Genomic DNA, 72,089 nt, shown 5'->3' on the forward strand with positions numbered 1-72,089 from the left:
GAATGTAGTTCTTCGAAATAATTTCCCTCTTCCATTCCTGCCAAGAAAATAAAGAATAAAAACATAGAAATACACAAATAATGTAAATCTTAATAAAAACAAAAGAAATATGCAAACGCGCATACAGCGGTAAAGCAACACCCGAGAACTGCTATACGACATAATTCTGTAAGGTCGTTATTACAAAGCACAGATGTAGTGTTCTTCACAAGAAATGGATTGGGAAAAAAAAACCCCGGATACACTGTATTTCTGAAGAACTCGTCGTCCGTGTCCGAGCGCATGCCGCTATATGACATCATTTAGCTCCCGCTAGCTCCTAATGAAATATTCAATTTGCGCCCTCTTCCGATAACGATCTCCGAAGCAGAGGCGTGCCAATCAGAAGTATTAATCGGAGTATTTGATCAACGGATAGCCGGTAACAGCGCTTAAGAGCCCGAAATTCTTAAGTTTTCATTGTTACAGCGAGACAATCTGATATTCATCTTGCCATCTGATACATAATGAAACGAAAACATATGAAATTATGCCTTCCTGATTTCTTCTCTTATTTTCGATGACCAGATTATGTTTTTCCCCCTAGTATTTCGATTGGTTTGTCAGGCGACGAAGCGCGGGATGATTATCGCAACGACTGCATAATTTCGTTGTTGAGAACCTTCAGACGTAATGACCTCCTTGACAAAAATGTATACGTAAACCACAAGTTGCTCACGATGTCACAGTAATTTCCTCTAACCTTGTATACCATCTTTAACTATAATTTCATATCAATATTTTATTCAACCACCAGACATATTAACGGCTTTATGGTTCCAATTTATCTTTTTTTCCCCCGAATTATGGTAATTTCTACGTGTTCAGGCCGGCGGAGTGTTTTCATAAGTGTGTGTGTGTGTGTGTGGGGGGGGGGGGGGGCACGTCCGGGTTTCATGAGCTAACAAGCAAAAAAAAAAAACCAAACAAACAAACAAACAAACAAACAAGTGCTCCGCTCATCTCTCCCCTTCCACTTCCGGGTTTCTTCAGCTGACAAGCAAAAAAAAAAAAAAAAAAAAAAAAGGTCTTCAGCTCATCTTTCTCCTTCCACTTCCGGGTTTCTTTATTTCTTTTTAGTGCCACTTACGTACTTCCGAGTTAAAAAATGTGTGGGGGGGGGGGCCAAAGTGATGACAACTTATGTATTCCTTTGTATGGTGCACAAAAAGTGGGGGAGGGGGCCGAGCCCCCAGGCTTCCTGCCCCCCGTTCCGCCGGCCATGGTGTTGGACTTTGGAGAAAAGGGAATGATGAGGAGGAGGGGAGTAGGAAAGAACGAAGACGAGAGAATGAGAGGTGAAAGAAGAGGAGGAGAAACTGATAGCAAGTTGCTACAGCAGCACTTGCCCGATTGCCCAGGACAAGTGAAAATCAAAGTCGGGCAAGTGTTTTAGAACAATGAGAAAAAAATGCTTGCCCGAGTTGGGCAAGCAAAAAGTTTTGAAGACAACATCCTCTGTTTTTTCACTTTCCCACTTCAAACCCATGAGGTCAAGCATATTCAGAAGCCCAAAGGTAATGACTATTAATGATACAACGCGCTTTAATTTCATTTCAGCAACTTTCTAACACGTACGTGAAGAAGTCCCCAATGCAATGCAACAAAACTCGACCGAGCCAAGTTTGTTACTCCAGTGTGTTTAATATTGTGTGAATCAACGTGTTCAAATGACTGTGTTTTATCAAGCCCTTGACATACAAGTAATTTTCAAATTTTCCTATACAATTGTACTTTCGTACATTCTTTTCGGGCAAGTGTTTTCAACAATTTGAAAATCTGCTTGCCCGACCAGGCAAGTGGTAAAAAAAAAGAAAGTTACGTAGCATCCTGCTGAGAGGATGGGGAAATGGAAAAGACGGAGGAAAGATGGAAGAAGATGGAGGAGTGGGTAAGAGGAGGAGAAAAATGAGGGGAGGTGAGGGAGCAGAGAAAGAAGATAAGAGAAAGGAGAGGGGAGACTGATAGGGTTAGAACATGGAAAATGAGAAAATGGAAGGGAAGGAAGAGAAAAGGAAGAAGAAAGGAAGAGGTATTGATGAGAGGACGTATGGAGGAGAGAGAGAAGAGGAGACTGTGAGAGAACAATCGGAGATTGAGAGTAGGAGGAAGATGGGAGAGGATGAGAGACTGATAGGATGAGAAAATGGAAGGGAAGGAGAGAAGAAGAAGAGAGAAAGAGGGGTGGGTGAGAGGAGGAAGAGTAGGAGGAGAGAGAAGAGGAAATTGTGAGAGAGAGAATACTAGAAGAGAGTAGGAAGATAGGAGAGGAGGAGAGACTGATAGGGAGTGAGGAAATGGGCGGGTTTAAAGGGAGGAGGAAGAGGAGGAGGGGAGGAGAGAAAGGAGAGAAGAGAGTGAAAGAAAGAAGAGGAGAGAAAGGAGACAATACTAATAGGATGGAAGAAGATGAGATGGAGGAGAGAGAGAACAGAACGACAGGAAGAGGAGGGGGAAAGAAGAGAGGAGAAGGAAGAAGAGGAAGGCAAGAGGAGAGAAAGAAAGAAGAGGAAAGAGATAGGAGATTGTGAGAGAGGAAGAACAAAAGGAGGGACTGATAGGAGGAAGATGAGGGAAAGCGAGGGAGGATAAAATGACAAAACAAGAGAAAAAAAAGAAAAATGAGAGGAGGAAGAGGGGGAGAGGGATGAAGAGTAGCGAGTGAGAGGAGGCAGAAGACCAAGGCAGGAGGAGGAGAGACAGAAGAGGAGAAAAACAAGAGAAGATAGAAGGAGGAGAGGAAGGAGTATAGAAAGGAAAGGAGAGACTGACAGGGTGAGGAAATGGAAGGGGACGAGGAGGAGGATAGAAGAAAGATGAAAGGTTGGGTAGAGGAGTAAGAAAAGGAAGGCAGGAGGCAGTGACGAAAAAATACTGCAAGGAGAAAGATGATGGGCAGAAAGGGAAGATCAGAAAAAGAAGAAGAGGAGAGAAGGGAGAGGAGGAGAGACAGAGTGTGAGGAAATGGAACAGGGTGAGACGGAAGAAAACAAAATGAGAGGAGGAGGGGAAGGAAGAGTGGAGAGAATGAGAAGAAGGAAGAAGAGGAAGATGGGAGGAGAGAAAGAGGAGAGATTGGATGGAGGAATAGGAAGAGGAGGAGGAGGAGGAGGAGGAGGAGGAGGAGGAGGAGGAGGAGGATGAAGTGTGGAAAGTTGGGGAGGAAAAAATAAACTCCTCATTCCCACCAGACAAAAAAGCTCCCCGAAATATGTTTCTGGAGCTCGTTTCACTTGAGATTAACCTGTTGAGGACGAGTCCCGAGTTTACTCGGGCAGGTGTCTATGGGAAATGCGCGTCGTAGCAAAATATCATACTAGCTTTTTCGGGAACATAGAATGTCATAATCTTTGTAACCATGAAAGAATATCATGACCTGGCAAAGTCACATAGAAAATGTGTAATATGGCAGGAAAGTTGGAGGATTGATCAGTAACAAAGTACATATATGCATAAATCAGGCATTTTTAGATGATAATGAATATCATTATGGTCAAAGTCACACACACATACACACACTTCTTTCCCCTGTGATGTACTTAGCTTTTTCATTGGTATTCATTGCATACCCATTCAAATATGAGAAAAGTAATCTAAACTGGTCTTTTTGTATATAATAACAGAGTATTTGCATAATTTTGAACAATTAACTCATACTGACTACAGTGCACAACACCATGGAAATTTCCCGTCCCACATCATTCTGTTTAAATTCCTGGAAAATACTTTCAAAAGTACACAGACTAGTCAATCTGTTAGGATTTAAATAGAAAAATGTTTGCTTCAAAAGTATAGAAGTGTATTAGGTTTAATGTGTTTGTTGGTTGGTTGGTTGGTTTTGGGTTTTGGGTTTTGGGTTTTGTTTGTTGTTGTTGTTGTTTGTTTGTTTGTTTGTTTGTTTGTTTGTTTGTTTGTTTGTTTGTTTGTTTGTTTGGTTTTTTTTTTTTTTTGGGGGGGGGGAGGTAACTTTCTCTCACCACTATTTGCAAAAATAAGATCATCACTTGGTACACAGTAAATGCTACAAGTCTATGTTTAATGTAAAATCTTTATTTTTCATCAAAATAAATATTGTTGTGGTCTCAGGGACCAGGATCATGACATTCAGTAATGCATCTTTCTTTCTGCAAAATAATGATAATGATAATGATAATAATGAGAGTATAGAGTCTAAAGATGTTCCATTAACTGCCTCCCATAATAGATCACATGAATGGTAGAAATCACTCACTGCCATTAAAATTGAGGCATTATACAGTCTGCATTAGCAAACCAAGAAATATAAACTTACATACTCCAGGACAATTCATCTACAGAATGTCAAAGCTCTCTCAGGTTTGTCCTATGTTAACATAACTTTCAGTGTTCTGTTTGCAGGATTTTATTTTTTTCATTAGAGGCAGTTGCACATGCAGTTCCACATATTATTGTATGTCATCTCGACTGTATTTTCAGATCTGTACCTTACAGGGAGGGGATACTTTTGATTGAGACAGGGGATTAAGAGTTCAACTTTTATGCAAGATGATTAGAAACCACTTCTGAAATATTAAAGAGCATACAAAAAATCTAAGAGGAGCTCAGAGTTTATTTGATGAAAATCTGTTTTGAAATGGCTGATTTCCAAAAACAAAGTATGTACATGTAAAACAAAGTGGTCTTAACAAAAGGTGGGTCACACCTTTTATTAGGACCTTTTTGTTTTTGGATTTCTCAGCCATTTCAAAACCAATTGTCATCACATAAACTTTGAATTCCTCTTAGAATTGTATGCTCTTCAATGTAATTCATAAGAGGTTTCTAATTATCTGACAAAGAGTTGGAAACCTGAAGCCCCATCTCAACCAAAACTATGCCATCCCTTTAAACTCCCACATTCCCTTAATCACTTCTCCTCCTCTTTTTTCCTTTCTTCTTCTTCTTCTCCTCCTCTTTCTTCTTCTTCTTCTTCTTCTTCTTCTTCTTCTTCTTCTTCTTCTTCTTCTTCTTCTTCTTCTTCTTCTTCTTCTTCTTCTTCTTCTTCTTCTACATCATTGCAGTTATAATGGTCATTGGTGTCATTGTCCCTTGTACACCAAGTGCAATCGTCGTAAAAAGGAAGGCTCAGTTTTCTCTTCGGGTTGAGTTCCACATGGAACTACAAGCAAAATACTTCAAATTCAATCGCCTTAGACAGAAACTCAAATACGGAAAGCATAGTCCTTTGTGTCAGATGGTCAAGCATGGTGTACAAAAACACAAAGTTCATAAAAGATTCTTTGCTAGGCAAAAGCAAATAGGGAAATCTTGAAAATGGTTGTCTTCATGAATCTTTTTGTTTGCTTGGTTTGTCATGGCGGCATCAACTCATGTACAGTCAACCTCGAATAAGCCAAACTCACCTAAGTCAAATACATGTATTGTGTACTAGTAAGTCAACTATCTAAAGCATTCCCCATGTCATTATTACTCCCGCCAAGGGAGGAGGTTATGTTTTCGTCGGCATTGGTTTGTTTTGTTTGTTTGTGCACAAAATAACTCAAGTTGTGGACAGATATGGATGAAACTTGCTGGAAAAGTAAATAATGTCACAAGGAACAGATTATTAAATTTTGGTAGTGATCTAGCAATTCTAATGGATTTTTGAAGAATTTTTGATATTTTTGCATATTGGGTTAATGAACTTGGGAGTTGAAGCTGCGCATATTTCAGGTTAGCATATGCGCTCTAAAGCGCATACTCTGCTCGGGGGCGAGGCGCCACGCAGCTGGAAGCTGATGGCGTAAACAAAAGGCTTCTACATTGGGAAACTGGACGATTTTCAGCATGTGTATAGATGGAAATCAGCTGCTTGGCAGAGGTCTGCACTCTCAGAGAGCTTTTCTAGTTTGCAATTGTTTTTACCTCTTCTAAGTCGAATTTCCCCGAAGTCAAAGCTGTTTAATCAGTCCTAGGAGGTTTGACTTTAGCAAGGTTAACTGTACTTCACATGCAACAACTTTAATATAAGGAATGAAGCATCACATTCAATCACAGGCTAAACTCTGTTCTCCTTGGAACAACAATGCTACATCTTAAATGCAACGGAACGATTCGCAAAGACGACAGAGGAGAACTCTTCCATCCCCGTTGGGAGAAATCTGATTACGGCTGGTGCTGAAATTCGACACCTGCTACTGTATTCAGATCGCAAAGCGCTATCGTCCACTGAACGACATTCCATGGCAACATGGATGGACCCCAATGGAACGTCATTACCCTAATGGACAGTTTATACCAATGAGAAGACAACAATCCTCCGAACAACCATGTCAAAAGCTATCGAGCATATCGCATGTGGGTGAAAATGAATAAAGAGCGAAAAAAGGACAGTTCAGTGGACGACAGTGGCATTTAGAAAATCGGCCCACTTAAGAAAATCATCAATAAAGTCAACGCTTTCCGAATCGCTTCTTGTGCTTCCCCAGATTCTTTTTTCTGGCAGCCTGTCCACCTGCATGACCTTTGACCTTCTTCGGCCGTGTCGCCATCTGGGTCAACTCATCCAGGCCGCTGTCAAACTCCGAAATGCTGGCAGCTTTAGTGTCTCTGTACCTCCCGCTGTTTGTCCTGCAGAGATTGAGGGGTGATGAAATAAAAACAGTGAGAAATTTAGAAACAGGCTCATGAACATATAATTGGTATACAAGAAATCACACTAATGTATACAAGGAAAACTCAGTACAGTGGATTCCCATTATAACGAAGTCCTTGGGACCGGCAGTTTTCTTTCGTTATATTGAAATTTTGTTGTAACAAAACGAATAAACAATAAAAAACAAAGAGTCAGTAATGTTGCAGCCTAAATTTTCATTTCGTTGTATCCGGAATTTCATTATAACCGTGTTCGTTATAACGGAAGTGCACTGTAGAAAGAGATACGATACAACAAGCAACGTGATGTAGCAACTGTTTTTCCACCGTCCATGCAGTGCTGTTTCTTCATTTAAATAGTTTTTGTTTTGTTTCTGATGTATGAACAAAACTTCTAGCTCCTAATCCTCCTGCACCATGCATTGTTACTTTTTACACAAGTGTGGCACTTTATACCAACAGCTCATCAACAAAGAAAATGTGCGGAGAAGTGAGGCACATAGACAACTACAACTAAATTGAATAAAAAAGTTTCATTACTCTTTTCCTATTGATGTCTCGAAAAGACACAACTGCGTGTTTTCAACTGACCAAAGAATGTAGGTTGGTGGTTGATCACAACAAAAAACAACAACACACAATATATATAAATATTAATCTGCTTTCAAAGAATATTAGTCTGCTCATTGTTAAGACATCACTAAACACCAACTAAAATTGTAGCTGAGTTGGTTCCTTCCGTGCAGCGTCTTGAATTTCGATTGCATGATTTGTTTTCTCCCTTCGTGGGGTTTTACTTTCAACTGGAGAAAGAAGATTTTAATGTCATCAGCAGCTTTTGTGAAATCATTTTCTGAATGAACAGTGCTGTTGTGTAAATGATTTTCTGATGAAAAGGCGCATGCTATCATATTTTTCCACAATCTTGCCTACTCTGGCAAATAACAGCAACATTGATAGGTATTCTATTTCTGTGGAGTTTTTATCATTTTTTTCTCTCCAACTGCTTCCATCCAGTGTGAACTTCAACCTACCTATCTGAAGCAATTCTTGTGGTGGAATACTTTCAGTGTTAAAAACCAGATGATTTTTACTCTCAAAAGTATTGGAGAATACACCATATCATGCATTTGCTAACCACAAAAACCTTCTTAATTGAAATAGGAAATGTAACAATATATTCTCCGCTCTGTTCTTCAACAAAAATGTTTTGTCAAACTCTGCGAAATTCTACTCGTCGCGGGGGTGGGATTACACTGGCTGACGTGCAGCCGATTGTCAAAAACTTCTTCCTTACTTCAAGAAGAAAACCAAAAGCATAAAAAAAAACTGAGGAAAAGAAGATTAGTTTTTTGCATAATGTCATAATATATCCCTTAACGTGAATGGTCTCCCTTGTTCGGGGAAGAGGACGCGCAGATCAAAAGCGATCGGAGGAAAGCGCGGCTTCGGATTACACTTCTCGCGCGGACGCATCTGACAATAGAAGGAGACATCTGCCTCTGTCTTTTGCCCACAGGCTCGCGAGTTATATATCACCCGCCCGCAAGAGAGGAGAGAGAAAAGATATACCAACAGGAACATATAAACTGGATAAAGAAGAGTGTCTGTCTCTCTCCTATATGTTACTTTGACTTCCTCTATCTCTTCGCCTACGTCAGCTAAGGAAATTTGCCCTCCTTACATTTCCTCTACCTCTACGTCTCTCTCACCCTCATTCTCTGGCAGACAGAATATGAAATTGAACCAAAACACAAAATATGCTGCCGCAAGGGATATTCTTTTTTCCTCTTCTTTTTGGTACCCCTCTTTCTCTTTCTCTGTACTCTTTTTTTTCCCTCTCTTTTAAAAGTGCACATTACACTTGTGCGTTGGATTACAGGGTCTTTGTAAAGCGACGTTTAGGTTTACCGGACAGGTGAACAATAGAGGGTGTCTGTGTAGCACTTTGTTTTGGGGAGGTGTTCTGACTTGGGCAACAGTTGACACCAATACGAAGCAGAACAAAAAGTGGCAGCTCGGGTTAAGGGGGCCCCCCGGGGGCCAGCCGGGAACTGTAGGCAGGGAGAGAGGGAGAGAGAGAGAGAGCGGCCTGGTGCTAGAATGAGGTTGCGGATAGTACAGAGATGGACAAACAGACAGGAGAAGCTAGGGAGACGAGAGAGTGGAGAAGTGAAGAAGGATGCGGAAGAAGATGATGGAGGAGAGATGGGGGAGAGAAAGAGAGCGAAAAAGAAATGGTGTCAACCCAAAAGAGTTGGTATACGGACACAGATGCTTAGCAGCGCAGAGAAGCAAACAGGGCGCAGGACATGAGACAACAACAACAAAATAATACATGGAAGTGACTGACTATGCAACAAACAGCATCCAGAGTTATTTTCCAGGTAAGTGACCCATCCTCACAAGAAGCGCACAAAGACGCATCATGCAACGATGGAAAAATGCAAGAGATAGAGCAACAAGAGCTGCTTTCTTTCCCATGTAATTGATGGAGAAGATACACAACTGATGCGAGGGATGTAACCGGAAACAAACATACTCCAGATTCTGTCTTCCCATAAAGTTCTTTTTTCAATCAATTTTTGGTCAATCTTGGGCTCTCAAACCAGTTTGAGATTGCAGTATGTGTAGGCAGAGGAAGAGATATACTTTTACACACATCAAAAAAAAAAAAAAAATCTGACACAAAATCCACTTGGCTACATGCTTCAAGGACTGCCACAATCAAGAAATTGATTCCAATGCTTTTGATTTGTGTGTGTTCACAAAACATGATATTTCTTCTTACTTCGCTCTGATATAGTTAATGTGCTTAGACTGAAGTTCATCAAGTTTCCCCATTCTATCCTGCATTACAGAAAAAAGGAACACATCATGGTTCAGTACATAACTGGTATAGAAACAGCTCATGTGTAATCGACGCATGTGATGTAACATGGACAAAGAGTAGTTCTTCTTCGTAGAAGAGTGGTAATTCCAGGCTGCCAAGCCAAGCTAAGGCCTCATCTGTTGTGTCTTTAATTCCTTTAAGGCCACCTGGACAGCATCTGAAGGGGCAGTCTTGCACAACATGCAGCACAGTCTGGTCAGGAAAACCACAGTCGCAGGCTGGGCTGTCTATTAACTTCTGCCAGTGGAGGCAGTGGGCTGTCCTCGCATGGGTTGTGCCTATCCTACATGAGGGACACCCACTGCTTCCTTGGAAGGTCAAATCCAGGTGGTTTCGATGTGGGATCCTTGATGAGATCTTGGTTGGGAAATTCAGATCCATACCATAGTCTCTGCCATTCTTTGTTTAAGTTGAAATTTTGCTTCCTTGGAGAGACTTCGCTGCAAGAAAGGTTTGTGAGATTTAAGTCGCATTTTGGAAGGCTGTCCAAGTCCTCATGGATGGGAAGGTCAGGCTTGGAGTTGAAGAGTAGGGCAGCCTTGCAAGTCATCTCCTGGAGCCAAAGGGAAGGGGTCTGGAGCTATGTGTGACAGAGTCGGCATCCACTGGGTAGGTGTTGACTTGAGGGTGCCAGAGACTATTCTCATTGCAGAGTTGAAGATCGCATCGACCTGCTTGGTGTGACAGGCTCTCAGCCCAGACTGGTGAACAATACTCCACAACTGAGTAGACAAGTGAAGGGCATGCAGTTTGAAGCGTATGTGCATCAGAACCCCAGCTGTTCCCTGCTAATTTGCGGATGACGTTAGACCTGGTCTTGAACTTGCCATCAACCCTCTTTAAATGTTCTCAAAAGGTCAGACTGCGATCCAGTGTGACACCAAGATGTTTTAGGAATGGTTCGTCTTCACTAGCTTACCAAAGGAGGAGACCTTGAGTTCAGTTCCAGCTTGTTCGTTCTTGAGGTGGAAAGAAGTGACTGGTGGTCTTGGAAGAGTCGGGGCGAAGGCGCCAGTAGGAGAAGAAGTCCTCCATCTTCTTCAGGTCCTCTGTGAGTGTAGAGATGAGTTTGTCCAAGTCTCTGGACTGAATGGCCAAAGCACGATCATCTGTGTATGTAAATTTCCTGGAAGATGTCCTAGGCATGTCACTCACATAGATGTTAAAGAGCATTGGTGCTACAGGACAGATCCTTGGGGTAGACTATTATTCAGGGTTCTGGTTGAGCTTGTCTGACCACCAAGTAGCACTCTGAATCTCCTATTACAGAGCATGGAGGCAAGGATATTCCCACTTGTCTGACACTTGAAGATGCGACAGGCCTTAAGAAGGAGGCCACGTCTCCACACTGTGCCATATGCTGAAGACAGGTCAATCGGAGCAACCCCTGTCTTGAGGCCACATTGGTAGCCAGCCTCAAAATAGGTAGTAAGTGCAAGGGCTTGGTCATTACAGCTCCTACAGGGTCAGAAACCTGCTTGCTCCTTTGGTAAGGCTGGTTCTACCAGGGGACTGAGCCTGATGAGGAGAAGTCATTCAAACAACTTGTAGGAGGTACAGAGGAGGGAAATTAGCAGGTAGCTTGCAGGATTATCAGCAGATTTCCCAAGTTTCAGGATCATGGTGATGACATCTGCCTCTCTCCAGATCTTTGGAATAACAGCGGTGGAGTGGATGACTGTGAAGAGAGAAGCCAGCAAGGCATGAGCACTAGGGCCAAGGTTCTTTAGGAACTCGGGATAGATACCATCAGCTCCTACTGCTTTACCTGCTATGGAGGATGAAAGGGATGCAAACCTCAAATACATAAAGCTTGAACTCCCACGTTCATTGACCAAAAGATAAAAAATCCTTTGAAAATTCATAAATATTCCCTGATTACTACCAACATGTAATTATCTATTCCTTGTGTCATTGCCAACTTTTCCTGTAAGTTTTATCCAAATCCGTTTGCAACTTCTTGAGTTATTTTGCAAATAGACAGGCAGACAGACAGACAAACCAATGGCAACAAAAACATTACCCCCTTAGATGAGGTAAAAAGAAAGATGATAAAATGATGGCAATCTGACTAGAGCTGAAGGAGACAAGATTGCACACTGCAGAAATGTATTAGCTTGTTCTCTTAAACCCTTTCAGTATCATGAGAGAACCAGTTTGTATACAATATATGAATGATACTTTGTAGCAGTGGTCTAAAGGAGGTCAAAGGTTAAAGGTTAATGAAATTAAAGGTCTATATTGCTCTAAGATGTACACATAATGCATAATAAATGTGTGAAATAATGCTGTGCAGTCAGAATTTCAGTTGGGTAATGCCGAAAATGTGAAATATCAGTCAAAAAGGTACACCGACTGTATTGTAATCTGAGAACGTATGCGGTGATGGTTGTAATGTAGTGTTTTATGTTAGATTATAAATCTGGCCGTAGCAGTATCTGTTGACCTTCCACACATGAGTAAATTGCATGCAGCATATTGGGAAGTACTCCTGCTATGGCACTATCGATCATCATGTAACGTTCTACCCACCCACTACTGAACAGAAAGGGTACGTCAGGAGTAAAGTCGGGTACTCCATCTAAATAATTTTACACTTTTGATCTCAAATACTCAAAAACTAGTCATCATCCTGGCAAACTGTGTCAGCCAGACAAGTTTCCTGGTACACCCTTGCTCTATATTGCAGCAAATTCGAAATGGTGGAAGATGAATTTTGAGCTCTTGTGAGAATGATGTTTCACCTTTAAATCTTGTGTACACACTTGCCCCCTTTTTTTGTTACCAATTTCACTGGACAACCAAGCAGGTTTTACTATACACGACATACCAACAAGCCATCAGTTCGCCCAGGGGGATCCATTCACAATAACATGACAGAGTATTTCAGGGCAGCATGTATGCTTCTAATCTAACAAGTATGACAGAGAACAGCTGATAGAACGGGAAAGGTCATTTCAGAGCTCCCAAATCCACCCTTTCTTAATATTCTATAACGACATAAAAAAAAATGGGTAATGATATCAGCCATTTCCGCCATCTTGTTTGTAGAAAGCGGGGCAGATTAGTCGCTCTATGTACCCTCAATGGCCTGCTTGACAGGTTTCTAATTGGAGACATTTTTACCGTCATAATCATTTTTTTTCTTTTCCTTTTTTTTATAGGTCGGCTGACGAGGTGGCACAGTGCTTAAAGTTGCAAAAGTAACAGACGTATAATCGAGGCGTGCCATGCGCCGGGTACACAGGGCTTACAGCTGTTGAACCAAGATAATGTTGTTCTTGCAACTTTTCCAGTGCACGCCACCCCCCATCAACAACCCCTGCCCATACATGAAGAGGCATCTTGCGTGAGTTTTTTCGGAGGAGGAACTGGAGGGCAGGTTCGGCACACTGGGTTTGCTTTCACTTCTGACGGAAGGAGAGGAAGAGGAAAAGAAAAGGATTTCGCAAGCTGCACACAAAATAACGGCCTCAGCTTTTGTCACAAGCCAGGTCTAAAGCCTCCCCGAGTCTTGGGCGCTCTCTACCAGCACGCCCAAGGGGGGTCATCCATTGGTACGTGGCTTACACAAACAAACGGAGAGCGGCCTGAATGGCCCACAAAAACCATCGGGGCGGGATTTACAATGGCGAGACGAGAAATATCTGCGGCTAATCTCCCACAATCTGTTATCATTGGCGGTGACATTGATGGCAGCGTGGTGGAGCGGGAGGGGGGTGGGATGAGTGAGAGATGGAGTGGAAGTGATGGAGTGAAAGAATGATGAAGCAAAAGAGTGATGGACAGAAAGAATGATGGAGAGAAAGATTGATAGAGAGGAAAGAATGATGAACAGAAAGAACAATGGAGAGGAAAGACTGATGGAAAGAATAATGAAGAGAAAAAATGATGGACAAAAAGGATGGAGAGAAAGAATCATGGAGAGGAAAAAATGATGGAGAGACAGAATGGCGAAGAGGAAAGACTGATGGAGAGAAAGAATGATAAAGAAAAAAAGAATGGACAAAAAGAATGGAGAGAAAGAATGATGGAGAGGAAAAAAGGATGGAAAGAAAGAATGATGGAGAGAGAGAATGGCAAAGAGGAAAGACTGATGGAGAGAAAGAATGATAAAGAAAAATAATGGACAAAAAGAATGGAGAGAAAGAATGTGGAAAGAATGATGGAGAGAAAGAATGATGGAGAGGAAAGAATGATGGAGAGAAAGAATGATGGAGAGAAAGAATGATGGAGAGAAAGAATGATGGAAAGAAAGAATGATAGAGAGAGAGAATGATGGAGAGGAAGAATGATGGAGAGAGAATGGATGAAAGAGAGAAGGAGAAACTGAAGTAGGAGAAAGATGGAATCAGAAGGGAGGATAAAACAAAGGATAAGGAGAAGGACTGGGGACAGTGGGAGAAGGCATACAAATTGTCAGCAGATTCACTGGATCAATGTTGAGCAACCGAGATAAAGCCAAGCAAAATTCTGACATCAAAACAAAGATGATGATGGTGGTGATGATGATGATGATTCACAGCATACAGATAATAGAGAAATACAGATGTATGCCCTGGATGAGATACTCAACAATCATCATCAGGTTACAAGATATCACAGCCACGAATGTCAAAATTCATATGCTGGAACTAGAGAAGAGGATCCAAACATGTGGATGATTATGAAGTGAAACGGAAGAAAGCTAGAGAAGAGGGGATCATTTCCAACTCATACGTGTACAGGTAACTGCAAGAAAGAACGGGGGGGGGGGGGGGGGGGGGCAAGCAGCATCTCAAATATCAAAATCAGTACACCAAGCACAACTCACAAGACAGGGCAAAAGAATGCTCTTGAATTTGCAGAAAATGTCAGCTGCAAACTTAATTCAGAGAGATGTGATCACCTTCGAAAATGAATGAGATATAATGAAAAAAAAAAAAAACCAGTAAAACAAAGTGGTTCCAATAAAAGGTGGGACCCATCTTTCATTAGGACCACTTTGGTTTGCTTTGTACTAGAATAAATCAGCCATTTCAAAACTGATTTTCATCAAATAAACTTTGAATTTCTCTAGAATTGTATGCTCTTTTAATATTTCATATGCAATTGCAAGTGGTTTCTAATCACCTCACAAAAAGTTAAAACCTGAATCCCCATCTCAACCAAAACTACACCAGCCCTTTTAAAATGTCCAAGCGCATATTCGAAGAAGAAAACTTAAAAGGAACAAAGAGTTTGAGGTCTTAGAACTTGATAGAAAAAGGGAGAATGGACGGCATCATGAGGAAAACGAGCAGAGACAGGAAGAACTGGCAGGATTGAATATGAGAGGAATAAAGGACACAATAAAAACAACAACAAAACACTCACACCATTCTAGGCACTTTTTTTCTTTTTCTGATGAACGGACGAGATGCTGTGGGGAAAAAAAAGAAAAAAAGATGGAGGTCTTAATCGCCGAGCGGAGGAACGGCATAAGGGCACCGGGACTCCTGAATAGGGTACTAATGGCATAATAACAACTCTCATTTGTCATCTGGATCAGACTTAAACGGCGCTCAAACCTCTCCCACACACGCACTGCACCCAGCAGGGGTACCAATGCCAAGGAGATGGGGGAGAAATTGAGAGAAAGAAGAGAGAGAGAGAGAGAGAGATCGCAGAGAGAACAACTCATAGAGTGTAAGTATGGAAGAGAGGAGAAGAGGGGGAAGTAGACGAAGAGAAAAGCAGAAAAAAAAATGTATCTGATGACTTTATAAATGCTCCACACCACACTTCAAGTGCGGGGACGGAAAAAAAAAAACACACACAGAAACTGAATGGCATAGAATTTTATGGTTGCTTCCAAATTAGAGACAAAATAGCAACGTATGGTCCCCAGAGAATTGCAAATCTGCTAAATTTGTCGCATTTGCCCGACTCATTTTTTTTTCCATTTTTTTTTGTCTTCCTATCCTAGTCCTTGCATTCAAAACATGCAGTTGGGGGCAAATTATTCTGCCATTACGATCTCGCGGAGATTCTCTCCCGCATCGTCGCTGGCAGCCCGGGATAATGATTATAACGCAGTTATCGGCCGTCATCCTATTACGCCACTTTGTTCGCTCGGTTGCTGTGTCTCGTGTCGCATTAGGCAGACGTTTTGCCCACCACAAGTTGAAGGCATGACTTACATCAGTCAGTGCTAATGAATATCATACCTCGGTGCACAATTATATCTATTGCCAACTTCTCCTGCCCTCCCCCCCCCCCCCTCCAAAAAAAAAAAATGTACTCCTTAGGGTAACCCCCCTGGCAAAAGCTACATGGTTCTTGGTATGAATCCACCTTAAGTTCTGTTTGAGGTGCTGAACCAATGTGGGTGGGAGGGGGGTGGTGTCTCCAACTCAAACCTTTCGCTAAATCAGGAACATTTTCCTTTTTCAGAAATTTTATGCTATCAAGGCAAAGGTTTACAGTTTCTCTTTCAGATTGAATGCCAGATAGAGCTAGTAGGATTCTTTTCGTGAAAGTTGAAGGAAAAAAAAAATCACAACTCGAGACTTTCTTTTGCTATTTTTCTGAAAACTTTTCAGGTATTTACCCTTCAAGAAAAGTTGGATAGCCACTTATGTGATGATTTGGTTTTCTTTCCCTCAAACCAAAGAAGAAAATAAGATTGAACTACAATTATCAAGATGCATCTCAAGCTAATATAAAGTTAGAAGCATCTAGTTTTGGGTCTAGTACTAATTCAGACTGCTGTGACTGTTTTAACCAAACTCTATGTGCACTGAAACACAGACTGACATTCTATTTCCTGAAATCCTAAAAGACAAATTCCTGAAATCCTAGAAGACTGATTCCAAAGATTTTAAATGTAATCTCAAAGCCCTGCAATGATAATTCCATGGGCATTCATGACTGATAATTGCCTAAGGCCAATCATGCTGCAAGCGCATGAATGTATATCATCTTGCAATAAGCCAGTTCGGAGTTAGCTCTTGGGCACACTGATACGAATGACCTTTCTTTTTTCTCAGTCGGTTAGGACACTTCACTCATTTTCAGAGCAGCACAATGTATAAGCTTTACATAATAACTTATGGGATTCATCAATCCTGTTCAAACAAAGAATGAACTAGCATAGACCAGATGACCAGAATGATCCGTCAATTAACACTTGGGAAAGCATCCATTTCATTATTATGCATTGAATGTACTGTAAAACATGATATATTCGCGGCATGAATTTTTCGCGAATTGGAGCCAACGGCCTCTTTTGCGGCATGAAATTTTCGCGAACTGCCACTGTCATTCAATGCATATAGTGTAGACACGAACTTTCGCGTGCATTTAAATTTCGCGAATCTTGCCGCTCGCGAAATTCGCAAAATTAAAATGCACGCGAACATTCCTCATTTTACAGTATGAACAATCCCTTTCTATTGATATTGCCTAATACCACTTTTGCTTTCAGGTGGATGTGCTGGCAGGCAGCATTTATTAGGATTACATGAATAATCATTACATTACAGATGCTTATCCCGGTAAATATAAAAACCAACCTGTCTGTTAGCACAAATGACCTTTTTCTACTCATGCTCAAAGTGGAACTGCATATTAGTCAGCTAAGGTACATCTGTCTGGATACTTTTGTGGATTACAAGGTCTCTTAGTATTTTGCTAGTTAATCCAATAGAGAATACTGTACATGGGCTTTGCATATTAAACTATTTATGGAAGGAAAAAAAGAGAGGAAATTTCCATTCTGTGAAGATTACTGTCCTTCAAAAAACACTTTGAGTTTTGAGTGATAATTCATTAAGAGATTTGAAGTGACAGTATCTTAAAATATACAAAGTCTGGGATCTTGTGGCATCTAGAGTATAGGTATTAACAGAGTAGGAAACATCAAAAAAAGTTGCAAGCCTTCGCGAGGTGAAAGAGCTCAGGAAACGAGGGTAAAATAATCAGCTGGTTTATGCATAGCTGATGAAGATGCGCCGCTGATATCAGGCACTGTATGCAGTCGAGCAGAGTACAAGAGCCAGTTTAGCTCCAAGGATTCGCATTCAGCACCACAAAGCGCTCAAGGGGCCGCAACATCCTTTCACGACGGCAGCACTTTGGCGGAGTGGAAAATGGCGGACACACACGGGACTAAACGGGGTGATTACTTTCATCAATACAGCAGCATTCAATTTAATTACAGTAAGAGAGGGGAATAATGGTAGGATGTAGCCAATTAAAAAAGAACACTCTTTTTCATACCATGTTAGCATTTTTTTTTTCTTTTGGTGGTGGTGGTCTTGCTACAAGTTTTCATTGAAGGTACAAAGCAAAAACAACTTACTCCAAATGTCATGGAACACCAGTAAAATACAATGGCCACAAAAACATCATCGAGTTTGCACTCAAAGAGTTTGGTGATTACTAAGTGCTGATAAGCCACTTTGACAGACTACTGTAAAAGCTGCTATTTTTGCAAGGGTTTAATTTTTCGCAAATTTCACGAATCACTGTTTGGCTGCGAATTTAATAATACGTGAAAATATCGCCACCTGATCTTCATCGCATCAAATTTGCTGCACAAAAATATCTTCCTGCTTATTTCGCGGCATTTGGTGCTTTCCGAGCTGGGTTGAAACCGTGGCCATGGCCAGCCAGATACGCGCATGCTAGTATGTCTAATGCCATGGGCATCCCTTCTTATCGACAAACCTCAAGCGTCACAGAGTGCAGTGAGCCTGGTTGCTGGGTGTGCATGCTGTGTGAATAAACATGTGTGTACTACCAGTAGTGTCTCTAAATGTCAAAGTTGCGAAAATGTCTCTGATCTCGTCACTTGCAAAAACGTCTTTACGCAAAAAACAAGGCAAGTGCCAAAATGTGTCTCGCCCATTCGCATAGGAGAAATCAAGGTTTTTCTAACTCCTGGAAGTTCATTGACCCACCTATGACCTTTGACCTTGTGGTGACCTTCAAGTCCCCAAGGGACATTTACCAGCCAAGTTTTGTCACAAACGGACATATGGATCAAAAGTTATGAACCATAATCGAAACGCGCCATAAAAACTTAACATTGGGCCCTAAAAGTTCGTTGACCCCTGTCTGTGACCTTTGACCTTGTGATGAACTTCAACTCCTAAGGGACATCTACCATGCAAGTTTGGTCACAAACGGACATAGGGATCAAAAGTTATGAGCCATAATTGAAATGCGCCGTAAAAACTTAACATCAGGTTAATTGTTGTACATTAAAGCAAAATATGACTTGCAGGGAATGCAAATCCATCCGTTCCCTTTGACATGCATGCACATTTGTAGTTTTCTTTTCTTGCAAATCTCAGAGAAGAGAAATTCCATGACAATGTGAAGGAATGACACCGTATGCCGCTTCTCATTTCTAACCGCGAAAAAATCTTCGGAACAGGACGATACATCCAATTAACTCACTGTCTACAGGTGCCTGGTGTATGGGGAAATCTATGTGAAATTTTATCATGCAAAGAAGCCAGCACTGCCATATGAAAGAAAAAAAGAAGGAAAAGAAGACATACTACATTTTACTAGGTTTCAAGTATAGACATTTCTTTGCACTAGAGTCATTTTGTTGCAAAAAGTATTGCGTTGCTGGGGCGACAAGACCTCGTATCTGAAATTTTGGTGAAAATGACTTTTTTGGATTAATGGTCAGATAGTCAGTTAAGTGATGTCCTGTACAAATCCTAGCTGTCTTACCCCAAAAATAAAGCCACCACAGCATGTTAAAGGAAAGGCTCTCCCATTTGTTACAGTGACTTGGCTGCCATGTGTTTTTTTGCTCTCCTGAACATTTGACATTTTGTAGATATGAGGTCTTGTCGCCCCAGCGACGATTGGATTGTATGGGCCACACATTTAACAGATGAAATGGTCAGCTACATGATAATTTAAGAATTTAATAATGTTTAGATCCAAGGAGATAGGATTTTCTCAAGGGTGGGGGGTGGGGTAGTTGGAGATGAGTATATATATATGATCACTTGATATGATGATTAAATTGTCATGTTAGAACAGAGAAGTAGGACTGCACAAAAACTGTCAAAAAAACCAACAACAGAAGCCCAACCAAATTAACAGGAAGACTAGATCATCATAATATCTTCAAGAAACTGGGTGATATGTATTCTACATCAGGAACTTGAATCATCCTTACGCTCTTTTGCAATATAGAAAGATAATTTAAGAAAATTTCCCCCCTTTTCAGATACAGAAAGCAATCTTGTTTGAAATATCTCCTATTTGTATGCTTTGATTGACTAAGACTACATTAACACATATTCTATCATACGTATTATTGTATTTTTTTCTTTCACTTTCTTTCTCTTATTGTCCTCTTTCACTATCCATCTATCTTTGTAATTTGCTCCCTTTCTAATTCTCACATTCTGTCTGTCTGTTTGTCTGTCCGTCCGTCTGTCTGTCTGTCTGTCAATCTGTCTGGCTGGCTCCTCTTTGCTTCCAGATTGATAATAAAAACTGTCTCATCACGGCTAGCGGTGATGTTACATTTATCAACTTGTGATGAATTATAGATTCTCACCCACGGCACACCAGCAGGGAAAAAAGGTTTGCCTGCAATTAAAAAGGATGAGCTCTAATTGAAATCCCTATCTGCCCGTTCAATGCTTGAGTTGGCAACGCATCCCGGCTCCCTAACTCAAACCTCGATGTGGCTGACGTCCGCGGCTGACAGCAATCAACTCGATCCGCATCCCCCCCGCATTCCGACCGTGACGGTAAATGACGAATGGGCACGTGGCATCGCAATCGACGGTTGCAGAGACAACGCCCCTGTGAGCACTTTAGGAATGAACAGATTTGCACGGAAGTAGGAACAACACAACCCAAACACACAAATGACCGTTTCTTCACAAAGGCAGTTCATTCTTTCATATCAAAGATGAATCAATTTATACTGGATATATCATTTAATCTGTTTTAGGGTGTGTGTGCGTGTGTTTTTCTTTCCTGCACAGCTTGTGCACAAATAGAAATTCCTCCATCAAGTCTTGGTTCTTGCGCTGAATTTATTCACCTGATTCGTGAAGTGATGCAGGGCAATTGCAAAGCCAATACAGTTACTGACACACACACACACACACACGGACAATACAGCTTCCATCACTGTCATGCATTATGATGTTAGAAGAATCAGAATCCTGATATAGGCAGACAAAAATTAAGACAGAGATCCGCATGCAAAGTTGCCAATCTGTGCAAGGCCACAAAACATACCAAGAGTGTTCAAAGCAAGTCGCACATTTCAAAGGCCATAATCATATTCTGATTTTTTTTTTAAAAATATGAACAAAAAAATGCACATACTAAACATGCCCAATCAAATTCCAGCACAAAGTCACTTCTGATTAAAAGCCATATTTTTTCCTTTTTCATGAAATAGAGGCACATTGATTATGACCACATGCCACTTGTAATGGGAAACTCTTCACACTCAGTCTACCTACTGTAAATGTGATGATCTACATTCTAATTCATTTTGCTCTTTCACATTTTTGTAACAATAAAGAACTGCAGCAAAGAAGCTGACTAAAAACTGTTCATCAGCTAGTCGCGAGCCAGCAAAGTTAAATTGAATAACTTGAATTTGCTTTGATGCCTTTGATTCCCATCATTTTCTGATCTGCATTTTTCAATGAGACTTGAGTCACTGCCACTTTTTTGCTTGTTTGTTTGTTTGTTTGTTTGTTTGTTTGTTTTTGTTTAAATTCCAGTGCTGAACTGAACGCTAACATGGTACATTATGTGGATTGGTTAATATCTCCTTCAAAAGAGCAGGTCACTAATTAATCTGGACTTCTGACTCACGCACAATTTCTGTTCAATGGTGGCGAGGGATAGGCCCTGTAGACGACAACAACTACAGGAACAATAAAATGCCGTTCTGAATCAGGGCTTTTGGAGGCGGTGCTCCATGAATGATTAAAAGTGATATCCTAAGTGTTTTAAAATCCCAAACTTTCATCCCTTTGAAAGAAAAAAAAATCACAATAAAGTACAGACAGAGGCTATTAATATCCCAAATATTCCTTAACATAGCTCTCACAAGCTCTCTGCTTCAATATTTAAATCTATAATTTTATATCCATTTTTATTTTTCATTCAACAGAATCCTCACACAAGTGTGCATGCAAATAAATACACACATAAGCGCACAAATATTTCATGTACATACACACACACCACATAATTGACTGAATCATGTCTGCACACTTCATTTTAGTAATGATTTTACCCTTTTCTTTTTTTTTTGCACTCACATTTTTGTCAATCTGCACAATACGAAAAAGGCTAAATCAATAAAGGGACAGCCAAAAAAATCACTCGACCGGCAATATTGAAACTGTCAGGGCGAGTTGTCACTCGACAGAATCCAATCATTTGACCCCATCTCTTGGAGTGGATCAAATTGCCGTCTGAGCCGACTGTAAATATGTGTTTCTGTCGTAATCCTACCACCGCTGGACATGACGCGAGTCAAAAGCACTCAGCGTTCTGTGGAGCTTGGATGGTTGAACCCCCCTTTTACATTTTTTGTTTCTTCTTCTTTTTCTTCCCAGAACCAAACTGAGGGTGTGGATGGCTGTCGTTAGCAGACAGGACGATTTAAAACTCAATGAAAATGATGATGAAAATGGTGATTTTATATACTCTCGGTATCTTTTTTCAGTGTAAGCACTCTTCTTCCACAAGGAATTACCATTATCACCTTTACATTTCACACTTTCATTACATATGTTTTGTCTTACCACTTAAGATTCATGAGAGCATAGTCCAGTTCAGACTTATATTACTGGACACCACAGAAAATAAAAAAGAAAATTATGCAAGCACTGTGGCAGTACAAGTAAATATAATAATTCATCTCTCTTTGTCTTCATCTCAAGCTTGATTTCTTAAAGGGGCATAGTCCCGGTAGTGTAGAGGGCGCTGTTGATGATACTGCCGATCACCATTAGCATTGATACGAAGATTGCTGAAGTTGAGCTGTCATCAAGAGTAAATTGCGTAGGTGTTGCTAAGTAACGTTGCCTTCGTTGTCTTCTCTGCGCATCGTGCAGTCTGTAGTAATGCCAGGGTGCATGCATATGTGCTTGTTATTATGACATCACAAAAGAAGTTTGCTAAAGCTGTCATCCCCCTCAGCCGAATCATGAGCCGAACTGTGATTGGACCACTGACTACAGTGGATCGGACTTCTTTGGACTCGGGGAAGTGGGCCAAAGCCTAAGCACTAAAGAGGAGTCGATAGCGTAGGTCTCTATAGGAAACTTGCGCCGTGCGCCCGCGTACGCATTCGACTAAAACATCGTGACCATGCACCTTTGAGAGTCTCTTACATACCATTAAAAAAAAATGAAGCCTTTATCACTGACACACGTGTACATGTAAGAGTAGTAACCTTACATGATACAACGTATACAACTTAAGATACTGTTTCCCATTGGAAGCAGTGAATGTTTGACATATCACACATGATGCATAGTTATGTGTAGGTCAGTTGTATCAAAAAACATCCTACCATGTAAGAATTTTGCAATAAAGCCTAAAATACAAGGAGATATCACTATTTTTCTCATTAAATCATAACTGTAGGCAGTTTAGTCTAGAAACATTTTTATTATAACTATTGTTCACATTTTGTTCATTTTCAAATACAAAACTTAACAATAATTATGCTGATTTAAATTTTCACAGTAGTTGTTTCTATCCCTAACTCACATTTTAGAACTATTTTAAAGCACTAATGCTGGGTTTTGTTTCTTCTGCAAATGGTAAATTATGGCTTTAAAATTTGGTGCTGTGTTGCTTCACTAACATACATCTGACAATCAATTGAAAAAGAAAACTCACCAACTACATCTTTGTATGTATCATATTGTACAGTGAGTATGCTAACAGGTAACCCATCCACGCACCACATACATGTATGGCTGCCTATCCTTTCGGAAAGATTACAAATCGTGCACTACTAAATGATTGGGGCTCTCTAACATTTCAATTGGCATTGAAGGGAGGGGTAGGTAGGAGGAGATCTATCAATGCTTAAGGGCTATCTTTCTTTTTGTCGCATAAAGCCCCGCTAATAACAGTAATGGTGGCTGTTACCACTCTTGTATGCATGAGCGAGCAGGGCTTTGTGTACAGGTTCTGACGAACAATCAGCTCTATGATTTAAATTAGCACCCTCTAGTTCCATCTCAAAGGGACACAAAAGCGAGCATTTATCAAAATGAGATAGTGTCCCTTACGCTCGCTGCGTTTCACTTTTTTTTCCTCCCCCCTCCCCTGCACCTCCTTTTCGGTGACGCTCGAGCGTGTCGATAGAGCATCAGTCACAATGTCGCCTGGCTTTATTTACATGTATATATGCATTGTTGCATTTAAATCCGGCTGAACGATCGAACGCTCGTGTTTTGTTTATGGGCTGTGTTGTGGCTGCCTGCTCAGACAGGGAGAAGAAAAGGGCAATTTTCCTGATGGGCGTGATACAAATTGTAATTTTTAACCTTTTTATTGGCGATGAATGTGAACTCTTGACATGCTACTATTAAGATAAAAAGCAGAGATAAGGTGGCACGGGGATGAGCGAGAAGTTTTGTCTTCGGTGTATGTGCCAATGTTGTTGTTTTTTTTCGTTTTTTGTTCAGGTTTTTTTTGGAGCCACAGGTGCAGTTAGTAGAGAGCATTCTACCTGATTAATGGATACCAATTCACTTGTCCATCAAGCAATTAGAGAAATGGTATTCTTATGGCGGCAACATGCACAGTCATTTTATGTGCACCATCTTGATTAACTAAAGAATGTTCCATGATCTTTGAGATCCCCCTCCCCCTCTCTACTATGTTTCCATACATTCATCTATTCATCCATCCATCTATCCATTAATTCATTAATCCATCCATCTATCCATCCATTCATATATCCATACATCCATTGCTTAATCCATCTATCCCTCTATCCATCTTTTCTCTATTCCTCCATTCATCCATCCATCTATCTGTCCCTCTATTTATCCATTCCACCTTCTTACATCTATCCATCCATTGATTCATAACTCCATCTATCTATCCATCCATCTGTCCCTCCCTCCCTCCATCCATCCATTGATTCATAACTCCATCTATCTATCCATCCATCTGTCCCTCCACCAAACCATCTATTCATCTATCTATCCATCCATTGATTCATCCATCCATCTGCCCATCCATGCATTTGTCCATCCATCCTTCCATCTATCTATCCATCTATCCAGTCCATCTATCCATTCACTCATCCATCCATCTATTCATCCATCCCTGCACCTGTATACTGATACGTCCATTTCTATGAAGCCTCCTCACCCTATCCGTCTGTTTTCGTCCTTCACTCCATCTTTCCCTCATTCCACTTCCCATTTTAATTTAGAATGAGATACTTTCCATCTGCTTCTTCATCTATCAATAACCCTTAACCCTTTCCATGCCGCCTTGGTCACTTCAGTTTCACTACTGTTCTATCGCTATCAATACATAATCATCTCTCCTTATAACAAGCACACATAATGTAATCATCTCTTTCTATCTTTTCTATCAGTATCTGTCTCTCAACATTTGAAAATATAAAAGTTGTATTCCTCCACTATACACTTTTGTATTTCATCTATATCTATTACTTCTGTCAAAGCTCAATTATCTAAATAATCTCTTCGTCTTGATGCAAGTCTGGAAAAACTCATAAAGAATAAAAGAGTTGAGTCCTTGGGAGAACCAAGCTAGAGCAGCAGAACTAGATCTGAATCCATAATTTCTCTTTACAACATCTACGATAACTGCCAATTCTGTAGCCTGGGGAAGTAAAAAAAAAAATTGGAATGCCGCTACATCGTTTGTTTCTCCAGCTAAAATCAAATCAAGCCACAAAAAAGTGAAATTTGACCCGGCACACATTTTCGCGTTTCCTTTGTGTCACCCCAAGCCATGAAATATTCAGCCTAGAGACTGGCAAGTTTCCTAAAAGATTGTTTCCTTAATCTCAAACCTTTTTGCATTCTGACTACCAAAATACAATTTTTCCTTCACACACACACACACACACACACAAAAAAAAAAAGGCAAATATCACTCTTGATTGTCCCTAATTGGTAATAAGATCTACATTAGCACGTTTTAAGGTGCATGGTCTGAAGTACTCATCTGCAGTTTCGTTCATGCCTGGTCATTCAATCTTACTCCCACGATATCTTGTGATTGATGTTTACACCTTCATCAACCTCGCAAATTAGATTTTGGACAGGTTATCGTGATTGACACCACCACACTGGGGCTAAAGGCAAAAAAACCCCACAATAATAATTATTTAAAAAAAGAAATATATATATAATTATATATATATAGATAGATAGATAGATAGATAGATAGATATAGATATAGATATAAGCATTTTATGAGGAAGCTTTGCTGAAAGCTCCTGATTGAACTGCATGACAATATAAAATTGGACCCAAACAAAACTCATGATATCACAATTTTCATACATGAAATCCTTCATGGATCTTGAGATGCCCTCATCTTATAGAGTAATTCACAAAATTTACAAGCTGTGCTTCTCTTGTGAAATCTCTTTTCCATATAGAGTTACAAAATAAAATTGTATTGCTTACTTGTTTATTTATCTAAAAACAAAGTTGATATCATCATAATTGTATCCATGCTTCGTTCAAACTTATGTGATTCAAAGTTCCTTAGAATATTATGTACTCAAGAAAGCGTTATGTATATTGCTTTATATAACTTCATGTGGAAATAAAATCATTTGAGCGGAATTAAATTGCACTCAAGCAAACAAACAAATCAGGTATGCACTAAACCAATTGCTGGACGGTCTACTGTAACACCATCTTGGAGACAAATTGAGCATGGTACACCTGGGCCCCATTTCATAAAAGATGTTAGGATAGCAACTCTTGCTGGAATGGTAACTTCCACTAGCAACAGCCAATCAGGAAGCTGGATTTTTGTCATTACCATGACAATTGCTATTCCAGCAAGAGTTGCTATCATATCAACTTTTTATGAAATGGGGCCCTGGTCACTCGTCCATTTTGCTTTTTGAAGCATTAAAAGCACTCATTTCAAGTGCATTGTTTCAAAACTTTACAGCTTCCATTTTACACAAAATCAGGAGGACCACATCTTTCAAGATCAGATTTCCAGACTGGAAAAAGTGCCAGGATGTTGAGAGTCATATTTTTTCTCTAACAGAACAAATCTTTTAATTCTGATGTGTTAAGTGGCCCACATTTCTACAAACTTGTCTTTTACATGGGTCTCTATTTTTCAAAAACACAATCCTTTTGAACAATTAGTTCCGTAAGTATTGCATACATTATAAATTTGTTGTAAGACATTGTATGTTCCATTTTCTATGAATCTGTATCAATAACAAAAGTGTGGTTTTTTTTGAAGAAAAAAAAATCATTTGAATGTAATTGAAATGAAATGGTGGTACCTGTTTTCTTCCCTTTAACACTTTACATACCAAGGCATTGACCCGTTGAGGACGGGCTGATTTTGCTACAACACGCATTTCCCATAGACACCTGCCCGAGTATACTCGGGACTCGTCCTCAACGGGTTAAGCTTCATTACCCCTTTCTGTGCCAGGGACTTTGGACACTATTGGGTTTTCTCTGTCAATCAGCACTCCAAGCACACAAAGGGTTATCTAGCCAATCAAGCTTTTTCATCAGCACTCAGTAATTCATCCAAATTTGACCTCTGTAAATTAGCTGTACGAGCTTAAATTTTCGAGGTGGTTTTATTTTCGCGAATTTCGCGAATCGCCTTTCAACCGCGAAAATAACAACACGCGAAATATAACAATGCGCAAATAGCTTAGTTCAGTTCTAAAGACCCTCGCAACCGCGACATTAACAACACGCGAAAATGTCCTCCATGTAGCAATTCGCGAAAATATCTGGATGCGAAAATTTCAGCTCGTACAATAGCTGTTGGGTTTCTGAGTCCACTCGGGAGTAGCAATGTGCCTCAGTCTAACAGGAAGGCCATGGTAACACAATATAGGTTTTTGGGGATTGCAATGATCTGTATTCATTGACTGTTGAAGTTTTACATCAATTCTCCCTGTCGCATATAACCGATATCAAGCGATATCACCTCACAATACCGATGTGTGATCGTTCGCTTTTGGGACGTATACTTCCGGTTTTGTGGTTCTGGAAAATGGTAACAGCATCGTGTTGCTTCGCAGAAGAATCCTTTTTATCAAATGTAGAGTTACAGATTAAAATACAACTCTGTTATTCGTGAGATTATAAGACAGAATTTGATATGATCTATGAACACTAGCTAGTACTTCGGAGTTCAATGTGCATAAAAGCGTACATTTACACAGTGCACGTTCATAACCGGAAGTTTATATCCCATGAATGAAAGGTAAAAACATTAGAGCGCCACACGCGTTCAGATTCGGAGAGCTATATGCGATAGGGAGAATCAGCAAAGAAGGCACTCCAGTATGCATGCTGATCAAGGAACGAAGCACAGCAATGATTAACATTATTACAAGTCCGATCATCTCCCCCCCCCCCCATTATCTAGTTTCACTACATGAACAAATAAGTTAGAATATATCAACCTCACCTTGTATTATATCAACACCTTTTCTCTTCCCCGACAAATAAGAAAAAAGTGACAACATAGAAGATTACCAACTAATCACCAGGCCCTTCGAAGTCTGCAAGAAATAGCAGTACGGCATTGGAATGAACAGCAACGTCAGCACTGTTCCCCACACACAGACACACTCACATACAATATGATACATCATAACTCCCCCTCCCCCAAAAAAAGCAACAAAGTAAAAAAAAACAAAAAACAAACTTGTAAAAATGGAAAAGAAAAAGAATTTGATGATAGCGGAAAGGAATTGACCATCGGCCGGGGACTCTGCCGCTGCTACAATTGAGATTAACAAAGTAAAGTGGCAAGTGTTAGTAATTACATTTGTGGTCATTACGGAGCAAGTTGTCGAAGACAAGAAGTGAACACAGTTGAGCTGGAACCATCCAACCACCAACACAATTCAATCGTGCCACGTAATTGCACGCGTCTCGCCACATTATCGCCGATTTTTCCCATTGACGAGCAATCTTTTTTTTGGTCATATTTTCCCTTCTTCCTTTCCCCTCACATCAAAAGACATGCGTTTGGCTGAAAGGGAGCTTTGAAGAAATGGACGTTCTTTGAAAACTCAGAATTGCTTTTATCCACTTCAATTTTCCCCCCAAATCCTCTTCCTGGCACCCAGGCACTTTGGCGCGTGATAATGTTTCCTTTCTCTCTTGCAACCACAAATCTTTGCGCCGTGAATGACACATAACGCAAATTAAGCCCCCATTTAGAAGTAATTTGACAATGAAGAGCGTAGCACGCGGAGGGAAATTTCGCGGACGCAGCGGAATTTCGTACCCAGGAGACGGGGGCGAAGAAAAGAGATTCTGTTCAATTTTGTTTCATAAAAGGGGGTGCCTGCAAAACACAACAAAAGGCGCACACTTCTACAATGCCAACAGTTTCCCCGATCACATAAGTCCCCACATGTACACCATCAGAACAACATGAAAATGGAGAATTTCTCTCGTTGCATCCATACAGGTTTACAAAAAAAATTTTAAAAAATTGTTTGCCAATCGCCAGCGGAGGCACAGACAGCATTCCCCCATTGTTCTCCGCTGGCGATTCATCTCGCCGCTAGCAACGGCGAGACTTCTGAGCTCGCATCTCCAAGGGCTACTCTCTCCCGACAGGGGTGCATAGCCGATAACAACTGGCTGCTTATTCCTCTCCCTCCGACTCTATACTACATCTCCTACTTCTCATGACATGTTCTCTTTATGTTGATTTTTGTTTGTCTCTTTGCTTCTTTGTATTTTTGTCTGTTCAGGGGAGGGGGTGGGACAAAAAAAAAAAAGGAGAAGAAGATGAATCGGAACATGTATGTATCCAGCAGTTCACTTCGTATCTGGAGTGTCAAAGAATATCATCGGGTGATTTCAAGTCTGGTGCTAGCGCCGGCACTGGTTCATCGACATTAGTTTGCTCGTTGGTGCATTTTACCTCCTTTCCCCCGTCATGTGCGTCATTCATCATCATACCTTTAACCCGTTTAGGACGAGTCTCGAGTATACTCAGGCAGGTTTCTATGGGAAATGTGTGTTGCAGCAAAATCAGTCCGTCCTCAATGGGTTAATGCTTGTGTACATGTCTAACTCATTACACCACCATTAAAGACAGAAAGTTAAGTTATGACAAAGATTTCACATGCACAACCATTATCATCCCTTGAAAAACAAAGAAACAAAAACAAAAACACATGAAAAACAAAAAATGGTAGTACAGTATATCATAATAAATCATACAAAAATCCACATTACTGGAAGTCTTTTGCATTGCCATAGATATATGTATTCATCGACTAGTTGTCATTTTCATATGTGAACACAATACCCTGACGAAATTTGATTTGTAATCTACTAATAGGGTGAATTAATGTGCCTGTATTGGTAGTCACTGAAGCATCTGTACTACAAGTGCGAGGGGCAGTAAACACATAAAGGCCATGTCCCCCCCCCCCCCCTTTCACACCACACAAATATTATTGGTGGTTTTTTTTTGTTTTTTTTTGTTTTTGCTGTTATCAGTTATCATTCTATTTCCTATTACATTTTGTAAATTGAAATATTTTGCAGATTTTTTTTTTCTTCTATGAATTGTCCTACTAATTCCAGGACTTCTACGATGAAAGCGTGTCCACAGGCATAGTTTGCAGAGCATGTCACAGAAATTACATTAATTGCCTGTAGATTTCACTCATAAATCACAATCAACTTCAATCTAGGAGCTAGAACTGTTTGTTAAAGCTATGACTGCAATGTGACATTATGATTACAACAGTAGGGTTGGATTGTATTTTATACTCTGATGAAAATTGAGAACAAAATCTCTCCCTCCCCCCCCCCAAAAAAAAAAGGGGGGGCAGATAATAGAATCACAGGCAAGAGATGGGGTAGAGAATAGATTACCAGGAGAATCACAAAATAATTCTGATAAGAAAAAAGAAAAGAAAAGGCAGTCTGAATTTTGCCTCTTTAATCTGCAAACAATCAATGGATATGGCAAATCACACATTGCTTCAATATCATATCCAGGGTGCTACATATTAAGCACTTGCCTGATTGCCTGGGGCAAGTAAAAATCAAAGTTGGGCAAGTGTTTTTGGAACAATGAGAAAGAATGCTTGCCCGAATTGGACAAGCAAAATGGTTTGAAGCCACCTTTACTTCCCAACACATACAATGTAGGTGGAGAAGTCTCAATGCAATCCAATACCAACACTCTATACTGAACCAAGTCAATTACTTTGCACTTGTGCTGTTTATTCAAATAATTGTGTTTTATCAAGCCCTTCAGTTTTAAGATGATTTTTTCTACATCATTTTCTTATATCTTTGGATTTCCTTTTTGGGCAGGCAAAATTTATGTTTGGGCAAGTGTTCTGCAACAATTTGAACATTTGCTTGCCCGACTGGGCAAAAAAAAAGTTATGTAGCACCCTGCATATCTAATCCAGTCTCACTGCACACCCATACAATACACATCCACTCGAACCAACCTCCTCCCTCCGGAACTTTGCATGTTTAAAATGAAATGACTGTCAGACTGTGACGCCTCCCTGCTGAAGATCGGCTCCAAGCACCCACTTATCCAATCTACTTCCCCCTCCTTGATATGGACAAAACGACACACACACACACACACACACACACACACAAAAAATCATCCTACATTAATCTATTTCAAACAGCCATATAATAATCATCCTCAGTGGGGGGGGGGGGATGGGGGAAATCATGAATATATACATTTAGCATTTTAACTATCAATATCTTATTCAGCTACACTCCTCCCCCACCATACCACCCCCCCCCCCAAAAAAAAAAGGGGGGGGGGAATGTCTCACTAAGGCATCAAGTTTTTGCTGCATTGTTAACCCAACCCGCAAAACTGAGTCTCCCAAAAGCCAGGGGGATACGTTCTGTAAACAAACCATTTACAGTACCAACCAATTACTGTTATTGGCCAGGACGATTTAGAGACATAAGCATGTGGTTTCCGCTTCACAAACTGCAAAGAGTCTCTCAATTCCTCTCTTCTCTCTCCCTCTCTGTTTCCAACACTCTTTCTTCTCCCCCCCCCCCCTCCTTTTCTCCCAATCCCCCAGAATGGTGGGTTCTCGTACATGACATGGTTCGCATTCAGCACCAAACAATGCTCGCACAGGGCCCCCCAAAACCACCAATCTCTACAAATTTGTCATGCTGCTAACAACCATTGGAAAGGCATTCAGTAAAAAAAAAAAAAACCCACCCCCCCTAAAAAAAAACACCGAAACCAAAATGCAGCATAGACACCCATGGACCAACGAAAGGGAGTGGGTTGGATAGGAAAGGGGGAAAAAGAGCCCCCTCTCTTTCTTTCTCTCTCTCACTGTCTCTCTCTCCATCCCTACATTTCTTTTTCACCCTCTCCCCCTCCCCCTTTCCCCCATTAGCGTATTACTTGTCAAAAGCAATCAAAGCTTTCTTTTTTTTCGCTCTCGTCGACTTCCATATCAAATCAAATAAATTGCTGGCCCCTCAAGTTGACCATGAGCCGCTGTCAGACGATTCCCTGTCAATAACTCCAAACCGCTTTTGATAGCTGTAGATTTCCATTAGCAGAGAGCCCCACCCTTGTTGCTGTTGTTGTGTTTTTTTTAAGTCATCCCCCTCCTCATCTCCCCCCTCTTTTTTTTTAATTGGTGATAATCTATCAGACACAATCACACTTCTTCACTGATTGCTGCCAAAACAAACCCACAGTACAAGTCGGTATACCTCGACTATTTTCAATTACTCTATTACCTCCGTATCAACTCCTACTCTCTCTCTCTCTCTCTCTCTCTCTCTCTCTTTTTCTCTTTCTGTCTCTGTCCTGTACTGATCTATATTTCAAGGGCGTAATTGTTAGCCACTACAAATTCAAAGCCAAAATCCACACTCGCTCAACAGGGACGGGTGAAGGACAATGCAACCATTCCCCACCCACCCCTTCCCCACAAAAAAAAAAAGAAATACAGAAAATGACAAACCTATAAAAATTATTCATGACAGTATAGTTGATAGCTCAGGGCTAGCAAAGTGGAAATAATTAGTGAAATACAAGGTAACGAAATGAAAAGAGAAGAAAAGAATAGAAAAAAAAAGAATATAAATATCAGAACATGATTTATTAGCAAATTGTTCTGAGGAGGATGTCATAGCCGATTTGAATCATTGATAAGGGCAGCCCGATGGTATTGTAATGTCGAAGGCATTAGTGGAGATGAAAAAGTCACGGTCCCAAACTGGCTACCTGCGTCATAAAAAGTCCAACCACTTAACCCTATTGGTCCAAGTGGGGGGAGGGGGGGAGCTGGTCCCCGTCAGCTTGTATTCCTTCTGAGGGACCCTCAATGCACATGACAGGGATGCGCAAATCTTGAGCCACGGACCGGCAATCAGCAGGCGTGATCCAAAACTTGCTATGCAGAAAAACTGAAATGAATGTTTGCGACGGACATGTACACACAAGCATACAGACTGTGTGGAGGTGTATGACAATGGTGCCCTGTGCGCTTGTGTACGACGGTGCTGTCTGCCACCATTTGCTCAATGCAAGGAAAAGTGGCCAACATAAAAGTCTTCTTGCCCCTGAATGCAGGGACATCTGTTCTAAGTCTGCAGCTCTGTCTTTGCCAAACTCCCTGTGTCCCCCCCCCCCACCTCACTTGCGCCAAATGTCTTTTAATGATATCAGAAGATACAACACTTTTGTTAGGAAGTATGCCAAAAGCTCTCATTTTCAAAAAAGTGTATTATAGCTTTGTATTGATTTTCCTTCTCAAATTAAACTTTTGTCACTGTTACTACATGTACCTAAGACCTTTCAGAACTTTCTCTTCCAGGGGCTTTTTTCTTTCTGTATCATCAAACTGAGGGATTGAATATGGACAAAGAGATTATTTTTATTTACAGCAAAACCATATCTACTGCTTTAATAGTCCATATGTAAATGTATCTAGCCTGGTAAAGTTTATGCTCTGATGTTTCCAAATACAGGAAAGAGAAAATATCAGGTTATTTCTCTGCACAAGACCAGAACATCTTTGTTCTGACATTTATTCATTACTCAAGGCGTAAATGCTTCAGTATGTCACCACTGACTCGGAGATCTTGAGTCTTAAAAAAAAGACATACTGAGCAAAATCACTGTTGCTTATGCGATAATAAAAAGAGCAGTACTAATAAAAAGTCATAAAATCTTTCAGGCTTCACTTAATCGGCTGCGGTGTTAAAAGGCTTAATCAGTTGACGGCACTGGTTACAGTAATTAAATGTGATCTACATTTTCTGGGCGAAAAACTTTTAACTCAATAGCAATACCAATTTCAAGGTCTCTAGTACCCTAAAGCTGGACAATTTTTTCTCCTTTTTTTTTTGTACATTGCATGCAAGTTTCAATCCCTGTTAATATAATTGGCTTGTTTAATTACACTTTGGTTCTGAGTTAACTCTTTGGAATAATGCCCATCCTGGACAGTTTCCGTTTTAATTACTCTCTCATTGCATGGTAACACTAGTTACTCCATCCCTGATCAATACCCAGCAAAGTAATAGCAGCCACCACACAGACAACAAGATCGCTATATCATTAGCGCAAATACAAGACTTTTTCGCTCCCGCTAATGGGGGACGGCCCAATCAGTTTCCTTAACCCATCCTCTTATAAAATTGAGGGTTTCACTTAACAGATTGAACTTCGATGAATATGCACGGGGGGACGGCGCACAAAAGAATGGATCCCCATTTGTCCGATTTCATGTCTTTTTGATGACTTCTTTGCGGGCTAAAAATCCTCCGTTCAATAGGCTGAATGCCAATTAAGGCGAGGCCTTCATGAAAATAAGATGCGCTGATATATTATGGTCGCGACAAAGGCCCAAACACTCTAATCATGAGTTGGGGGAGATATTGTGTGAAACTCCTTTCTTGAAAATTCATTACCGTAATTCTCCCACAAGGTTTGGCTACGTGTCAGTCTGACGGTGTATGTAACAAAAAAACCTTGCAAAAGAATTAACGGTCTATTGGTGGAAGTGAAATTCTAAAGGCAATTAGACAATACCGGTGCTATCAGGATCTGCAATAACTAATACAATTATTTGTTCTTTTGTAGAGAAGACAGCTTAACATATATTGAGGGATCATGGATGATGGTAATGACATTTCAACCAATCAAGAGACCACACCTCTGATCACGCTGAGGTGTGTGTGAGTGAACTTGGTTTAGGTACACTGCGGTTCCTCTACAGACTGCAACCACTGTGATGAGGCTTTTAATTCTCTGTGTCCCTAAGATTTGCAAAAAAATAGGGTGATATTTCATGTGATTTACACCAAGTATCTAGAGTTACAAAGTCGTTAAGACCTACCATAAATTTTCATTTCCTTCTTTTTCGGTAGCACTTCTCAATGTGTAATGCGGGCAATTGCCCCCCAAGGGCAATTAAGGCTAAATACAGGTTAGTGGTAGGATTAGAGCAAAGACTAGGGTTAGGGTTAGGTTTAGGGTTGAGAGTTTGGGTTAGGGTTAGGATTAGGTTCAGGATTAGGATAAAGATTAGGGCTAGGGGAAGGATCCGGGGTAATTGCCCAGAGAGTAATTGCCTTGAACCCGTAATGTGATCACTACCCCCCCCCCCCCACCTCTTCCGATATGCATATTAACTGAAATGATCATGTTTCATGTCTATTTGCTGACATGTGCCTGTACACACACACTCTCTGCACTTTCTGCTCCTGACATCTGTGCAATAGAAAATCAATTTAAAGAAAAACAAAGTCCCTAATCACTTTGGGAAAGAGACAACTAAACATTAATGACAGGAATTGTCATCACCACCTTGTGTAGCATCTACTTTATATTATGTAAGATGTGTCAATCAATGGTAATACATTCATTTAGTAAAGAAGAAAATAAAAAAGATTGTCAAAGGGGGCCCCTTGTGCAAAAGTTGTTCTTGACAGAAAGAAAGAGATTATTCATGCTAAGAGGAGAAGATGTGCTGAAAAATATTTTATCAAATCTCACACTCTCTGTATTTTCAGATTGCAGCTGCTGATCTACAATTTTAACCCGTTGAGGACGAATCCTGAGTATACTCGGGCAGGTGTCTATGGGAAATGCATGTTGTAGCAAAATCAGTCCGTCCTCCATGGGTTAACAACCATGCAAGAAAAACAAACCAAGTGGGATTCAAACATGCCATCTACTGTTTTCCAGGCAGCAACACCACCACAAGGCTGTCCCTGGTTGCCAGCAGTGACACAATGAACCTAGAAGAAATATCCAGGCTCTGAATTCCGACATTGTTATGTTAGATAGTCCAAAGCGGACAAGGCTTAAGGGATGGTACAGTATTGGTGGAGATGAGAATTGGGCTTTTAAAACTTTTTTTGCGAGATACCAAGAAAACACTTATGAAATAGTACAGAGCATACCATTTTAGGAGGAATTCAAAGTTTATTTGATGAAAATCGGGTTTGGAACGGCTGAAATATCCAAAAACAAAGTGAAACAAAGCGATCGTAATAAAAGGTGGGTCCCACACTTTATTAGGATCATTCTGTTTTGGATATCTCGGGCATTTCAAAATCAATTTTCATCAAATAAACGTTGAATTCGTCATTAAATTAGTATGCTCTTACATATTTCATAAGAGGTTCCTCATTATCTCACCAAAAAATGTTAGAAACCTGAAGTTAGGTCTCAACCAAAACTATGCGATCCCTTTTATAGTACTATGTGAATGAAAAGAGAGATTGTCCAAGCACAGGGAAGAAGATGTGCTGTAACGGAGTCTATCCGATGTCTCCCTCTGTATTCTAAGGTCGGAACTGCTGATCTGCAATCATTCCACAGATTCACAAAATAAGCCTATGCATCACTTATTTTATAAATAGGTGCACAGAAATACTACAATGTTGAAATCAAACCTTTTTCCCCCCATCAAGTGTCACTTACATTGAGTCACACATCCAGTGTGTCACTCAACACATTGGATAGTATTCAGTCAAGCAAGGAACTTACCGAGCATGAAAACACACATAATTACCAGCAAAATTTTACGAGAAGAATTTCAGTTTTTTCGAGAGCATTGCTCAATTTTGCAAATGAATGTGGAAAGTTTCATTAGTAGAAATATTCTCGATAGACAACTGGCCAATCACATTACAGAGATTCTGTGATCCAATCCAAAGTTTGTATTATTACAAACGTACAGTGTGCAATACTTTTTAATCAGTACTCTAATGCTGCTGTTAACTGTTTGACTGTGATTGCAAAGCGCACAAAGAATTGATGCCTCCAAAAGTGTCACCAGCATGTCAGTGATAAAATTATAATGTTCCCCCCCCCCCCCACCCTTTTCTCTAATTTGATAGATTAAGTGCAGGCCACTAATCCTCATGTTGCCTTTAATCCAGCAACACTTGCTGCTTTGTCCAAAATTGCACTGTACACAAACAGCTAGCCAAAACGCTGTATATCCTATCCTACACTCATATGCATACATTTCAAAAGTGCATGATTATCCAAAACCTTCCATGAATTGATGTGCACATAACGTGCACATACAATATCACACACATTTGGGCTATTTTGCAAACATAGGCTGCTCAAGGTTTATGTGACTATAAAACTCATAGAATCAGATGACATTATGTGGGATTAATCACTCAATGTATAAATTCATCCACAAATATAATGCATATATGATGAATGCAGTATTGGCCGACCATCCTAGAGAGACGGGAGAACTATTCAAATCTTTCTAGGGCCATTTGAACTTGTCCTCAGCTCATGTGGTATGTGGCCCTAATGTTGCTTGGGCTATATCTCCCTCTAGGGCACCCAATCTCATACCCATTTAATACACTCAATTATGGCAATAATATCAGCATAACTATACGCATTACTATCCGAATTACTTTTGATAGTGAAATTGGAGCAAGAGATCAGAGTAATCCACATTGTAACTTTGGCATTGCAATTTGAATATTCATATTATGTTTGCACTGTGACCAGACGGGAAGTGTTTGGACACAATAATCAGAGTAATGAAGACCATGTCCAAGCTGTGGTTGAGCAGGTCACCTTTTTCAATGCGAGCCAAAGCATCATCTCATCAGAGGGGCAGGTGCAATTACCACAAAGACTATCCATCTTATCAAGATGGGCACTCGTAAAAAATTAAGGCTGACTACTTTCAGAGTTTGTGAACATGACATCTGTTAAAATGTCCGCATTACTTTCGTGTGGATAACTGGGAGATGACTCTATGAAAGGGGTATACAGTCAAACCTGCCTTAGCGGCCACCTGTCTATAGCGGTCACCTGTCTACAGCGGCCACTGAAAAATCCCCCCCGAGAGAAAAGCCCTGTTAAAGACCCTGTGTATAGCGGCCACCTATCTAACGCGGCCAGCGGCCACAAATTTTGTTTCCTGCGGTAGATTTTAAACTGTCTATAGCGGCCACAGAGCTGGTAATTCAGCGTGTTTTTTCTGATTTGTGGCCTTGCCAGACATTTATGGGCAACGTTCAGTGACTGCCACCGCTGCATTCATCACTTATTCAGTCATACACATAATGCACTAGTGTTAAGCTTTCTTCACGACTGTACAACATGCTACTATGCAACAATTCATGAACACCGGCATTGTTCAATGCATGAAACACACGTGTGCATACGGACGCATTACATGTACACTAAGTACATATACCTACAGTTGTAGATGTATACAGCGATGATACATACGTATAGGCAATGCACACATATAGTTGGATAACCTGTCTATAGTGGCCACCTGTCTATAACGGCGACTTTTTTTTCGTTTCCCTTGGGTGGCCGCTATAGACAGGTTTGACTGTACTATGTTATAATCTCGTCACATCACACAAATACAACTGACCCATCTCCCCCCCCCCCCCCCCCCCACTCCCACCCCAAGGGTGGCATCACCACATCACAGCCATCACATCATCACATTGTCATGGCAACCTGGTAGTCAGGACACAAGACACACAAGAAAAAATCCCTCTTACAGTTTTCTCTTGCTGCCTCTCCCGCCAGCACCGCTCCCACCGCCACTGCTGCTGCTGCTGCCTATCCTGCCGTTGATGTTAGAGGGCGCTTCCCGCAGCCCAAAGCTCTTGGCCGCATGCCCGAGGTGGAGCTTCCGCACGTGGAAGATGTGCTTGACGGAGGAGGGGTAGGTGGCGTAGGCTCGCACAAAGGAGTGGAAGGCTGCAGTGGAACAGAGAAAATGAACTCAACACCCACAACATAAAGCAAAATGATAATGATTTTAAATGATAAAATAACAACAACAAAAATTTATCCTAATCCTTCTCCTGAAATCCCATCCCGCAGAAAGTTTATGATTTCAAAATCAGGTGCAAGTCTGAAATGCTGGAATTCGATTGGTTGTAAGCCAGCAGCCGTAAAAGGGATGATATAATTTTGGCTGAGATAGGGATTCAGGTTTTAACTGTTTGTGAGATAATTAAAAACCACTCACATAAAATATCAAATCTACGAGGAATTTAAAGTTTATTTGATAAAAATCGGTTTTGAAATGGCTGACATATCCAAATACAAAGTGGTCCTAATAAAAGGTGGGACCCACCTGTTATTAGTGTATCGTGTTGAAATTAATGCTAATAAATTATTCAGAAATGATCTCAATCCTGAAACTTAAAGGGATGATTCATTTTTGGTTGAGATGGGGCTTCAGGTTTCCAACAATTTTTGCAAATTTTATTCACAACAAATTGGTCCTAATAAAAAGTGGGACCCAACTTTTATTAGGACCAATTTGGTTTATTTTGTTGGTCTTTTTTATACCCAGCCAATTCAAAACTGATTTTCATCAAATACACTAAATTCTTCTAGAAATTGTATGCTCTTTATTATTTCATTTAACTGGTCTCTAATTATCTCACACACAGTTAAAACCTGAATACCCATACAGTGTCAGGAATGAGAAAAAGACAAAACAAAATAAATACAAATGAAATAGGGTGGGAGTGTGGCACAGTTTGGTGCAGTACCAATACAGGGGGTGCTTCATAAAGCTGTTCATAAAGTTACGAACAACTTACGAGCGACTGGTGATCAGTTTTGATGTGCTATACTTATCAGAATTTCCATAATTAAGCGCAAGAACTGATCATCAGTCGCTCGTAAGTTGTTCGTAACTTTATGAACAGCTTTATGAAACAGGGCCCAGGACTGCCAAACTATGCAGATTAAAAAAAATAGAATGGAATACTGATATACTATAAAGACTTGTAAACATAAATATCATTTTCGTTTAGCAAACTGCACATACTATGCAAGTTAAATCAAATATCATTTAAAAAAAAGACATACTTTCAATATTGAAAGACATATTTTCTCTTTGTGGACGAAGAAAAAAACACACATACTGAATACTATGAAAACATCAGCTCTCCCTACAGAACAAGGATTTTGAAAGATGTTTAAGGACATCAAACACTCTGAACCTCATCCAGCTGTGGCAGTACCTTTTCTAGCATGTTGAGTGTGGGCGGGGTTTCCCAGCACATGGCCCTCGAAGCGCAGCTGCAGGTTTGTGGCCGCCTCCTCCACGGAGCGCTGCATCTGACCTTTGAACTGGCCGTGGATGAAATCCTGGGCCTCGGATGAGGTCAACACTGAGAGGATGTCTTGAAGAGACTGCTCTGTAATCCTGTGCAAACAAATAAATGAATGAATGAATGAATGAATGAATGAATGAATGAATGAATGAATGAATGAATGAATGAATGAATGAATGAATAAATAAATGAATAAACAAATAGATAAATAAAGACATCTATGTATAATTCAAGTGATCACATCAGTATGGAGGCTTTTTGCTTTGCTCTGGCTTTTACTACACTGTTGCTATAATCTTAATGCTGTCTTCTGAGTAACTTTCTCTTTGAAGGCCAATTTTACATTAACCAACTGATCACTAGGCTTGTGCTTGAAAGTCCAGATGACAGCATTTTAAGGGTATGCAATAATATGTTACTATGCGTAAGTATTTAATTTCTGTCATATATCAATCAATTTTTCAATGACCAGTACCTCTTTTTCTTCTTTTTTTCTTCTTTTTTTCATGACAGCTCCACCAGTAAAAAAAAATTCCATGGATCATGCTGTTTTCAGTCCACACCTGCTTCCAGCAAAGCATAGTATTTGGGGGCAAGATACCTTTTCAGAGACCATTCTACGTTCACCTACCTGGAGCGGGAAGCCAGCAATGACTGGTGGAAGGTGGGGATATGGGGTGGAGTCCAGCTAAGTTAGGAGGGTGGGGGGACAAAGGGGGAGGGGGTGACACCTTACACCCCAATCCATCACCTGATGTCATGAAAACTGTCTCAGACCACTGGTTGGGAGAGGCATGTGGACTTTCGACAGACTTTCATATTGTTTATCTTTGCTGTTGCCGTTGTTGTTGTTTTTTTTAATATTAAATTAGATTCATTACACTTACCTGATTTTCTGCTGCTCCAGGATGCAGACGTACTCCACCTCTGAAGGGGTGAGGAAGAGGAGGGCATGTCCCTCTTTACCAATGCGGGCCGTCCTCCCGACCCTGTGCACGTAGTCTGCTGGCGTTCCAGGAGTGTTGTACTGTGATCAAGAATCACAAATCAGTCAGCTTTTTAAAAAACCTTAAATTCCCTGGTCTTTTGGTGGGCTTGATGTGATTGGTGAAAGGAAATAGAGCATGCACTTAATCAACGATGAGATCAATTACAGAAAGAGTGATGCCTAGGGTAAGAAAGCATAGACGGTTTCTATCATTCAACTTGTCACTTCCCGAATTTGGGCAGTGCATGCAAAGACAAGAAGATCAAGAGTTACTTAAAATTCTGGGAAAAGTTGTGGAGCATGATTTCTGCTATCTACAGATGGACATTTCATAAATGTTCACTCATGGTCAGCAGTTTGTTCAATATTCCACATCTACTTCTTGCCCAAAATGGTACTTAAGACTATCTAAACTCATATTCTGCCTTTTTTTTTCATAGGTAATTAAGTTGAGTTACAGTACATGTCCATGCACAGGTAATAAGCCTATGAGACACAATAGATGCATGGATAACACCATTACAAAATCGCAAACTACATGGCATGGGCCAGTGCCGTATATTAAGAGAGTCTGGCCAACTGCTAATTTGGACGCCATGTCGTTACCGCGCGTATTACGCGTCACAGAATTAGCGTGTACGCTCAGACGTAACAAAATAACCAAGCCAAATAAGGGGTAGTTAACAATGGGCACTGCGTATGAGCGCACTTCAGTAACGACATGGCGCCTGTAGATCACGGGACCGGTTTTTGACCAATCACAGGCTTCAAAACACATAAGCCAAAAACCGAGTTGGCCAGACTCTCTTAATATACGGCACTGGCATGGGCCTTTCTCAGCTGAGACTCTTAATGACACATGTTCTATCAAAACCACAGCATAAGTTAGGTGGGAAATACAAGCTCTGATGGGCCACAGATTCAACATTTAAATGCTAGATGTCCACTGGCATACAAATGAATTCCTAACAGCAACCAATGACCATACACTAAGTTATATTCTATAAATGTCTTTGAAACAATGATCTGTCATGGTCATTCTGAAAAATTATCGCCTCACACACCTGGACTATCCATTTCACTTTGGGGAGATCAAGACCTCTTGCAGCAACATCCTATGGCAAAAGACAAAAACAGAGAAATTGAAAAAAGTATTTATATTCACTAGCAGCAGCACAAAAATAAAAGCGATAACATGAAAACAACAAGAAGAACAATGACAATAACAATAATAACAATAATAATGATAATTATCACAGAGATAATAATTATTAGAATGATAAGAAGACAAAGAAGAAAAAGAACTAGTTATAATCAAGATAACAGTCCAACAACTGAGACTTATGAGCAATTCTTTGATCACAATTTCAAAAAGAAAAGAGACATTCATAATTTCAAATTACAGCGCTGTAATATCTTTGTTGGGGCCAGTCAAATAAAGAACAAGTCCGATGTAAGGAAGAAAGACAATCACATTGTTCAACAAGTTTTAAGCAAGTGATCCTAGACCAGATATTGGTCACTTTTTATCATATCATATTTCCCTTCAATCGTCCACTCGTATACTTTACAATACCACATGCTGATCGCGCTGGCTGGAAATGGGGGCATAAATGTTCACGTAATCAACAGATTGGGACTGATGTTTACAGCATGGTGTATTTAGCAAAGAAGATTAACTCAACTCTCTGAAAATGAAGCAACTTACTGTGCACAGAAGAACACCTTTCCTAGCAATGCTGAAGGCGTGGTAGGTTTGTGTTCTTTCCTGTTCAGGTGGAAAACAAAACAAATGGAATTTCTCATTCAAATGAAAAGGTAATGACATCATATTAAAGTGGAGATCCTTTTCAAAATACAAAGACATGAGCTCACATCTTCACCATGTGGCATTGTTTCATATCAAAATATTAAAGACAGTTGCATCAAATCAAATATTTTAGTGGAAAATACAAAGTGAAGATACCGTATTCCATTGCTGCGAAGAATGCAATAATTTCTAACACTCTTTTTGGGAAAAAAAATCTCGAATCAATTAAAAACATTTGATGAAGCTGACTTTTAAGCAATCTTGGTTGAATGAACATTAGACCTGAAACAAGATATCGCTGAAAAGAAGACATGATCAGCAGCGTAGATATTGGGCAAAGAATCGACACGTATTAGGTTTTTTTTTTTTAAATTCAATATGCTTGACAAATCATGACCAAATGTGACTAATCCTTACTTCCACTTACTGTAGACAAACTTTCTTACTAAAAGTAAAAGGGGAAAAAATAAATATAATGAACATTTTGTTCCTTTTCCTCAGGATTCCCAAGACTTGACACAACCTCTAACAGCACACACAACAGTTCAACAAGTTTCAAAAAACAAGTACACTGTAGCTGCTCAAAATGTGGCAAAGAGTCAGATTTCATGTTTTACATCCTAATATATTGTCATCATGTGTGGCAAATATACAATGAGGACCTTAGCTCATCTTCCGTTGGTTATCCAAGTATTTTTTGACGTTTTGGTGAAAGGAATCTTGTTTCTGCCATCAAGATGAGAAATAAATGAGTGAGTGGTCTGACCTAACCTACCTCTTGAGATAAGCTCCCATGTAACCTGAAGAGTGGGAGTCCCTCTTTTCCTGACATTGTGCCATCCCCCTGCAGAGTGGAGCAGCCCAGGCAATCCCTGAAGAGTGTGTAGTGGAACTCCACTGATTCACGGCTGGAGAGGAAGACCAGCATCTTGCATCCCGAGGGACCCTGGTAACAGAGGACAAAGGCATCATAAGTGGTCAAATGTTAAAAAATACTAGAGAGTCTGTTAGGGAGTAAAAAAGTACAGAGAGAGAGAGCATTATTCATTCTCGAAGGGATTAGAAAAAAAAAGTTGCAAGAGCAATTATTTCTGAAGAAATTTTAGCCAATGTTGGCCAATGCCATCAAAATAGGTTTGGTGTCATATCTTAGCTCACACTGTTTACCCCCTTTCTTTGAAAGTGAATAACAACATTTGAAGATCTCTCTTTGTTTCTTTACACACAACTCTACTCCTCACCCCATCTCTGTTATATATGGCAGAGTCTCACTGCATCTTGAGCATTAAGAATAGTATTTATCATACTTCTAAATGACTTTTCTGTTCTGATATGTGTTCTACAAGAGTTACCATTTCAACCTGCAAGGTCCCCTCTGAGAGTCCTGCATTGTTTACCAAGTATAAATCAACAGACTTGTGCATTCAGTTCATGACAGAAGGCTTGCTGCTATGAAAACTCTCTTCAATATAGTAGAGTCTTTGAAAACACACCTGCGAAGCATCAATCCAAACTGGTTTTCTTCAAGCACAGAGCATAAGATACACAATGTACACAACTAATTGTAGCATACATGTTACAAGAGCTTGTCCCTCTTGCTTTGTCTTATCGCCCCCTTCCACTGACCATTGGAGGCGCATCTGATCCCCAAAATACAAAAATTTCAGCGTTCTGACAAGTTCCGATAAAAATCTGAGCCAACAAGCTCCAGAAACTTGCACCAAAACTCACAAGAGGTAAATGTCAGAAGAGCCCTACACCCTGGACTCAAGTTAACCTGTCCAATTACTGTTAATCAAGACACCTGCGAAGCATCAATCCAAACTGGTTTTCTTCAAGCACAGAGCATAAGATACACAATGTACACAACTAATTGTAGCATACATGTTACAAGAGCTTGTCCCTCTTGCTTTGTCTTATCGCCCCCTTCCACTGACCATTGGAGGCGCATCTGATCCCCAAAATACAAAAATTTCAGCGTTCTGACAAGTTCCGATAAAAATCTGAGCCAACAAGCTCCAGAAACTTGCACCAAAACTCACAAGAGGTAAATGTCAGAAGAGCCCTACACCCTGGACTCAAGTTAACCTGTCCAATTACTGTTAATCATCGGACACCCCCCCCCCCCCCCCCCCCCCGCCAGACTGCCATAGGAGGTGTGCTGGACACGCCCAATAATCGCACAACACAAATCTGACACACATCAGACTAACTCAACACTTATCGGACTGACTCGACACTCTTCCGACAATGACTTGACGTGTGACTGGAAATGGCACACTATGGCAATCTTAGCTCTCGAGATTAGTTCCATCATTGGACGACCATGCTTCATTGGATCTCGTCCAACACACCTGAAACTGACCTAATAGTTGATCAACACAAATCAGATTTATCAAACTGTGATAACATACACTTCAGTGGAAGACCAAAAGAAAAGAATTTACTTCTGACGAGTGACCGAGGATCAAAAAGCATTGCGGAAGGAGGTATCATGTACAATTTCCAGACTTTGTGATGTTCCCTGAAGTATTGGAATTTTTTTTTTTTTGAAGCCACAGGTGCAGCTTGAAGGTAACACCTGATGTTCTCTGGACTTCTTGTGCATGAGGCAGAAATTGGGGGGTTAAATACTTTTAACCTTGTTCCTAGGCACATCTCATTTCCAAGCCATGTCTCACCTTCGACCTTCCCGCCATCAAGGCGGTCAGGGTCACGAGTCGCAACTTGCTCGGAACAATCACGAACTGCTGTCTGAGTCGCTCTGGTATCGTGAAAGCCTCCCCGTCCTCATCGTCATTCCCTGAAGTTTTGTCAGAAACATCGGCCCCAATTCTGTCGGTGGGTTTGCTCATTTCTGATGAGGACGTTCTGGCACTGAACGGGGATGATGACTGGCATTCCGTCTCGCTCTTTGCCACATCGATAAAAACTGCCTCTTTGAGAGTAACGCTGGCTAACCGCTTCACTCCTATAAATAAGAAGGTATGTTAGGATGCATTCAACACTTTCCTTGTCATACCTTTTAAAAGGGGAACGAAACCCAAATATATATAATTTGTGAATGCCACTCAAGTGTGCCACAAGTTTTCAAACATTTATCCTAGTCATTGCTCACTTTATTGACAAACAAATAATTATAATCATTAAAGAAAGCAATGCAGTTGTACATATCAAATTATTTTGCACATTCTAACCTTCAGAGTGATGTCAACTGAAAGTATTCTTTAGATGAATATTACTTTTCAAGTTTCCTCATGTGTTCCTCAATAGCCTACAATACTGGATGTTTAGAACACACTGGGTGGGGGTGAATTTCCTACCTTCGGAGAGGGTAGCCGAAAGAAGAACCGTCTGCTTTTGTGACTGGCATTGGTCATTGATGGCATTCAAGATGGCCGACACGTCTCTTTCGAAGCCCATGTCAAGCAGCCTGAGAAAAGACATAAATGCCGGTCACCACAGAGCATGATGAGGAGCTTTCATCTCAAGTTTTAGAGGCCACTATTTGCTGGTAGAAGAGACAAGCTGTCCCTAATGACAAAATCAGCTGCACATGATAAAGTCAGTAAATTGGGGAAAATTAGACAACCATCATAGAAGCTCTGCTTTTCACATCATTATGTCAACTTATACAGTATTCTTTGGGATTCCCAAAATGGGCACCATTTTCACAAGAACATACTTCTCTGAATAGAAGACATGACGAATTCCACATTTCAAACTAAACAACAAAAAAATCCATCGCAATATTTCAGAGATAAGAACTTTGACTTGTTTAATACACATTACTATAACACCATATAAAGGAGTAATAATTGTCAGTATCATAACCACCACCATCACTGACATTGATGTTAAAAATAAGTGACAAAGGTGCCATCATCACCTGTCATTATTCCTATTACCAGCATCATCATCATCACCATTCTTATTTGTCAACATCACCATCATCTTTACTATCATCAAAATCAGTAGCAGCATGACCATCGTCTGCATCATCAGCAGCATTCATTTTCACAATTGATATTATCGTTAGCATTATCACCACCATCTCCTTTTCAATCATCACCATCACCTTCATCAACATCATCATCATCATCATCATCATTATCATCATCGTCATCATTATCGTCATCATCATCATCATCATCAGTATCATCACCATGGTTACCTGTCTGCCTCATCCAGGATGACCCACTTGACCCTGGAGAAGGAGAGACTCTTTGTGCTGTTGATGTGGTCCACTAGTCTCCCGGGAGTCGACACCAGGATGTTGATTCCTCGCCGCAGCCTCGCCTTCTCAGACTTCTTTCGCTCCCCGCCCATTAGACAACCAGGAACAACCCACTGAAATGGCTGCCGAAAAGCACACACAAAATATCATCTTGATTGTTTCACTTTAACATTTCAATTCTTGCAAGGAGTAAAATAACATTTGAAGATAAAGACCTGACAGTTGCCATTTCAAAAAGGTTGCATCATTACAGATTGAAACTAGAAATATCACTGAAGGTGATTAATACCCCCGCCCCGTGACGACAGTCTTACCCAAGGAATGATCTTTCCTTGATCTTCTGCCATTTAAATGCCGTTACCATGGCAACGCAGCTTCCGACACGTCCAAAAAATATGTCTTGCACATCTTCCCACCAAGATTATTGTGTGTGCCACATTTCATAAGCTTTTGTCAAAAACTGAGGAAGTAGTTCAATCCACAAGATCTTTCCTTGATCTTCCGCCATTAATATGCCGTTACCATGGCAACGCAGCTTCCGACACGTCCAAAAAATATGTCTTGCACATCTTCCCACCAAGACCAATGTGTGTGCCACATTTCATGAGCTTCAGTCAAATACAGAGGAAGTAGTTCAATCCGCAAGATCTTTCCTTGATCTTCTGCCATTTATATGCCGTTACCATGGCAACGCAGCTTCCGACACGTCCGAAAAATATGTCTTCCACATCTTCCCACCAAGATCAAGGTGTGTGCCACATTTCATAAGCTTTGGTCAAAAAACTGAGGAAGTAGTTAAATCCGCAAGATCTTTCCTTGATCTTCTGCCATTAATATGCCGTTACCATGGCAACGTACTTTCGGGTACTGTCGAAAAATGCGTCTTGCACATCTACAACCAAAGGCACACATCTGTACCAAGTTTCATGGAAATTGGGCAAAAACTGAGGAAGTAGTTTGCAACACAAAATTTTCCATCATTTTGGCTCATAATATGTGAGCTGTTACCATGGCAACATACTTTTTGTCACTGTCATGTGTCATGCTGACCTATATCCTAAGACAAACATTCAATATGAATTCCATGAGAATTGGAAGAACACTGATGAAGCAGTTTTGCCATGAAGCATTTTGCCCTATATTTTACCAATAACATGCCGTTACCATGGCAACGCACTTTTTGCCACTGCGGAAATATGTGTCTTGCACATTAACATATTCAGATGAACATCTGTACCTAATTTCATAAAAATTGATCAAAAACTGTGGGAGGAGTTCGCGACGCAAGATTTGTACCCATTTTTGCCCATAATATGCCGTTACCATGGCAACGTACTTTTGGGTACTGTCAAAAAATATGTCTTGCACATCTACAACCCAAGGCACACATCTGTGCCAAGTTTTATGGGAATCGGTTGAAAACTGAGGAAGTAGTTCGCGACGCAAGATTTGCAACGGACCGACCGCCCGACCGCCCGACCGCCCGACCGCCCGCCCGACCGTCCGCTGATTCCTATATACCCCCTTCAAACTTCGATTGGCGGGGGTATAAAAAAAAATTAAAAAATGAAAACAAAATAGATATATACCTATATCTATTGTGAGAAGGTGTCAACTCATGAAAGCAGTAATGATCTTAAGTGTGAAATATCTGTTATATTCCATCTCTGTCTGGCAAAGCATCATTGCAAAAGTAGGTGTCAAATATTGGACAAGCAGAACCCAGGCTGGCATACAGAAAATGCAAAGTCTTGCTAAATTTGCAAAGAAAAATTCCCCTTCATTCTTGTTGAATATCGACTATGTCTACTTGTAAAATCATGAGAAAAGCTCATCATATTCTTTGAGAAATTCTATATTTTGATATATTCAAACTTTGCCCAGTTGATACAGACATAATTTGTAGCAAAAAAAAAGCTGCTGAAAACTGCTTATCCAATAAAGGCGAGCCAATGGAGTCAAATGGAGTCAAAAGAGGCCTTAGCTTCCGATCCTCGCAGAATCTTCGTCAGAGGCAAAATGACAAACAAGCAGGGAAAGCAATCACATATAAGGACTTCACACAACAAGAAGAGTCATTGGCAGGCTGGGCACACAGAACAAAGAAAACAAAGGAGAGGGTGGGAGGTCTATGGGCAAGGAGCCCAACAGGTAAAGGGAGGGGGATTAGAGCAGAAGGGTGGACAGACAAAAGGCAGAGGAGGGTGGACAGACAAAGGCAGGGGAGGGTCAGTAATGATCATGAGAATCATGGGGGCAACCATGCCTCTCACGAAGATTCTGCTAGGATCGAAAGCTCAGGCCCCTTTTGACTCCACAGACATAATTTATACAAGTTAACTAACAGCACCACAAACAAACAAACAAACAAACAGTATTAAAGTTTGTTTACCTTGATAAGTTTCTGAAGTGAATCAAAACTTTGCAGAGCCAGCTGAAAAGAGAAAAAGGCAGAAAACAGTAAATTTTCTTTCATATCCATAACTCATACTAATGTACCTGCTACACTTTTTGTTTTCTCTAGTAAGCCAAGCAGTTAAGATGACCAAATCTGAAGATCAAAAGAAACTACCTGGGTATACCTAAACCTTTATTTCTTTGCTACAAAGGAACATAAAGAATACAATATCTTTCAAACACACCGAAAAAAGAACAGAATGCAAATATAAAATGTCCTCTGCAGTCTGTGCATTGACTTTGTGCATTGACTTCCCAAAGATGCCGTATATGAGACATAAATGTCAATACTGTCACAAGACTAACTAGAATCTGTTTCCCAAACTGTATTAATCTTTTAACCCACACTTGTAACTCAATTCAGACTACCAATAAAGTTTTAAAAAAAGGTGATTATCTATCAAGAACCTTGTTTTGTCTCACAAAATTATTGTAATCTTTTTCTCCTATATTTACACTTTTATCTTCCCTATTTTAAACAACATAGGGACCATATTTCCAAGTATTGTAAAGCCCTGGCTAATCTGAATGTTTACATATAAATTGCAAAGTTTTGACTACCAGTTACACATATTTGGTTCCACATTTGTACATCGACCTTTGACCCCATCACTCACCTCTCGTGTAGGAACCAGAATAACGGCGTAGGGTCCATGGACTCTCTGTATCTTTGGCTGCAGTCCCTGTAGTTGCTGCACAACTGGTATTGCATATGTCAAAGTTTTCCCTGTTAATGCAAAGAAAACATTTCAAATCATTTGTTTAGTTCATTGTGCAACAGCAGAACTGGAACATCCTGGGAATAATAATCCATTAAAGGGATGGTATAGTATTGGTGGAGATCAGGATTGAGCTTTAAACTTTTTTGCAAGATACTAAGAAACCACTTACGTTAAATGTTACAGAGCATACCATTCTAAGAGGAATACAACGCTTATTTGATGAAAATCAGTTTGGAAATGGCTGACATATCCAAAAATGAAGTACAACAAGGCAATCCTAATAGAAGGTGGGTCCCAACTTTTATTCGGATCGCTTTGTATTGGATATCTCGACCATTTCAAAATCGCTTTTCATCAAATAAACGTTGAATTCCTCTTAGAATGGTATGGGAATGGGAATTACCTGCTCTTTCATATTTCAGAAGAAGTTTGTCATTATCTCATCTAAAAAAGTTAGAAACTTGAAGCCAGGTCTCAAACAAAACTACACCATCCCTTTAAACATGCCTGCAATCGTAAGAAGCAACTGTGTTTTCTCTTGTCTGTGACATGCTAATTCTTGATCTCATTTTCATTCACTTCCAGGTACTGGTACCACATAGAATCCAAATCCAAATTCAATTTGGAATACAAATACACATACTTCATCTTTTACATCGTCAAATAAAACTAAGCATCAATAGGGATGTACACATTACTTTTGTCATAAGATCACCTCAGTCACCCTCTGTGTTTTGATATTTTCTATCCCCTCAATCACACCTTGGCAGAGTTTCACAGGAATGAGGAGTATAAGTCATTTGAAGTACTGTGTGTAAAAATAAAAGCATTAGTCTACACATTCCAAAGGATATGAATTCCTGTATTACATTTACTTTCAGATTCTGTTTTCACTGCATAAAAAGAAATGACACATTAAAACAGTTTACCAGACTTTCAGTCTTCATAGAGTAAAACAAAGGAGGCAAAATTTTAAGATTGACTCCTTGTTTGTTTGTTTGTTTGTTTGTTTGTTTGTTTTAGGTCCATAGATGATAATTACCATTGAGAGTGAGGGAATGATATTTGAAAGTCCAATAAAAGATCAATTTCATATACTACACCATCATTGCATATGAATTGCACAAATGGAATACACCGTTACTGAGAATGGCATATTTGAATGGGGAAAAACAAAACAACAAAACTTACCAGGAACCAGGCTATTATTTCACAGCAGAGGTTGGGTGAATTCATCCCAGATTACCACAGTTGTTGATATATAATATGTGTACATGTCTCTTTGCAAGTATGCCTCTGTATCTGTGTATGTTTTGTGTGCATCTGTCTGTTTCTTGTCTGTGTGAGTAGTGTGTTTTGTCAGTGTCTGTGTCACATGTGTGTGCATTTGTGTGCATTGTGCATGTCTGTGTGTCTGTGAGTCTGTGTCTGTTTGACTATTAGTCTGTGTCTTGTGTGTTTCATGTGTGTCTGTGAGTGTGTTTATAGAAGGTTACTTGTCATACCTGATCCTGTCTGTGACTTTACCAAGGTGTCTCTCCCCTGAAGAATGGTTGGAATGGCTCTCTGCTGGACGGTGGTCATCTGGCTAAACCCCAGATTCTTCTCCAAGTTTGAAACCTAAAAGACACAAAATACTTATGAAACAGGGTTTTGCTTTTTTACTATATCAAGTGAGAATCACAAACTAGTTACAGTCTATTGCATATTAATCTTCACAGACATCTACATGTATATGTTGGCCTACTGAAGGGCAAGCATTCCTGGATTCCTATCATCTGGACAATCGACCCTTTTGAACAACTTTGCACCCACATGATAATTGCAAGATGAATATTTGGGGCTACTGGTTGTGCTTTGATTGTGCTTCACATCTTGGCAGTAACTTTTGTGAGGATAGTTGCAGGGTTACTTTCATATAAATGAATGTCATTGCTTCCTTCACGGTAAACAGGAGTTTCTAATGGGCTTTCAGTACCAATGGGTACATTGCAGCCAGGCAGACATGTGATGTGTGTCAGTATCTCAACTTTAGATCTTCAGTAAACTTTCCCTGAAGAATCTGTCGTCCTCCCAAAAACAACAGAAATACATGTACATTCCTAGAGATCACATTATAATTTGTATTACTCATGTATGATATGATACAAAACCATAAAATATTAAAAAAAATCAAGTCAAATCAATCACAGTTACCATGAATGAATGAAGTGGAAGGTCACTGAAGAGAGTTGAGGAAAACACAGCTTCCTGGTTCTGGGTTACATTTTTGCTGCAAAGAAAAAAAATAGAAACTCACACCCATTAATCCAGTCTATTATTCACAGCTACATAACATTATATATAACCCTGTGTCAATCAAAGCTATGGGAAGCAATTTGCATGCATTAGTCATAAAATCACAAAGAAACACCACATACAATTGTGTTTATGTTACAAATTTTGCATGTTCCTGTGCTGCCAGAGGTATCCACACAATGGTTTCCACACTAAGAACTTCCAAATCCTCCATTGATTTCAACGATATGGGCACACAATCTCAGTATGCCTCAAGTTCTATCAATTTTTTCTCTCATATAATTTTTGAAGCTTTTATCACCAGCAAATCATATGGGGTCTTTACACTTCTGGTGTAAACAATAATTTCTTATTATTTAAATATCAAGGATTTCATGAGTTTGCTTGAATATCTAAATGAGAGTTCACCATTGGATTTAATATGTCTTTAACAAATCTCTTTCAAGTTACTACCCCCCCCCCCCCCATGTGAGAAAATAAAAACAAAAAACAAAAACATTTTTGTTCACTTGCTTGCATGGGTACTCAGACGAAGGCCCCACACTTTGAACAGACAAGTGTCCATTCAAATCAGCTGCCTGACAGAGGGTTTCAGTTAATACCCCAGGCAAGAAAGCTTTATACATGTTTGACCCTTTGTGTGCCTTGAGTGCCAAATAGCACAGAAAACTAGCATTGTACACACTGTCCATAGTCCCTGGCACAGAAAGGGTTGAATTTACACAACTCTTTCTGTGACACAGCATGCAAAGATAGTCAACATTAGGAGAAGTCTGTTACACCAACATGCAAGAAAACATTTATTGGCAGAAAAGACTGAAACCTAAAATAAAAGATTAATAAAAAGAATAAACAAACGAAAATAGAGAAACTGACCAGAAATGAATATAATTTATTAGTGGAAAATTGAGCAAAGAAAATGAGATTCCATCGGGATTCGAACCCGAGACCTCCAGATTGCTAGCCCAGTGCTCTCGGGTTCGAAGTAGGGCTTTCTATAGCTCAGTCGGTAGAGCAGTTTTTCTATTTTCAATTGTTACATACTCAAAAAGCTGCATGACTTCGGTGATCCCTCGCATTTATCCCCAAGTTGAATTATCCTTCAGGTTTATGCCAGGTTCAAGTGTGTACGTGTGTGTCATACACAAACACACTGCCATAGCTTCTGACCATTCGAGCATTGAGAATTTAGGGTTTCTGGGACGAACACTGAACTAGGGCTTTCTATAGCTCAGTCAGTAGAGCACCGGGCTAGCAATCCGGAGGTCTCGGGTTTGAATCCCGATGGAATCCCATTTTCTTTGCTCAATTTTCCACTAATAAAAAGAATACAGATACAGAAACAAAAACAAAACAAAACAAGAGCAACAGAAAAATTTTTATCACTTACAAGACAAATTTATATCACTTATAAGACAAATTTTTATCACTTGTAAGACAAATTTTCACTTTGGATCAGTTATGAGGACCCCTTTATCAATTCCATCCCCCATACTCACACATGAACCTGGGGAATATCAGGGTTGTGTCGGAAGAGGGAAGAAATGATGTTGTTGGTGGGTTGGGATGGCGTCTGTTTGGCTTTTCCATCAACCCTATCCTGCTTGCCCTGTTGAGTTCTACCCTCCTTTTTAACAATGGACTTCCCAGTTGGGAAGTTGAAGCTGAAATTGTGCTTGGAGCCTCCACTTGCATCAGGCTGCTCTTGGGAGGTGGAGTTGCCATGGTAACTGTGAGAAACACTGTGACCAAAGTGTGACTTCCTGTTCTTCGATGTTTTCTTCCTCTGTGGTGCTTGCCCTGTAGAAAAGGAAACCTGTGAGGGAAAGTGATATCAAGAAACACATTCACAAATCAATTGTGATGATGCTCATAAGTGGAGACCTGCCCATGCTAAAACCCTGAATTGCCAGTGAAATGCTGTATTTTTACATCTTTTCAACTCAGCTGCAGAAACAAAGTTAAAATTGAATTTTTGTTGTTCATGTCCAACTGTGGACCCCCCCCCCAAAAAAAAAAAAAAAAAAAAAATCAAGTGATTAAGAATCCCCTGCCCTAAAATTACTTAGTTTCACTCACATAAATATGGGGATGATCATTGCTATAATTTAAAACCCCTTAAAATCAAAGGGTGAAACTTCACACAAACAGGCAATTATCAGAATCACACAGGGTTTTTTTAACACTATTAAATTTATTCAGCTTTTAAATAGCTAGGCCTGACTATCATAACTAAATCATCACAGGCCATATCCGATCTCTCCCTCTCCTCCTCCTCGGAGATCCTCCTCCTCCTTCACTCCTGAAGCGGAAGGAACTTCTGAAGATTCTTGCATATTTTTCGCCAGCCCCGTGCCGTGGTATGGCCGTACGAAACCAACAACTGTTTACATTGTATCTATCCATCACCGATGGAATAATCACAAGTGCAATACGTTCCCTTATGGAATTCATAAAGATGTTCTCTCATCTCATCATTCAGACATCAGCCCGTATCAGGCAGGCGTCGCGTCGTTCCCATAATCACTGCATGCGCATATAATGCGGGATTAGATTTTTCAAACATTTATGTCAGTAGGTGGGACTGAACAAGTCGCGGCAGGACAACACTACATGAGCAACCCAGTCAGGTTTGATAAACATACCTTATTAGTGGGTTCCACGTTTGATACCAAATTTAAAACTAATCCTGAGTCATCGTCTCCCATACTGCTGATATTTTTAAAGCCAATGTCGACGAAATTGTAGCGTGTTCCAGTGGACGACGGCGGTGACGGAGCACGTTGTTTCGTATCCAGCTGTAGTAGCCTAGTCTTAGCTTCTAGACGTAGTTGACGATAAAAAAGGAATCGTTGTTCTTGCTTGCTGCCATCGCGAGTTCACTGAATTCACTATTGTCGTGTTCATTATTTCCCTTCATCTTCTTGAAGTGTTTGCTTTCTTAATTGAGAATTTCTCCTGAAATGACGTGGAATGGCGGCAAATTTTCAAAGTGGATTCTGTCCTTTATTAAGCTGCCTACATTCGCTGACCAAAGCCTTCTCTTCAAATAATTTCACAAAAATGCACTTTCTTAGAGATTGCGACGATTGATATTTAGGGCCTACAGATTTGTTGAAGAATGACTTTCGTTCCTTCATTATGAGAAACACCGAACCATTTGACAACCCTTGCTTACAGAGTGAAATAAGTTGTAAAAGAAGAAAAAGAAGAGAACAGATTTATGTAACATTAAGAATGTAGTATCATGAGTGAAGAAATAAAAAATAGATGGGATAAAAAAAAAGAGGAGAATGAAAAGAGACTAGTATAAGAAGGACAACAACAACAACAACAACAATAACAACGAGGAGTAAGGACATGGATGCAAGATGAAAGTCTGAAAGATGATGGTAGAGAAGATCATCAAGAATAAATCAGAAAAGAGAGTGAGGAATAAAGCATGAAAAATGAGAAAATGGGCAAAAAATAAAGAGGAAGGAAATGTACTCTCTCCAAAATCGAGTGAAAATATTCACTCTCAAAGGAGTGAATGCAAAAAAGAGTGAACTTAGAGTGAAATTGGAGTGAATTTTGAGTGAAAATGTTCATTTTCACTCGTTTTAGAGTGACTTCAGGAATCACTCCAAAATCTTCGAGTGATTCTTGAGGTCACTCCAAAATGAGTGAAAATGAACATTTTCACTCAAAATTCACTCCAATTCACTCTAAATTCACTCTTTTTTGTATTCACTCCTTGAAGAGTGAATACTTTCTCTCGATTTTTTTTAGAGAGTACTTAACTTTTACATCCAGCGATTAAGCAACATCTTAACATGTGAAAATGCAATTAATATAGGTAACACACATGCGACTGTCAATAATTTATCATGGGTATACTTGAGTCATAGTGGTTTTGATTTTCTCACATTGTTTCCTGCATGCAAAATTTTGTTATGTCAGTCTCCAATGTTAAACATTTCTGTATCTATACGTATATAATAACATCAAATTTCAAATTCAAATTCAAATTCAAAACAACATCAAATTGTTCCACAGGTTGCTTTGCCAAGTCAAAATATGAATAAGAATACAGCAATATGCATAACATAGTGTGCAATACAACATATACAAAATATACATCTATTTCAATTTCAATTTCAATTCATTTTCATATTTCTCGATGAAAAATTACATCAAATATAACAAAATTAAATGAAATACATGACATACATAGAATATTACAAATATGTAAACCATAATAGTGGTCGATCTGTTAACTTTGGAATCTGTGAATGAATGCTAAAGAAATATGAAGGAACCTACTTAAAAGCGAGCTTGTTGAGCGTAGGTCTATTGAATGGTATACCATATGTCCCCCTCCCCCCCCCCCCCCCCCAAAAAAAAAAGAAATACAACAGGACCCTCCGCAACAATAACTTTGAAAAGCATGAATCAATCCAAATACAATTTCAGGATATCATGGGCGTCACCAGGGGGGGTGCGTTGGGTGCGAACGCACCCCCCTTCAGATCCTTAAAAAAAAAAAAAAAAAAAAAAATCAGTCTGCGAGCGACCTCAACGCCGGACGCTAAATAATTATTCTTTTCTATTTTTTTTTTATATTTTGCACCAGGGACACACACACACACACACACACACACACACACACACACACAAAGATTGCACCCCTGGTTCTGGCAGCACTGATTTTATACATATCTATTAGTATTCTACAGTGTTTACTATTTATCGACCGTACTGTACATCCGTACCATACGGAGCACTTATACACGTTTGCATACATGTACGTGTGCTACTTACAAGTACGTGAATGTAGGGTCTATGTACGTTACTTCTGACCAATCCATATTGCCAGCCCAAGAGCGAGCCTTTGTCATAGCCTCATAAAAAAAAAAAGAAATGAAGGGGCAAGCATATTCTAGTTATGCCCCCCCATAATTAATAATTCCCGAAATTAGAAGATTTTCTTGCTTTTGAAAGAAAACAAAAATGTTGCCCCCTTAAAAACATTGGAAGGCAAGCGCACTATTTGCCCCACCCCACATAATCATAATTTCCCGCGATGAAAAGATGTTCTTGCCTTTTTGTTAGAATTCAAGATATCTGTCCAATTATTTCACCCAAAAGTAGTGGCGTAACTACGGAGGGGGGGGGGGGTGCGCCCCCCTCCCAATCCGCTGGTTTAAAAAAAAAAAAATTACCGAAATAGTAGTTCAAGTGTTAGTAAACTGCTTTTGAATGAAAGGGTGATCCAGAAATAAGATATTTTTCTATGATTTCTTTTAACCATAACTAAATAGGTATATAGTGTGAAACATTGTTCAAAAAGCCTGGCCCCCTGGCCGACAAAAGATTGTGATTCCTGGTTGGCATTCTGCATATAAGCAGAATGTGCGTAGTGTACTCAGTATATACATCCGAACGAAGAGTCGCTACAATGTTGCGCAATGTGACGTAGAATGTACACTTTTGTACCTTACGCTTCGTTATATCAAAGCTAGATCATTGATTTTGCAGTGTTGCTTTACATACTAGTCTAGGCTATATAAAAATGTCTTGCATTGCCAATAAAATGACTTGACCTGGGCTAATTCCTAACTTTTCCATGTATATAATACACACACACAAACAAACACGCACAATTAGTTTAGGGGATGCTCTAAAGTGCAGATTTTGGACATCCTTTCCCCGCTTGGTCACTTCGACGCCACCTCGCTGGTCATACCTCCCCCGGTCATGAACATAAACCCACACCCTTGACTACCAGTGGCGGATCCAGGGGAGGGGCGCACCGGGCGTCCCCCCCCCCCCTCCCCCCTTTAATTTCCAAAGCGAAAAAAAAATTATAAAATAGCTGCAAACGGCAGTTTTTGGACAGTAAAATGTCAAAATTTTCAAGCTCGCTCGGCTCTCTCCCTCGCATTTAGTCGTAATGCCATTCTTCTGAAGTTGCTGCCAGTAATTGCCGGCAGTTGCGCCTGGTGCGCCCCCCCCCCCCCTTATTTCCAAAGCGAAAAAATATAGCTACAAACGGCAGTTTGGGGTCTGTAAAATGTCAAAATTTTCAAGCTCGCTCGCTCCGTTTGCTCGCATTTAATCTTTATGCCATTCTTCTGATGTTGCTGCCAGTAATTGCCTGCAGTTGCGCCCGGTGCGCCCCCCCCCCCCTTAATTTCCAAAGCGAAAAAAATATGGCTAAGAACGGCAGTTTTGGGACTGTAAAATGTAAAATTTTCAAGCTCGCTCTCTTCGCTCGCTCGCATTTAATTGTTATGCAATTCACCTGATGTTGCTGCCAGTAATTGCCAGCAGTTCCGCCCGGTGCCCCTCCCCCTTTAATTTCCAAAGCGAAAAAATATGGCTAAGAACGGCAGTTTTTGGACTGTAAAATGTAAAATTTTCAAGCTCGCTCGCTCGCTCGCTCGCATTTAATTGTTATGCAATTCTCCTGATGTTGCTGCCAGTAATTACTGGCAGTTGCGCCCGTTGCGCCCCCACCCCTCCTTTATTTCCAAAGCAAAAAATATGGCTCAAAATGGCAGTTTTGGGACTGTAAAATGTCAAAATTTTCAAGCTCGCTCTCTTCGCTCGCTCGCATTTAATTGCTATGCCATTCACCTGATGTTGCTGCCAGTAATTGCCAGCAGTTCCGCCCGGTGCCCCTCCCCCTTTAATTTCCAAAGCGAAAAAATATGGCTAAGAACGGCAGTTTTTGGACTGTAAAATGTAAAATTTTCAAGCTCGCTCGCTCGCATTTAATTGTTATGCAATTCTCCTGATGTTGCTGCCAGTAATTACTGGCAATTGCGCCCGTTGCGCCCCCACCCCTCCTTTATTTCCAAAGCAAAAAATATGGCTCAAAATGGCAGTTTTGGGACTGTAAAATGTCAAAATTTTCAAGCTCGCTCTCTTCGCTCGCTCGCATTTAATTGCTATGCCATTCACCTGATGTTGCTGCCAGTAATTGCCGGCAGTTGCGCCCGGTGCGCCCCCCCCCCCTTAATTTCCAAAGCAAAAAAAAATTTGGCTACAAATGGCAGTTTTGGGACTGTAAAATGTCAAAATTTTCAAGCTCGCTCGCATTTAATTGTTATGCAATTCTCCTGACGTTGCTGCCAGTAATTACCGGCAGTTTCGCCCGTTGCGCCCCCACCCCTCCTTTATTTCCAAAGCGAAAAAATATGGCTCCAAATGGCAGTTTTTGGACAGTAAAATGTCAAATTTTCAAGCTCGCTCTCTTCGCTCGCTCGCATTTAATTGCTATGCCATTCACCTGATGTTGCTGCCAGTACTTGCCAGCAGTTGCGCCCGGTGCGCCCCCCTTAATTTCCAAAGCAAATAAATATGGCTACAAACGGCAGTTTTGGGACTGTAAAATGTCAAAATTTCCAAGCTCGCTCTCTTTGCTCGCACGCATTTAATATTATGCCATTCACCTGATGTTGCTGCCAGTAATTGCCAGCAGTTGCGCCCCCTCCCTTGATTTACAAAGCAAAGAAATATGGCTACAAACGGCAGTTTTTGGACTGTAAAATGTCAAAATTTTCAAGCTCGCTCCCCTCGCTCGCATGTAGTCGTTATGCCATTCTCCTGATACCGCTGCCAGTAATTTGTCGTTTCACACCGTCATTTCATAGTCCATTTATAGGAGGTGCAACCCCCTCCGGCACTTCCACACCCTGTCGATCCCCCCACCCTTGCTCGCTCCCTCGCATACTACCCCCCCCCCCCCCCCAAGATGAAATCCTAGCTACGCCGGTGCCCTTTCCCCGCTTGGTTTCCCTCAAAAAACAGTAAAAGTCTAGGGATTGAGAGCTTCCTATATTCCAAATGTCTGTCCAAAAAATCACGTAAACATTTAGTGTCAAAACGCACCCCCCTTGAAAAAAAGCTGGTGACGCCCCTGGATATGAAACTATAACTTATTACCCACATCTTACAGAAAGCCCCGTCCGATTTGCTTCAGTGGTCAAAGAGAAATGAGGATTTTGTAGACCACGTCAGGAATCCCTTCCCTCCAAGTTCTGTCCATTGTGTTCACACATTATGCAGTTCCAAGAGCATCCGAGTGCTAAACTTGGAAGAATCAGACTCATGACATGATTTACAATGATCCACATTTCTCTGTGACCATTTAACCAAATTGAATGTTTGTTTGTTTGGGGTTTTTTGGCGAAATATAGGTAAGATGTTATAACATCTGAACTGTCTGAAACAACATTCAGACAGTTTAATCATATTGGAAGTTATCAATAGGAAAATCTGATTGTATTTTGGCGGGACATACTGTATAATATCGATGATGATGATGATGATGATGATGATGATGATGATGATGATGATGATGATGATGATGATTATTATTATTATTGTCATCATCATTATCATCATTGTTATCATTATTGTTGTTATCTAGACTATTACAATTATTTTTTGCATACTTTATTATCATATCACTGACTTGATTAAAACCCACAATTATTTTTTGACGACTTACAGACGTATTGCAGAAGACGAATGCGCTTAACATGGCAGTTAGAACTCAGTCAGAATGATAATTATATGAAAGAGAAACTTTGGGGGGTTTTTTTAATACTTTTTAACTAAACGAGAAGTTTCATACTGAATCAATCAGGTAGGACTACAACCTAAGACAAATAAAAAAATCCGTCTGTCAGGAGGTGTTTTTTTTTTCTTCTTCTTCTTCTTTTTTTATCTGTTATGGATCTCCTCTCCGTGAAACCAGACATAATCTCCAAGGAACATATCCCCCGACACCCCGACGACAACATACAGACCGATCTTTCGGTCAAGTACCGCACAACCCTGCTTTCATCGTCGCAATCGAAGAAGTCAAAGGGGCTGTCCCGAAAACCCACGTGACCTCAGGATATCCTCGGCCTTCGTCAGCCGTCATGACGTCATCAGAACAACACGACGGCAGCTAGCTCGCAGCTGAGGATTCACCCTTGTGATCTTTCTCTACGTGCGTTATGTTATGGTACGTACGGTACGGTACGTAGCGTACGTAATGCAGTGAGTGTGTCATATAGCTAGCGAGGATGTCAGACTAGTACACTCACTGTACAAAATAACGGTACGGTACGTGAGTGCATGCTGGCTGGTGCGGTGGTGGGGCTCCCAAACGCGACGAGTTGGCAGTTCCAACATGGCAGTTTGCAAGTTGAACTCGGGCCTTACTTACTGTAGGAAGAGCAGACGGTAGGAACCGAACAGAGGAACAAGAATAGTTATCAGGCATACGAGGGTAAAGTATGACTTCCACTACTGTGCTGCATGGACGTCAGTCGATGGATAACTTTTTCTCAGGGTGTTTATAAAATCTATTATGATTATGAAGCAAACTGATCGATGATCTGGCTTAGTGGCTAACGTTAGATGCTGCATACCGGTAGTTGTCTGTAGTGTCTGGCTAGGTTACCTCAACTAAACGGACAACTCAACGATCTTGTTATAAAGTTACTGTGCAGCTGCAGCTGCTACTATTTTTACAACACAACAGCTGACGTCAAGTTGTTATGTTTTATTGGGGGGGGGGGGTTGACAAGAGAATGTGTGATACAGTAGATGAGAGAGTGAGTGGAGCTCACTTGTGAACCAACCACACTGAAATTGAGTGAAAGTGAAACCCAATGTCCATCCTTAACTTGGCTTAAGTCCTACTTAATATAAGCTTGGCCCTTGCTTGGATCCTTTATACTCAACTACAAATATCAACATTGAACAACCTTCGAGCGTTGAGAGCAAGAGAGTCCAAAACATAGCAGCTAGGTTTATCACCAATACCTATTTATGGGCAAGACTCGAGTGTATAAACTGCTCTAAAAGACTCACTTAATTGGGCTGGTTTCCTCTCCAAAAAGAAAGGCAGATTTCCCAAATTACTGTAAAAGTGGTTTCTTTCGCGTACAGAAACTTTTGCAGTTTCCATCAGTGCCGACTTTTTCGCATGTGTTTAAATTCGCGGTCGGTATTGATTGATAGCGTTGTAACAAGCGACGAGTTCAGAACATTTTCGCATGATGTTAAATTCGCGGTTCAACCTCAAAGCGCGAAAATAAAACCACCGCGAAAGAAACCACTTTTACAGTAGGGCCTACCTGTTTATACAAGATGATCCATGGCCAAATAGAGAATAATCGTATAGAGGGGTCTAATGATTGATAACTGAATGATAATGTCACATTAATGATAATAATAATTTAACATTTACAATTACATGTAGGTGCCCTAAAGTTCATGTAATGTTTGTTGTGGGAATGCTTTTCTTGTTGGATGTCTTCCTCTAAAAGTGGTATGAATTAAGATTGTCACTATGGACAAGGGAGATGAATTTCATGTAAAATATATTGGACTGGAAATGAAACTATGTGTATGCACAGTATAATTCACGAGATCTTTACATATAAAATGATCAGAAAAAGAACATTTGGAGGCAAAAGGTAGAGCATTGATATCAGGCTCATGATAATATTGTCATGTGCACTTTTATGTCGTATATTGTGCAAATTAATATTTTTGACTGAAAAAAAGAGCAGCCTGACTATTGCACTATTGTGACATGCTGTGGTAGATGTACTTGTTCCTGAAATCAGTCATTACTTCAAAGGTAACAGATGAACATTTAAATAGATCAAACACGGCTCATTCTGGTTCCCATTTCATAAAAAGTTGATATGATAGCACCTCTTGCTGGAATGGCAAAATTGTCATAGTAATGACAAGAATCCAGCTTCCTGATTAGCTGTTGCTATTGGAAGTTGCCATTCCAGCAAGAGTTGCCATCCTAACATCTTTTATAAAATGGGGCCCACAATGCAAACTGTTCATGTGCATTCGCTTGATGCCTACGTAGTTTTACATACAATGTAGCTCATTCCCTAGCTACATGTATGATGAGTGTGTTGTACTTGTGCACCATGCAGGTGACTGCCTCAGTTGCAAATGAGCATTAGCTTGCCTGTAATGAGCAGTAAATGAATCCAAAAGCAGTTTAAAATCACACTGTAAAATAGAGTTGACTGTGATTTAAAAAACAAAACAAAACTGTCTACGCTCAAAAAGGATCAACTCATTGAATTCACACCAATCAACTTTTCTTACATTTTTTATACCAATTACTGCTGATGTTGTGGACATGAACTGCAATTATGATTGAATTTCACTGATTCTGACTGAGAAACCAGGGGAAACAATATTTACCAGTTCTAAGGATACAGTTTGATCACCTTTGACATGTTCTCTATCTTTGTATTCAGTCTTGTGTTCAGTTTCCAAGATCATGTCAGAATGTCCAGTATAATGCCTGTTGAGATGTACATTGTAAGTGTACCCACATAACATTGTCCAGTGTGCTGCTTCACTCGCAAGATTTTATAAATTATTAAGATACAGTGCATAAGATATCAGTGAAAAAAGAAAAAAGGAAAAGAGACCTAGCTTGGGGGGGGGGGGGTGTTTTGAATTTTTATGATTTTGCAATATCCCAGGAGCTGTTTCAGTGTTTCAGTGACTTGTTCACACACCTGGTACATACTCAGATAGCATGGTACCTGGACATTTAAGTTGACAAAAACCATCTGGAATAAATACAGCTGTACCATGCAATACACAACTCTGGCTGGCTGCTGCAGTACTACAGTGGCAGCCTGTTCAGTATGGTATTGAATATGATGGCAGGGATGACAATGAAGATTAGGATGTGGTTCAGTGGATGAAATCACAGATCCTCAGTGTTGATCTTCTTGGTTCAAGTCCCCTGGCAGCAGTGGTTGTGTCCTTAGCCAAGGCACTATTGCCTAGTCCTGTGGAGGGGAATTGAAGTACATGTAGTTGGTCTAGTGGAAGTGAGTTCATTGGCATTTTGCTTCATTAGTGGCCAAGTCAAGTACCGTACATGTCTAAACTTGAGAGTAACACAAATGTTCATTGCAACACAATCAACATTGATGATGTTTTATAATGTAATGATAGTAATAGTAAGAAGTATAATTTGTAGTAGTAGTAGTAGTAGTAGTAGTAGTACATTTTGGAGTAGTAGTACATTTTGTAGTACTTAGTAGTAGTAGTAATAATAGTAGTTATAATAATGATAGTAGTAGAACAATGTAGTTTAGTAGTACAAATTGTAGTAGTTCATTAGTAGTACCATGTACTGGTAGAAGTGCAGTACTTATCACAAAAATATTGCATTTGGCAATTGTAATGATAATAAATAGCATTTCATATATGTTGAGTTAAAATATCCATTTTGTGTTTCATGATTATGATCATTGCTACTAATGGTAATAGTTATAAAGACAAAGACTGTCTAATATCTTCTTCAATGTCAGCCTTATCATTATAGACATACATGTAGTGATAATGAAATCACAATTCCAAAGGACAAATGAACTGTTTTTTTAAAGAGAATGTTATCAATCGTGATAGAGATGAAGGGGGTTATCTTCATCACTTGTATTAAAAAAATGAAATAAAAAAAATCTTCTGCAGTGAGAAAAATCGGGGTTGTAGAGTCATTTAAACATTTGATGTCACATTGCGTGGAAGGTTAACTTTTTGTAATGATGTAGAAAGTTTATTTTCTGTTCAGTTTGTTAGTGCATTTTGATCCAAACCTGCCGAGCTAGTCTCCCTGATTTTGCATTAAGGCTCCCTGATATTTGACTGTTTCTTCATGTCAGGATTAAAAAAAAAAATGTTAAAGCCACACTGATAATAGGAATTACAACATTTGTGACCGTGCACCTCAAAACGAACATAAAGTCGCACACACTGATTTTGCGTGAGGACTGAAAATAAATGGAATGGGTCAACCTAGCCGAACTTGACTTTTTCATATTTTCTGAAAGAGAGCGTCTTCTTTTACATTATGCTAAAATTTGGTATCATAAAACGGGCAGGAAAGTGTGTTTTTATAGCAGTTATCTCAAACATTTTTGGTAGAATAGTGTGATTAGGTGTGTCTTTAGAATCCCTTTTTCATTTCTGAAAAACCTTGTCCACACTCTTCACTTTCAACTCTAATAACTTTTGAAAGGATAGTGCTACTGCTTTGAAAGTTGGCATTAATTGTTGACAGAATGTGTTAATGAGGCATGCTTAATTCAGTTTAATCTGATAATCCCTTCATTGTTGTTACTCTGGTGGTTTACTTCCTGTTTTTTGTCCCATTCATCGCACAGCCAGCACGGTTTGGTAAAGATTAAGCGCTTGAATAGACACTGTACTTCAGAGCCTCTTTTCTCAGTTCACACTTTTCCTGAGTTTGTGCTTTCTTTCCAATATTTAGATAGATTAGGAGAGTCCATTTGATTTGAGTTATACACCATTTTAAAGCTTAAAGTCTGCTCTTTCAGAGTATGGTCTTAACTAAAAATTCATATCTGGCGACTTTTTGTTTGTTTTGAGGTGCAGAGTCACATTTGACGTACGTAGATGCATGTAACATGGAGGGTTTCCCTGATAGCTTTTGGACATCCTAGATTTTAATGTGCGAATGTTGGGCGCCCTGGGACGAATGTAAGTTTATGCTGACTTTCCAAATTTTAAGAATAGTACAGTGATGCTGAGTAATGCGTGACACACAACATATATTGTGTACCATGTTGTCTAGTAAGTGAGCTCCCTAGAGCAAGCCCCAGATTACTGGGACTCATGTGTTTGTCTCAACCTCTGCTTTGTCAGCGCAATACAGGTACAGGAAGGCCCTCAAAGTGTGGAGAAACTATAATAGGCATTTGTATCATAAACACTGTAGGCTCCTGTTTGCCCCCGTAGGGGTCGGGTCGTGCTTCCTGTTTAAGAAGTTTGGGCCCTAAATAGATTTCTTCCTGTTCTGTTCATTCTCCAAGTCTTTAATGCATCTTACCATACATACTTGTAGGCACTATACCTGTGTACAGCTGATGACTCTGTAAAGTTTTGTGTGTTTTCACAAAGACTATGATTTGGAGTCTCTTTTTTGTTTAGTTTTTAGTGGTAATTTTAATTTCAGCAGGAATGCAGAAATCAGCAGTGCATTGCATTCTTATTCCCATCTGACGCTTTTACAAACTCCTATTTCTGTCTGTTGTCTTATATATTTGTATTTTTAGTAACACAATTTTATAAAGATTCTTAGAAAAAAGTTAATCCAATTCTATTTTTTTAATGTGCAGTAAAGTACCCATTTACTCCTTTCTTCCCAATGCAGTTGTACAGGTTTGCAATTATTTCTTCCTTCTTTGTCATTGGTTTACAACCAAAAGAGGCGCAAGTCTGTAGGTGTTGAAGTCTATTTCTATTAATCCTCTCATGACCAATAATCCCTCATCTCCCTCCTTCTTTGACCTTATCTTCTCTCTCTCTCTCTCTCTCTCTGTCTTGCTCTTTATCTACTAATTACTGTTTTTCCTTACGTATGCATATTTCACTTTCTTTTTTCTATATTGGTATATGTTCATTCTAAACTGTGATGGTAAAGGTAGCAGTAAAATATTTATGTATAATATAATGGCTGAAATTATAAAAGATCAAACATTTTTATAAATGTCCTTGTCATTGCCGTTTTATTGTTTCTCACAACAGCACTACAGAACCTATGGTAAAACTGTACCCAGGCCCAATGTTGCTTATACTCACCCACAGTGTTGTGAAAGCCTTGGTGTCATGACTGATATGAAAAAGTAAACTGTGCATACCCATCCATCAAACACCTGCGTACCGTTACAGCTGGCACACAGTGAGAGGGTTGGTAAGAACAACAGCACAGAGATAAACTGAATTGGTGTCGTCAAGCAAGCTGGCTGCTCAAGCTGTGGACACTGTTGGGAGGTTGATGGATGGACGGTTGTCATAGCACCACCTGTGCAGTTCAAGTTCCATCAGAGGAGGAGGAGGAAAAACCAACAGCACCAAGGAGCTGCAAGTATCCAGTTACTTTTCCAAATGTCATGCAAACTATGCGATACTGCAAGTGAGTAGAAGGTAGGGAGAGATATCTGGGAAAATTTTTGTGACAGACCGCCGCCACAGAGAGACCCGCAGCCATGTTTGCCAAGCTGAAGAAGAAGATCGTTGAGGAAGAGGGTGTGGCCGAAAATGACTTGAAGCGCAGCACCAGCCAGACCGGCCAGGGGCGCCGAGAGAGCCTGAGGAGGGCCGGCGAGTCCTCCACCAGCCTGAACTCCTGGGGTAGCACCTCCAGCCTGAGTGGGGCATCATCAACTGCTGCTGGTGCTGCTGGTGGTCCACTTACACACAGACAGGTGGGAATCATTTCTTTTCATGAAAGACAAATGTATGCTAACATATGAATGGATTTTTCCCCGAGGACCAATTGATATGCCCTTCAATGAACCTTGCCCAGTACAATACATTTTCAGGACTTAGCAGGGCATTAGACATCATACTTGCCCCAATAGGCTTTAGGACAAGGTCTCTCTGCCCTTAACCCATAGAGGACAAGCTGATTTGCTATAAACACATGTTTCCCATAGACACCTGCCCTTGTCTACTCTGGACTAGTCTTTCATAATTTTACATGCAAGTAAAATTATTCATCTTACTTGCTAGAGAATGAGTATAGCTACCCTGGATGGGGGCCAAGTGGGTTTGTAGCACCCTGCCTGGGATCGAGTTTGCAGGCATCAATTGTTAGTGTTGGGCAATCAATGAGTACAGGTAAGCATTGGCCAAGGCGGGAGTAAGCCTTTGGCAAGCATTCTAGTTGTGAAGAGCAACTGATATAGAGGTATGCACAAAATTGGAATATAATCGTCGGGTGAGAATGAGAAGGGCATTAAGTTGCCACTAAACCCACAGTGTTCGAGACTACTTAACGCCCTCATTCTCAAACGACTATGTTGGAATGACACAAGAATCATTAATTTGACTCATCATTGTTGTTGTTATTGTTATTATTGCTCCAGAATGATGCCAGGTTGGAGAATCTCCAGGGGGAGGTGGCCAAGAAGGATGAACAGCTGCGCAAGCTGGAGTCCAAACTGGACGAGTACTCCCTGCTCCTCAAGGAGGCAGTACGAGACAAGGAGAAGTCACAACTCCAGCTGGACAAGCACAAAGAAGGTAAGAGCAGAGATGCCAACTGCCCTTTTTTGCAGCATATTTTATTGCTTTGTGTTTGTTTTGTTTGTTGTTGTTGTTTTTTTTGCCCAAAATACTCCAGGTTTCATGGAAAGTACAGTTTTTCCCCAAATTGTATTACTGCACGGGTCTATTGCAGGAAAGGTAAAAATACTGTGTTTTTTTCCCCCACCAAAAATATGCCTTTTTCAGCCCTCAGAATACTGCAACAAAAAATATAGTGACAATCTAAGGCAAGCTTTTAAGAATATGTGGGGCATGTTTGAGTGTTCTCCAACAGGCGTATCATACCGTACCATACCATGCCAGAGAGCGCTCGAACCCAAAGTGGTCCAAAAGCATACCATACAAATGTACCAGAGGTTGGTATGAGAAAAATGTGTGTGACAGACTCTACGTCATACTGTAAAACGAGGAATGTTCACATGCATTTTAATTTTGCAAATTTCGCAAGAGCCAAGATCCATGAAGTTAAATCCACGGGAAAGTTCTTGTCTACACTACTAGTATATGCATTGAATGTTAGAGGCAACTGGCAAAAATTTCATGCCGCGAAAAAGGCCGTCGGCTCCAATTCACGAAAATTTTATGCCGTGAAAATATCTTGTTTTACAGTAATGCTAGGAGTCAGTTCTCTCTGTTTGGGACACCTGTATGTAGCTTAAGCCTTAAGGTGAATGACCCGTTTCTACAAAATGTGTGACCCTCATGACTTGAGTTTAAAAATAACTCATGAGTTGTGCTGTCTCGACAGAGTGCTCAAACGCTCCCAACCTGGCATGGCACAGTACGGTTCGCTTTAGCCTTTTGCAAAGGCAGCTCGCAATAATTTGTTGACATGCGTAGTCACAGCTCGCTCCAATCGGTGTGTGCGAATCCACAAATTATTGCGAGCTGCCTTTGCAAAAGGCTAGGTTTGCTTTCCAGCGCTGAAACACAGCCTATGGTTTAGTTTTGAAGAACAGACATACCTTTCATCAGATGTGATGTGTGTCTGTCTTTTTATTATACATTTGGTAGGATTAACACATCTCGCAAAGTCTATGATCTGTTTTGTTTATGTCAATGCTTGTCTTTAAAAATTTATATCAGAAAGTAAATTTTTTGTCATAATACCAAAGATGCCGCAAGAAGAGTCCAGGAAATCAATGAGGAGTTCCAGGCTAGGAGAGCCAAGATGGCTGAAAAACTCAATCTGGCCATCAAGAAGAAAGAGGATGAGCTAGAGGATAAGATGGCCGGTCTGGAAAAGGTAAAGTCTGGTCATTTTCAAAACTTAGTTGTGTGGCAGACCTTGTGCTGTGTGTACAATCTATCATAATTATGAAATAGTAGTGCACAAATGAGCAAAGAAAATGGGATTCCATTGGGGTTTGAACCTGAGACCTTCAGATTGCGAGCCTGGTGTTCTACCGACTGAGCTATAGAAAGCCCTAGTACAGTGTTCGTCCCAGAAACCCGTAATTCTCAATGCTCGAATGGTCAGAAGCTATAGCAGTGTGTATGTTTTTGACACACACTCACACACTTGAACCTAACATAAACCCAAAAGGACAATTCAACTTGGGGATAGATGTGAGGGATCACCAAAGTGATGCAGCTTTTTGAGTATGTAAGAAACGCAAACAGAGGGAAACTGACTAGTTATCCTTGTCATTGACTAACTCCAAGCTCTTTCTATACCTCCCTCTTCACAGAGGTACTCCTACTTGCTCAAGTGCGTTTCCCTGTGTGTGCTTTCATTCTTGAGTACTGTTGTGGGATAGCTGTCGTGCCTATACTGGAACTTGTCTTGGGATGTCTGTCAAAGCTAGATACCCCATGTACAGTAAAAGTGGTTTCTTTCGCGTACAGATACTTTCGCGGTTTCCATCGGTGCCGACTTTTTCGCGTGTGTTTAAATTCGCGGTCGGCAAAATCTGTGAATTCACAGACGGCAAAAACTGTTTTATTTTGCACATGAAAACCCAAACTATAATCCAATTATTCTTTTATTTATTAAATAGAAATTAAGATCAAATGCAGGCTTACCTGAAATCCCGTCTGTCGAGTACTTTATAACATAAGGACCGCACGCGTGAGGCACGCGCACAGGAGTTGACCTACATTGCGCGGTATTGCTGTGTGAGTGTTGACCCTCAATACACTCAATGCGCGGAATCTTCGTGTGTGCATGTGCGCAATAGCGTTGTAACAAGCGGCGAGTTCAGAACATATCCTTGCGTGGTTAATTTCGCGTGAGTTTTCAAAACTTTTTTGCGTGATGTTAAATTCGCGGTTCAACCTCAAAGCGCGAAAAATGTGAAAATAAAACCACCGCGAAAGAAACCACTTTATTACAGTAGTTTTTTTGTCTGACTGTCAATGTCTGACACTGCTATATCCCGTGATGACAGTTATGTTATTTCCTGTAACATTTATGAAGAAATACTCTTTATACCTCATCCTTGATCTTTAAGCTGTGTAGTCCTGTACATGTGCATGTACCCGCGCCCAACACTCACACTTATGCATACACATAACATATACATGCACACACCCACAACTCTACACACACACGTCATACAGTCTCACCTTGCAGGGTTTAACATAATGACTTTATGTGCAATAAGATAATCTACACCCAGCCATGCACATTGGGCACCCAAACACCACAAATGTGATTAATTGAATTAGCCAGTGTATTATGAGATTATTGCTATTGGGGAATGTGTGGATTAATATTCTGGCAGCTGTTCTAGCCCTTGTGGCATAAAAGACTCACTATGGTATCTGAACTGAAAGCAACTATATTTTGTAAGGGTGGGAGGTGGAATGGGGAGGGGGGCGAGGAAGAAGCCTGAGAGGTGACAGACGGACACCAAAGCAGGCTTATGGAAGCATCAGGTTCCATATCTGCAATATGAATGCATGATACTTATTTGCTTTCTTCCCGGCAGTCAGTCGTCATGGGTACTGTATGGTAGAATTCATGATTTACTACACTAAAAAGTTAATACTTTGTGAATATAACTTTATTTCTTTTTGTTTTTTTAGCATTTTCACTGAATTATCACTGAATTG

The 72,089-nt window shown here is 40.2% G+C and overlaps 2 protein-coding genes across 2 annotated transcripts in view; one reads left to right on the forward strand and one right to left on the reverse strand.

Annotated features, from left to right (window-relative positions):
* Window positions 1-6,449: 6,449 nt before the first annotated feature.
* On the reverse strand, window positions 6,450-55,708 carry LOC139743088 (ATP-dependent DNA helicase DDX31-like). Its single transcript, XM_071653597.1, has 16 exons — window positions 55,562-55,708; window positions 54,416-54,732; window positions 52,815-52,890; window positions 52,124-52,238; window positions 50,514-50,623; window positions 49,832-49,873; window positions 47,377-47,561; window positions 46,526-46,635; window positions 45,884-46,173; window positions 43,978-44,148; window positions 43,101-43,160; window positions 42,457-42,507; window positions 41,292-41,431; window positions 40,312-40,496; window positions 38,827-39,028; window positions 6,450-6,627 (listed from the first exon to the last, which is right to left on the reverse strand). The coding sequence occupies exons 1-16, from the start codon at window positions 55,622-55,624 to the stop codon at window positions 6,450-6,452; spliced, it is 2,295 nt and encodes a 764-aa protein (XP_071509698.1). The 5' UTR covers window positions 55,625-55,708.
* Window positions 55,709-67,831: 12,123 nt separating this feature from the next.
* Window positions 67,832-72,089, forward strand: part of LOC139743084 (golgin subfamily A member 1-like) — a 28,319-nt gene continuing 24,061 nt past the window's right edge. The window contains exons 1-3 of the mRNA XM_071653591.1: window positions 67,832-68,188; window positions 68,852-69,008; window positions 70,148-70,278. Coding sequence (XP_071509692.1) covers window positions 67,970-68,188; window positions 68,852-69,008; window positions 70,148-70,278 — 507 coding nt within the window. The 5' untranslated portion in view covers window positions 67,832-67,969. The remainder of the gene's footprint in view (window positions 68,189-68,851; window positions 69,009-70,147; window positions 70,279-72,089) is intronic.

This window comes from Diadema antillarum, unplaced genomic scaffold (assembly GCF_040938485.1).
Source record: "Diadema antillarum isolate AM-2024a unplaced genomic scaffold, OU_Dant_1.0 seq00001046_RagTag, whole genome shotgun sequence".
Classification (NCBI taxonomy): Eukaryota; Metazoa; Echinodermata; class Echinoidea; order Diadematoida; family Diadematidae; genus Diadema; species Diadema antillarum.

Excerpts from the sequence above, each read along its gene's own strand:
- LOC139743088 (XM_071653597.1), bottom strand. The coding sequence starts at position 55,624 with ATGGGAGACGATGACTCAGGATTAGTTTTAAATTTGGTATCAAACGTG. Across the intron at positions 42,508-43,100 it reads AAGGTGTTCTTCTGTGCACA|GATGTTGCTGCAAGAGGTCT; the intron begins GTAAGTTGCTTC and ends CTTTTGCCATAG. Across the intron at positions 40,497-41,291 it reads CTGGAGCAGCAGAAAATCAG|GATTACAGAGCAGTCTCTTC; the intron begins GTAAGTGTAATG and ends TTGTTTGCACAG.